The sequence below is a fragment of the Argiope bruennichi genome, chromosome 8 (assembly GCF_947563725.1).
Source record: "Argiope bruennichi chromosome 8, qqArgBrue1.1, whole genome shotgun sequence".
Taxonomy (NCBI): domain Eukaryota; kingdom Metazoa; phylum Arthropoda; class Arachnida; order Araneae; family Araneidae; genus Argiope; species Argiope bruennichi.
Window position 1 is genome coordinate 10,660,673 of NC_079158.1, and position 72,089 is coordinate 10,732,761.

Below are 72,089 nucleotides of genomic sequence, written 5' to 3' on the forward strand. Positions count from 1 at the left end.
TCCGAATATTTCTAAACAAACTCGCAATGAGGTTGAACAGATTTTGTTAGCCTATAAACCTAACAAAACTAAAACCACGAACATCGCACTTGATATAACGCTTACTGACGATGAGCCAATTTTCCACACTCCTCGACGTTTACCCTTTGCCGAACGTGATATAGTAAATGCGCAGATAGACGAGTGGTTAAAAAATGGAATTATAGAACCATGTTCTTCACCCATATTGCTATTACAGCTGGACTTCCTAGATCAAACGGTCAGGTAGAAAGACTTACTTCTACTATCATATCTGTACTCTCCAAGCTATCGATAGAAAACCCTGAGAAATGGTATAGCCATGTTGCTTCCGTTCAGCAAATTATTAATTCTACATTTCAACGAAGTGTCAATTCTACTCCATTCGAAATTCTGTTTGGAACTAAAATGAAATCTGAGGATGATATAAAAATCCTCGAAATTGTCGACGAAGAGATCCAGTCTGCCTTTCTCCAACAGCGTGATGAACTCCGTAAAGATGCAAAACAACAAATCCTCAAAATCCAAGAAGAAAATCGCCGTACCTACAATCTGCGTAGGAAACATGCTCAAAAATTTCAATTGAATGATCTCGTCGCAATCAAGCGCACTCAATTTGGCCCTGGTCTGAAATTGAAACAAAAATTTCTCGGACCATATAAAGTGATCAAAATTAAAGCAAACGACACATACGATGTTGAAAAGTGTGATTTCTTCGATGGACCATCAAAAACTTCAACTTGTGCAGAATATATGAAACCATGGTCCAGCAATATAGAACATATAACTTGAATTGTGTTTCAAAAGAAAACACTGAACACTACTTAAAGAGAAAGAGAACTATTTTCCTTCTTTTTGTGTGTGTATATTTGGACGATATAGACTTTGATTTTTTTTTCTCTGTTTATTTTGTGTTATTATATTTTTATATGTTCAACACTAATATTATTTTTATTTTTAATTAGTTATTCGATATTTCCAGTGCACGCTATTGTATTGCTATATACTTATGCTGTCACGGATGGTATGACTATTTTATTTGTTTTATCTTGTGAATATTTCAATTTTATATATTATTATTTTCCTGTATTTGCTGTTTGTTTTATATATTTACTTCAATGTACTGTATACCATAAGGCGAGGTCGCCTATCCTGTCATGATGGCCGATGTGGGAATGATGGCTGACAGATCTCGTATCCCGTATGGCGCCATGTTGCGTCACGTCATTAATCACGTGATGCTTTCCCGCCATTATTGGCAGACGAGAGTTGGGCAGTGAGACTGCAAGACGTGCAGCTCACGCTCATGTATCTTTTATGTTCTATGTAGTAATGTTTTGTCCTTTGTACTTTAATCTTAATAAATATATTTCAAATATTAATGCTGGTCGTTGCCTTTTCCCAAAATATTGTTGCAAAAATGGAGCTAATCCGTAACCAATAATATACGACATTTTTGGCACGACCTAACGTACATTTTTTTATAATTATTCCACTGTCAATGAATGTATATGAAAATATTTCCGCTACATCATTAAAAGCATTAAAGGGCGGATGTGACCACGACCTTCGTAATTCGTCGTGATGTGACGCAATAAGTTTTAATGCCCATAAAAATCCCGCTTTAAATAATTGTTCTTGAACTAAAAAGTTCAAAATCGGCTTATTTTGGGACATCAAATTTGACGCTTTCGAACTTGGCATGTCTTCTCTTCTTTTTCTTTGAAATGCAAAGTCCATATCAATTACGATTTTTTTTTTTTTTGAACTGGTAGGAAATTTTATAACTTTTTTTTTCTTTTTGTATGACTAGCAAGTGCTTCTTACCCCATATTACTTCAGCTTATTATTTTTTTACAAAGTGAGCAATACGCAGCTGATGGATTTTGCTGAACTCCAATAACCCGCATTAAATACGGGTTAGAGAGACTTTAGCAAAGTCAGGATTGATACTTTTATCCGTGCAATTCGAATTAAATACCGAGTTTGAGTAGCTTATTGTTTAAAAAATTTCTGACCTACTCTGAATAAGCTCACAACTTCTCAACTAATAAACAACCCATTCAATAAATTCACGTGTGAGTGACTAAGTACTACAGCAATGCTTCCGCAGATTGAATGTTATTCTCTCTTCCCGTCAGAGAAATTTATTCTATTCTCTCACGCAGTTACAGTGCATCGTGCGTGTATCATCAGCTGCAATCTAGGAATCTCGTGGAAAAAGAACTGACTCTGAAATCGAAATTAGACCGATCTATGCAGAAAAAAATGGGAATGAGTAGAAAAGGGGTGAGATTTCGTGATTCGGTTTTTTTGTAATGTTCAGATATCGGTATTTTTTAGAAAAAAAAAGAAGTAATTAAGAAATTAAATTTCCCTGTATATTTCCGGTTTTCATGGAAATTTTCAAATGTCCTTCATTTTTAGGCGATTTTAAAATTCCTTGTATTTTCCCGGTGTCGTGGGAACTCTGCTCAGTAAATGTATTTCACCATGAGAAGATAAATCTTTTCTTACAGTTGAAGCTCCTCGTGTCCAGATTTTGATGAGACAGAAATCCAAAAGACAATCACAAACGAAGTTTCAGCTGATGAACTAAGAGCTACTGTTGGTTTGGTTTGGTTAAATGGCGCAAACGCCATTTCTGGCCATGCTGCGACAAACACAAGATTTGTTCAAAAATTCATTTTATTACAAAAAAAAAAAAAAAAAAAAAAAAACCCAATAAAATAAAAAATTTAAACTCAAATATGCTTTTCAATTCCAGTATCTTGTAATAATAATAATAAAATATTTTGGTTGGGGTTCTCACCCAGCAAGTTTTTTAAATTTACATTGTTGCTACCAAAACGGTTCCATCTAAATTGGTTGAAACTGGGGACATTCCTCACATATATATTTTATGGATAAAGGGCAATGTCAATATGAACATATAAGTGGAAGTTCTGATTCGAGTAAATATTTGTGCGTGAATCTGGTGTGCCCAGTTCTAAGTCGATTTAACATAACCGATTCTGCTATTGTTGATTTTTCAGAATATTCTAATTTCCCACCTGTTTGATCGATTTCTTGCCATTCCATCCGGACAAAGCCCTGCAATGAATCCCTCTAAGAATCGAAGTTCCTTCTCTGGTCCTCTGAACTGTTCTGTCCAGAGGTGGCCTTCTTGTCCCACCTGATGAATGGTTTGAACAGAATAAAAAAATTGAAGAAACTTTTGTCGAAATGCACGGTAGTAATCATCTGTCTATAGAAATGAATGTGATTTCAAAACTGTGCTTGACTGTAAAAAAAAACAAAAAAACAAGCGTGTCAGAGGAAATCGTTTAAATCTATTCGAAATCACGAACTATCATCCAGCTTAGGTAGTTAAATATGAAACTTTAAACAAATAGAACTGATAGAAGACAGACTAAAGAGAAAGCGAAAAAAAAAAAAAAAGGGGAGGGGGGTAGATACTTCACATTGTCAGCCTTCTAAAATGTGATTCTAATTTTTATCTAATCAAATGTATACATGTTTTGTTAATTTTTTTAAACATGAAATAACCATTTTTGCAACATTTGCTATAAATATTGATTATCATATTACTCCAACGTTTTAATGTTTATATATATATGTATGTGTATGCCAGAAAATGTAATATTTATAAATTATGTACGTGATATATATGTGTGCATGAAAAAATAAGCTATTTAAGTTCATGTTCATTCAAAGTTATAAATTAGTTTTAAAAACACTCTCACCGATAATTGATTCCGTTTTTAGTTAGATGATGAGTACTATTATTTAAACGAATGTGTATCTTACAATCTTAAATAAAATCGTTCCTACTGTGTTCTGCTGGTTAATAACTATCCCCTATTTAATTTAGAGGTGGATTTTATTCTTAAAGTTTAAAAGCTTTAGATGCAATTATCTCATCCTTTCGTGAATAGAAACCATTTCGGAAAATAGAATCATTCAGTTTTATTAGAACTATCGATTAAATAATACAAATTGGTTGTTTTTTTTATATATATAACGTGCGATTTTTAATCGCGTAAAAGAAAAAAATTGCATGTAAAAAGTTTTCGTATTGCTCCGAGAACAATTTGCCATATCATTGCATCGAAGAAACGCGCTGCCAACTGACGTCATCCGCTCTCTGTGAACCTAACGTTGCAAGTAAGCTTGGTGCTATTCGTTTTAAAATCACACTGATCAATGAAAAGTCTCTGTCATCAGCATAGAACTGCGGTATTACTAATTGCAGAGTACAAATTTATGATTTAATTGCAATCGATTGTTTCTTCAAAGGAATGTTTTGTTTTTGAGCAACTAAACTGGAATTTTTCATACACTAATGTTTATTTATTGATAAATCAACAAAATTAGCTTCTTTTTTTGGTCCAGATAATATCAAATACTCACACATGGCGCCATTTATCTGCAGTCAGCAAAACAACTATATATTTTTTTTTCATAACCATATGGAGTCGCATATCAAATGAACGAATAATTTTTAAAATATTATGTAAAATATCAGAAATATATCTGTGATACTTGTGCTGCCTGCGGTGCGCAATAGTTGTTTCTACTGCTTCTAGTTTACTTTGTGTGGGTTCAACTCAAAACGTACAGTCGGCAACAAAATACCTGTTAGTTATCGTTGCATCTTTAGAAAATGGATGTCAATGGAAATGGCTTAAAAAACGAGTTTGTTTAGATAGACAACTGATTAACCGAATTAATTAATTAACTAGTGTCCCGAAATTTTTCCATCAAACTTCGTTCCGTAATTCGCAGTAGTTTTTGAGATATAGTTCATTTTCTTTGGTGAAAACTCCCCCCAAAAAGTATCAATCCACCAGACTGTATATTAAGTAAATGCGGTTATTAATAGTAAAAAAAAAAAAAAAAAAAAAAAAAAAAGACCTTTTATCACTTTTATTCTAGGAAATTTCGGAAGAATAAACAATGCAGTTCAGATTCATTCTTCATATGAATATGATTTTTCAAATTGCATTTTTTTTAAACTTAAATATTGAAGTATTTCCATTATTTTTAAAATCAATTTATCATTCAGCGTTTTAAGTAGATCTCATCCTAAGAAATCAACAGCCAATTCAGTTTTTGTAACGAATGAAATAAGTCATTAAACCCATTAAAAAGTAGCTGACTGATGAAATGCAAATACCGTAAAAGTAATTTTATTTTGCAGCGGAAACGTTTGTTGATTGGATAGGAAATTTATTAAGTTTCATAAAATTATTTCATTATAATAAAAAAAAATACTAAACATTTTTTAAAAATAGAATTCAAAAATACTTGAATTATTTTGATAGTTTAAGGAAATATTAGAAAAATATTTCCTTATTTAACAACACTACAGCTATAATATTTTAAATTGCGTTAATTAACAGGAGGGAATTCCACTTATCTGGTAATAGAACTGAATGAGGGCGATGAAACAATACTTGGAATAAACAGTTTTTACTTGTCCGTATACGAATTATACGTGAGAGGAAAGAACTGTAGCCTTCAAATAAATTGATCACTAGATTTTAGCGAATCTTCGCTTTCAGGCCACTGTAAGACTACTGGGGAGGGGGGATAATTGAATTTAGATCCGTTTATCCGAGAGTTTAACTTTAAATTTAAAATGGAGCGAGTCAGATGAATGAAATTTTTTGTCTGTTTTGGACATCAAAATCACTCATCTGAACAAAGTTTCGGATTAACTTTCTAAAAGAAGCCCATCTTACCACCTAAATCTATACGGATGTAATATATAAGAAAAGCAACATGGATGGAATTTTGTAAAGGGTTCATCTTCAGACGTCTGCATCAGATTTTGAAATTTCAGTTCTTTTAAAAGATAATGCCTATCAGCTACGAAGGTGAAATTCAGTTTGTAGTTATAACAACTAAACTGTTCCTTACGGAATTTTAGTTTCGATGAATCGTAGAGATTAGGGTTTATACAAAAACCGACTTTTTGAAAAACCGGTTTTCGAATTCGATATTTCCAAAAAAAAAACCCGGTTTCTGAATTTTTGTCAAAAAAAATTGAATAGGGAAAAATAAAATATTTTTCCCTATTCTATTTTTGTTTTATTTTAATTCATATAAAATAACAAAAAACAAAATCAATATCAAAGTCAAAATATATATATATATATAAAAAATTAAAGATTACATATACATATTACTTACACAAAATAACGAAAACTCAAACACAAATTTCAAATAAGATTTATATTATTTTCACTAATTTTAATTTCTCCTAAGAAAATAGGATTTTAAAAAACATAAAATATCCACTGAACGGTGGCTAAGTCTCGTTCTTATTTTGGACATAATATTGCCTGAAATTGAAAATACTCGTTCACTAGTTACTGAGTTAGGCATCAAATTACAAATCTAAGTTTTTTTGTACTTTTATTCGTTTGTTCAAATAATGAAAATTCAGCTTTCAGTGTCTTTGGATTTGTAAGTTTTTCTTCGGGGTCTTCAAGAAACTAAACAATTATATTATTTCCGACAATTATTTTATGAACTGCTTTCAAATGATTATGTAGATTGCTCGTAGATGATCCTTTGCAGCTCAACATTTTATTACAATGATTTCAGATAGCCTTGTCTATCCCGAACTTTTTGAAACCATTCCGAACTTCCGACTTACTCATTTTTATCTAAAAATGAAATTAAAGTTATTGAATAAATATTTTTGACGTTTATTTTACAATTTTATTATTTTAACTATTAATATTAATGCAATTTAAAATCTAATCTACACATTTTCAAGAAATTTTGAAAAAAAAAAAAAAAAAAAAAAAAAACTTTTTATACTCTAACTCTAACACTTCTCTTCGCTAATTTTTGATAGAAGAAATTTATATAATAAAATTTAAATTTTAAAATGTAAAATAGAAAATATAAACATAAAAATTAAACATACTAAATACTTACGTTATTTTTACCGAATATAACAACTTTATATTTTTGTTTCCTGTTTTCACCTTCACAATATTAAGCAAACCTGTCGTGACTCGAGACGGATCGGATTCTGAGACCACATTTCGACAATTCCATTTCATTAAGGGGTGAGACGCGGAACGATAAGCAGCACATTTGACCTTGGATTTCTTGCATTAGATACTTTTTTAGTTCTATTTTTTTTTCCACGTGTAAGTGAGTGTTATGTCATTTCTGACAGCATTTTATTTTAACTGAATATTTCGTAGTGATATGGCTAGTTCAAGTGGTGTAAAAAAGCTTTCAGGAGTGGTACGAAGAAAATTTTATATGATATCATTAAATACTGTGATTAAGCTAGATACTGCTAGTTCATTTCCTTAACTTAGCATTAATTAAACTACTAATTGTAAGAAATCATGCGAATTCACTATTTCATTTACTTGCAAACAACTGCTGCATAATTTATAAATGCAATATAAATATAGTCCCACAAAAGATGGGAATTTTACCATTTTTATGAATATTTAGAAACTATCTGAGGTATGCACACATTTTTTTTTTGGGGGGGGGGATTCTGATATTTTAACATGCCAATTTTACTGCCATGCAAGTATTTTACTAAATTACTATTCATTTCCCTCACATTTATGTTTAAAACATTTATAAAATTATTAAAATACCGTTGTTTATGCATTCATTTTGTGATTTAATGAAATACGAAAATTTTCTTTTAATGAGTGAAAACATTTTTCAAAAATATATAATAATTGTCAAAATATGGCCGAAAATTCATCATAAGATTCATTTAACATTGGAGGTGTCATTTTTCAAAACACTGTCATTCCTAAAATTATCATTAAAATTCAAATATATATATATATATATATATATATATATATATATATATATATATATTGAGATGTTAATTCATGACCACAGATCAATTCAGCAGATAAATAAATAATTGAAATAAGAAAATTTTGTGATAGTAGCTAATCAGTTTGCTGATTTGAACAAATCCGATTTCTCGAGTCATTTCCATCGACGCAATTTTTGCGAATATGCTATAATAAATAAAAAGGTGACAGAAATGTTTTTTTTTTTTTTTGTTGTCGCTGTTGTTGTTGTTGTTGGTGGTGGTGGTGGTGGTGACTGTTGTACTAAAGAGAAGTAAACATGTAATTAAGTGTTTATTCATATTTTTCCTTCATTGGATCACTGCAGTTAAGTAAAATTAATTTCTTTCTTCAATGTAATATACATGCAATTGAAAATTTAAGGACAACCAAGACTTCCATATTTTTAAACTTTTAAATAAATCACAGAAGAGGAATGAAGTGATTTCATACTGTGCAACACAGTAGTGTTCCCTAGTGAAAGAATGGAGAAAGAAAGAAAAAAAAGTCGATCACAGGCTTCACATTTATTAGCATGAGTTGAAGTGCGAGAGCGTGCTCTCCTCACAATCTGTATAACAAAAAGTAGACTTTCCCTGAAAGGAAACAAAAAGTTGATCACAGAGTTCACATGATGGATCGTTGAGAGGCACTGTCGGCAGTCACTGGGGCAGGCCGCACATCTCGCAGGTGCTCGTGTGTGGCTGGTTCAGAAAAGTGCAGTGCCTGCAGATCCAGAGGGAAGTGTCACTCGTCTCATTGCTGGCACCGCTGGCGTTCTCAGTGGGGAAGGAGCTTGGCAGAGAAGAACCTATGAAAAATAACATATCTATTTTACTCATTCAGCACTTAAAAACTAGGACTGATGTCACATCTATCCGCTGTTTCGTACCGATTACTCCCATTGCAAAGGGATTTTTTACTCTTTCAAGATTCTGCTGGTTTTAATTTTTTTTTACAACCAATGGCTGATTGGATTGAATTGACATGCAGTTTTATCATTAAGATTGTTTAATCTGAAACCTCTACATAGGCACAGCAAAGACTGGTTGATAAAGATGAATGGTGTGATAAAGTTTGAGCTAGCAAATGAAATCGAGGGAATATAATCTTTAAAAAACAACCAAAGAATCTCATGCTCTAATATAATATGTAAAGCACAGTGAAAAAAAAAATCAAATATAAATTTGCACCATTTTTCTTTGACAGGTTGGGTCTAAAATTGTATACAGTTTCACATATCAAGACAACTTATGAGATTCATTTATCTAGCTTGTAGCATTTTGAGTTAATGCATGCACAAGGCAGCACATATGTGGGACAGTCTTTGCTCAAAATTTGATGCAATTCTGGTAATAAAATACCAAATTTCACCCACCCCATTTTGAGCTTTGTAATCCCATATAGATGTATCAGTAGACACACTTTTTGCCCAAAAATTAGCCAAATAAAATAAAACAGCCAATAATAGCAGCATCATATAATTTAAGCTAAAGAAAGCCCTTCTCACCTTCACAATCTAAGAGATGTTCAACAGTGGCCCATCGCTCACTTTTTGACCACTCAGTGGCAAGCTCCCGATTTTTATGCCGGATGGCTTCCAGTAGTGGACCTAGGTCATCCTGTAAACACAACCAATGAAGTATGCATTATATATATATATATATATATATATATATATATATTTGATATTAATTAAATACATAAAATTTAAAATGACATTCCATCTTCACGCTTATTTTGAGACAATCTCTACTTATCAAGTAATATAAATATTGTATTTAAATTAAAGTATTATTACAATGTATACAAATAACAATTGATATTGCGCAGTTTAACTTTTCTTGATCTTTTCTAAAACACAATAGCTATTTTTGGGATAAATTCATAATTTTGAACCATGACCAGATGATAAAATCATCTAGAAAGAGAGCTAGCATTCTCTATTTATAAATTTCTACTTCCAATTGAGAGAGGACACTGATTCTTGGATTTGATGGATACCAGGCTCATACACTTAAAATGTCCTTAGAAGAACCAGCTTTCCAACTAGAAGCTTACAATCCTGAAATCAAGAGTTAGTCAATAGCTTACTTTGATCTTTATTTCATTGCAAAAGCTTATCGATTTAATCATAAGGTTCATGTCAAATGTAGATTAGTAGCCAACATTTAAGAGTTAAACGGCTTCAACAAAATTTTAAACAATTTATTAATTTTTTTTATTTACTATTCATAAGTGCTTTATTTAATAAATTCTTTTTCATTTTAGGGCACTGAAAAAAGCATTTTTAATGGTACAAGAATAACTAAATTTTCTAATTTTTAAAAAAGCTATAAGAAAAAGCTTAAAAAGTCGTAATATAAGCAAAATAACACTAGAATAGACACTTAACACTAGAATAGAACATTCTGATACACAAGATTTCTATAAGCCAAATTTTTTCCATACAAATAATAAAACAAAATGAAATCAATTTTCAAATAGAAACACTTATTTTACAAGGATCAATAAAATAAAGTACTTTTTGGTGGTCCTGAGAACAGAACATAAAATTTAAGGAGTTTTCAAGCACAATGGAAAGCCTACTTGAAGATCAACCAAGATTGAGATGGCTTTCTGACATTGATAGTGGTATTTTTTGCACTTTAGTGGAAGAAATCCAAAAAAGGACCACTGAGGATACTATGAAGTTGAACATTCATAACTGATGTTCGATTTTTAAATACTGTATCTCTCTCTCTCCCACACCATCTACTTCTACATTTTTCTTGGACTGAGCGTTATCGGGCATTGAGAAGTGGATTTTATATAATAATGTCTAGTACAAAGGAACACGAGATAAAGTGCAGAATCTGTGGCAAACGCTGCACTGAATCTTTAAAATTATTGTGTGTTTGGTGAGATAACAATGGAACAACGCCAATGTGGTGAAACGATCGCACCAGACAAGTCCAGTGAACAATCAATTGACTCAATACAGCCAATCGAGAAAAACATATGGTCATGACAAACACAAAAGGTGTTATCATCTACACAACAATACCAAACTATGTTTTACATAAAATATACTGAGAAAATTGCAACAGTTAGAATAGGTAATTCGTCAAACATTACAATATTCTCCATATCTTGCACTATCTGACTTGTCACTTGTTTCACTGACTATCACTTGTTTCAGTCTTTCAAAAATAATTTAAATGGCAAAAAAATTAAAATATGAAGAAAAAGTACAAACCCATCTCACAACCTTTCTTTGATTGAAAGCCAAGAAAATTCTTCGAAAAATCGAATTGGCAAACTTGTTGATTAATGAAAATTCGTGATGCACAATAAGGGAGATTATATTTTTGATAGTTGACTAAATTTCAATTGTTTGAAGATTTTATGAAACAGACAAAACATCAAATCATGCAACCATCTGATACTTCTACAGAATCTACAAATTTGATGCTCATTTTACATAGAATTTTATTCATGTCCTTTTTAGGATAAAATATAAGTCAATTTCAAGAAATCTGAAAATATGTTTCATTTCACTTTATTTTTTCCATTCAGCAACAAAGTTTGCTTTGTAAAAGAGAAAAATATTGATGATAAAACTGGATCATAATTGTAGGAATAAAAGCAATAAAATCTTAGCCATAAATTTTTTCCAGCTTTAAACTGTTTGGTCATGGACCTATGCTCAGATTGCTAAGAATAATTTTTGCCACTTCTAATACACGGAAAGTAAAAAGAGGAATATTAGGGACTTACAGGATTTAATTTATAACTGCATAAATAAAGTTTCTGTAAAAAAAAAAAAAAAAGTTACAAATTATTCTGGGAAAAAAAAAAACTATTTTAGATTCATGGTATGGGATTATAAAGTCCTTTCTACAATGTCAAAAATTCTGCTGATGTAAATTAAAATAGATAGAGAAAAAAAAAACATCTAAATTTTAATTTCATCTGCAACAGACTTGAAAGATTCTGACAGAAATTATTGGTAAATGAAATATTAAAATAGTAAGACTAGCAACCCCTTTGAAATTACATTTGGGCTATTTCAAAACAGAACAGTCAATGTTGAGGTGAGAACAGCATTTAAGTCATCAAATCCTTTTAAACTTCCTACATGACATTCAACAGAAACGCCTTTAGGGTTAATAACTTATTTCACTCGCTGAAAGTCAGTGTATATGGTGTATGCTTGATAAAATCAGGTTTCATAACTCAACATTTTTGAACTTGGAAGTTCCAGTATTAACAGACAAGATCCTTTTAACATGTTATAAAAAATAAATAAAAATAAAACAAAGCAGGCAGATTACCATCAGTGGCAAAAGATCCATTGTGGCCAAGTAGATGAGAAGATGGAAATCGCACATTGCCTCAAGGAACTGGTCGGAATTAAACTGGCGCAGGTAAGACACCAGATGAGGAAAATCCTGATACAAAAAATGGTTTAATGATTAAAACTATAAGTTATAGGTATATTATTCTAAAAGATAAATTACAGAATAGTAATATGATGCATGGATTTCAAGTAGTAAAAATAACAATATACAGTGTATTCTCCTTTCATGGATACTGATAGTTAAAAGTCACATGGAGAATATGTGGCAAAGATTTGGTTGAAATTATAGGATTTGTTTAATGTAAAGAGAAGAGACACAGAAACTCATAATAAGATTCTTCTTTCAGAATTAATGTTAATTTTCCTCTTATCTGTTATCAATAAAATGTTATGAATACAGTACTTATTAATAAAGGATAAGAGGAAATTACTGTATTTATACAAAATAATAAATCTATTAAATTTACATATATTACAGATAAAAAGAATATAATCAAAAACAAATTCAGACAATCTGATTTACTTGAGAGACATCAAATAAAAATGTCATTTAAATTATTTCACAGGAAGCTCTAAAATAGCAAAAATAATAATCTGTCACTCCTCTCAAAACTGTTTTCCCGTGATACACCAAAATACTTTGAAACGTTTCTTAGCAAAATATTTCGAATCAGCAACTACTGCTTCTTCATTGTACCAAAATAATCTACTCAATACTATAATCAGTAAATCCAGCATGTAAACAGCCTACATAATATATTCATTCTTCAGCTAGTAGACTTTCCTATGGTTAATTATTCCGCAATCTCAATCTGTTTCCTTCTTCAAGACAAAATCTTTTTATACCTAAATTTCTGTTTGCATCTTATTGATGCCTGTTACTTCACCTAAACAGAATTTTTGGCTTCTGATATTGATAATTGAAATCCCCAGAAAAATATTTTTAATGATGCATGGACAAAAGGTTATAACCAAAAAACTCGATTTAGAATTGATTTCTAATGGAGAACAAAAGTTGCACCTTATCATGTTCTTCTTCAGGAGCACAACAGCCCTTTGCAAACTTTGGCTGCCTCAACCACATTCACTTTCCAGCACTTTCTATCCCCTGCAACTCCCTTCCAGTTCTTTATCCTCAGAACACTTAGATCTCTCTTTCCATATCATCCAGCCATCTAGTTGGAGGTCTTCCTCTGGCCTGGGATACCATAGGATTTTTGGCCATATATGGCCTTTGTGCCAATAAACATAACGCAAATAAACCCATAGAATTTTTTAAAGTGAATATTTTGAGAGCGCTGTTTTCAGGGTTTCTCCAGATATGGACGAGTCATTTTAACCTATTGCACCAGATAACCAGTGTTATCTGCAGTTGCCAATAGAGTTTGTATAATTCAAAATTGAATCTAGTTCGCCAACATCCTCTCTCTAGTACTGGGCCACAGATAACTCTAAGGATCTTTTTCTTGAACATGTATAGAGAATTCTGCGTATCCAATTTTCACTTGCATAGAGAAGAACAGGCATAAGACTCTTATAAATTCTTAGTTTCATTTTTTGACTGATTAAGTTGGATCTTAATTGTTTTTTCAGTCCAAAGAAACATTTATTAGCCATTTTTATTCTTTTTTTAATTTCTACTCTAAGTTTATTATTGTTTTTAATCATTGTGCCAAGATATTTGAAATTATTTGACTTTTTCGAAGGTATGACTATTAATGACCACACAGAGGAACACTGTGATTTATAGTTGATTGCGGGAATTCCATAAATTTAGTTTTATCTTCGTTGATGGTAAGGCCCATATTTCTGGCGGAAGTTTCCAAAATTTGGAAGGCCTCTCTCACTGCAATTTCTGACCTTCTAATAATATCTGCATAAGCCAGCAGTTAAATGGATCCATTCTGCAGGAGGCTCTTTCGGTCTAATCCTCTATCTCAGATGCATTTCTCCAAGGCAATATTAAAAAGTAGACAAGCAAGAGAATCCCCTTGATGCAGGCCTCTCTCTGTTGCAAAGGGCTCAGATAAATGGTTTCAGATTTTAACTCCGCTTCTTATATTATTAAGTGTAGCCTTAGTTAAATTAACAAGTTTAGTAGTGATTCAAAACTCTTCCATTGCTTCAAATAGCTTATCTCTTTTTATACTATCGTCGGCAGCCTTAAAGTCTATAAATAAGTGAAAAGTCTTGATATTATATTACCTTCTCAAGTTAATCAACATAAAAATATAAAAGAAATCATATCTTGAATCTCGTTTGGAACTTATGAGACAAAGGACCGAAATTTATCTTTAATATTGTACAGACTAAGATTTTTAGTTTCTAATCATATCTAAGAATTTCATTTAAGTTTCTCCATAAAAGAAGGATAATACTTAAATCTATGAACTACATTGTAATTTTATGCAAAGTAACTTTAAAGCTTAAAAATTGGGGGAAACATTGAGTTTATAGCTATAAAAATATAAGCTTTTGAAACTCACTATCTAGATAACAGAACGGAGAATATTTAATTTGCGAACATATTCTCTTACTAGGGGACTTTCATTATCTACAAGCATTGCAACATATCCCTAACTGCAATCCCATCTTCTCTTTTGCATTTAGAAAGAAAATGCAAAGAATAAAAATTTTTACTTTCTTGACAGGATATTTTTTTTTCATAATTAATAATTCTGGCAGCAAATACATCAGATGATGAGTGCTTCAACAAAAGGATTTTTTGTTTGGATAACAAATAAAACAAATACTGCTCGTTTCAGTATTTTGAGACAACACTTTTTAACAATTGTATCTCATTAAGGGGAGAGACGCGGAAGGAGGAATTCTTCGTCATTCTTTGAACTTTATTTTTGCCCTATTAGATACTTTTTGGTTCATTTTTTTTTTCATGTATACGTGAGTATCATGACATTTCTGACAATATTCTTTTAATTCACTCCACGAATAATCAATTTTATTTTATTGTTCAATGCAAATATCATCCTTTCATCTCACCCCTATTTTGACGAATAAAACCCATCCTAATGCATGCGCAAAAGCATGGAGGGTGTTAGAATCCAGTCAAACAATAACACTGATTGAATGATTTGCAGCATAGCTTCTTAGAAATATTTCATAACAGAAGAGATGAACCGACAAAATAGGACACACAAATGGTTACTACAAGCAGTATCAAACAAATACGAAGACAACAACAAGATTGAAAAACTGTGCTGAATTGTAATTATATATTTACAATTGATTTTCTGGAAGAATATTATTTTTAATAGCATAATAACTTTTTTTGTATCCAACATAGCTTACTTTTGTAACCTACATTTTTAAAGTTTTTTCTTTTCAGATTTTTTTTTAAGTTGGCTAAATGTGAACTTCTAGGATTTAAAAATAAGCAAACAATTAAAGTTTTACCTTAAAAACTTGTATTGATATTATAATATCGAATAAATGCAATAAGAAATTATATATATTTATATTTGTGCAAACATGCAAACGATAAATTCAATTCATCCACACTTTTAAAATAAATTCATTTCAACACTAAAATTATTTCTATTTGAACTAAAGCACCTTTATTAAGGATTCAAAAATAAAAGCACTTAAATTTTAATTTAAACAGTTTACTAATTTGTTCAAATTTTTAATTTTTAAGACCTAAATAAAACTATTGAAATTGGATATGGATGCAATTACAGTCTTGAAACTTTTTAAGCTTGCTGTAAATTAGTAAATTCTTCTTCTAATGGTTTCAGTTTGATAATGAATACGGATGCTGCATTTTCTTAAAAATGGTCATGGGCCAGATTCACTTTAAATATTATTTAAAGTCCTTAAATTAATCTTCATTATTTCAAAGAATAACCAGATTTAAAATACTTCATCTCCTTTAAATGATTGCTACAATTAATATTTATATATATCGATCTGGCTTCTGAAATGATTTATTTCAATCATAAAAATGGACAACACTTCAGATTCAAAAAATAATTCAGATAATGGAGGGTTCAGATTCAAAGTAAATCCAGTCAATGAGATAAAATTTTTGAGAAAATAGATCTTAAGGTTGATTAACTGTTGTTCTGCCATTAAAATAATTATGGATTTCTAACTGTTCTTGATGGCAGATAGAAATAGATGAACCTGAATTTAAACAGAAAATATAACATTCCTATATTACCAGAACAGACTGCAAAGTGCAGAAAAATAAGCTAAGTTCACTTTTAGCTCTTCATATAGTTTTTCAACAATTTATGTTAGTTATATGCCTACCAACAGTAAAGCAAATTGAAAGTAAAAATAAGTGTCAACCTTTCCAAATGCATTGCTCACCTGAACTTGTCCATCCAATAGTCTATTTTCAATCGGAAAAGGTGTCTTGGAAGCATCTGCATAGAAGGTGTACTGAGGATCATTGGGGGTGGAGACAGGAACGTCAACTAGAAGATACTCAATGGGTAAAGGACGAGCTACCTGTATTACTTCATTGCCATAGGAATCCTTCACCTGTAAAACATCAAGCCATTTAACTGCAAATTGATAATGTATAGAATATATTCAATATGAAAGTTTTTTTATTCAAAGAAGTCTCTAAAAAAATCTATGTTTTTACTACAAAACAAAATTACACAATTGTAGACACTAATTTTTTTACACAATTATAAAGATTGAAACAAGAAAATAGCATAAACACTAACAGAAATATTTAAATTAAGAGTTCAAATTATGGAATATATTTTAATTTTAAACAAATGTTTAGAAATGTTACTATATTATTAGATACATGTTAATATTTTTTAAATTTTAATTTATTTATTTTTATTTTTTTTTTATTTTCAATAGTTTATATGTTTTAATCTCATTTCTGTAACTAACAGAACCCACAAGGGAGTAACCATACCATAATGAATGTTAATGAAATCAAAACATAAAATGAAATTATGAAAATGAAGTTTAAAAGAAGTAATGATTTTTCTTGTTTATATTTCTTCATAGCAATGCTATCATATATGGATAAAAACAGAAACAAAACAACAAAAAAATATCTGGGATACATTTTCCCAATTTGATGATATTCATCTTCTTTGGTTCGGCCAAGAGTGATCTGAATTGGTTTAAACAGAGAGCTATGCTGCCAAGTCTGCCTTGGAATTATTTGAACAACCATAAAACACTGATCACACTTCAGAAGCAGAATGAAGGGGAAAAAACAAAAAAAAAAAAAAAAAAAAAAAAACAGCTTAACTATTAAAAATTTTGAACAAAAGCAAAAATTTACCTAAAATGAATCAACACAAAGCTCAGGCATTATTAAAATTTCATAGTTATTTTTTCTTTTGTAAAATTTTGATAAGTCATAAACTTTTTAGAGGGCACAATCAAGCAATAAACACTGATGATTCCAATAGGAATGAACATGTTAAAGAGGGGGAAAGAAAACCTCCAATAAAAACAAGAATGTATCAAGCATTTGTTAATATTAAACCCAGCAAACAGCCTTGTTAAACAAATTTAATTGTTAAGGAATAATAACATCCTTGTGGCACCTCAAAACATACTCCAATATTTTTCATTTTTTAATTTATCTTATCTACACTAAAAGGCAACTTTCCCACAAAATTACAAATTAAAAATCAAAAGTTGATGCTTTCATTCCACCCTAATGTCCATGTCATTATAATACTGCTGCATTAATCTTACACTCAGATCCTGCATTGATGGAGGAGGTTTATGGCACAATTTCTTTTGTAGATGTCAATTTTTACAGAGAAATATGACTTAAGTAACTATCTACTTAAACAAAATGAATGGAACTTTTTTACATAAAACTGTGGGCCCAAATGTTTCTACATGGCAGTAAAATTAAAGATTTGGCAGTAAAATTGTAAGATTTCTCAAATCACTGATGAATAACCAGCCAACCATGAAGTATACAATTGATCTACAAAATTAATCAAACTATCACTTGTTGCCATTAGAATTTGTGCATATAAATACATATTATTTTCATCGATCTAGATCTAGATCTCATAAAAGAAATTTTTTTTGACCATCACATATTATTTTTCACATAAAGTGATCTTTGTCAAGTAAAAGAGAAGACTGAAATATTTAATTTATTTCAAAGATATCAAAAATGTGCAAAACCGTATTTGAATCTCAAAATTGTGAACAGTTAATAATGCAGAATTTATTCAAGAGAGATTAGTAAATATCAAAATAAACAAAGCATCCTATTAGAAAAAAAAATTTACACACTTGAGCAAATTGACACTATTAAGTGATATAATTATCTTGTTCCAGAAACAGATATGATACAGACTTGGTACATGCCTGTACATGGCCTGAATTAGGTCAAATATAAATACTAAGAAGTAAAATAAGTATGATTAAATGAGCAATAAAATGAATAAATTCACAAATGCTTGATATTAAAAATTAATGCAGAATTATTAAATAAAACAAAATTAATTGATCTCAAGACTGATAAAATTCGATTTCAAAAAAAATAAATCCGTATTTTCACAAAAATGTGTCAATGTGAACTGAAATCTTACTAAAGCAAAATGGTTTAAATAAATCACTTGTTATGTTTTCCTTACATTGTGTCTGGCATGGAAAACAAATATAATAATCTTCCAGAGTTCGATTGAGGTAAAAGACCAATGGTTGTCAAATAAAAGTATTTGGATCCACAATTTAATGGCGTATTCCTGAATGATTTAATAATAAATTAAACATAAGGAGTAAAAAAAAAAAAAAAATAGTTGGAGACACTCTGCAAACAAAGGCACATAGAATTTAGATAAGAAAAGATACAGAATTTATTGAAGTAATTTCAATCAAATATCAAAAGAAAAAAAAAAAGAGTTGTCCTATTCTATCTAGCTCAAATTTATTTAGTAAGGTTGGAGTCATCATCATTTGGGTAATTTTACTTGTTTGCTACTAGCATGCTCTCTTATTTTAAGTCATAGAGTAAGGATAAAATAGAAGGGATATACCTTAAGAATATTTATTGGTACTTGTTATTTTCATTAGTTTAGCACATGTTTGGAGTCCCAGTGTTCAAACTAACATGACAATTTGGTTTAGCTATCTTCTAATTAAGATCTTTTCAGCCATTATATGAATAATTCAGTGATTTGATAGATAACCTATTCAAGGTTTTAAAGCCAGAAAAGTTACCTATCAGAAACAATGTCTTTCTGCCCCCCACTTCAGGAAATGAAACATAATAAATTGCTTGATGGATTGCTAAAAATTATAGCCATAAAGATAGAATTAATAGAATGAATTTAATTCCTGCTAAAACAGAATTCCAACAATTATAAAAATAAGATAACCTGCAAGTAAAAATTCCACAAAGAAAGTGCTTTCAGTGGTAACACTAGTTCCAATGTGAACTTGGGAATGCCAACGTGCACATAAATAAAAACAATTTTTTCAAAAAAAAGAATTATAGAAATAGCTTTTTAGATATGAAATCTATGTCACAAAAAGTTAATTTTTCAAATTTTAAGAGGATGTAAAAATAATTTATGTGAAATCATTTGTACAGAAGTTATGTTAGAAAAACATAAAATCTTTCAACCCCCCCCCCCCAATTCACCACTTTTAGAGAATCACATGAACTTTTTAATACTGCAGTAAATCCTTCTAAGCATTAAATATATGGTAAATTTCATTCAAATTCATCAAAGAATATGGAACTATATACGATTCAAACATATAAATAAACAAGCATACAAACAAATGGATTTATAATTTTGTGTACATAGATTAATCAATTATCAATTAATTTAACTTTAAAATTTTAAAATAGCATATCTTATTAAAAAGTCTACACAATTTGAGAATTCTAGCATATAAGGAACAAAGTGACAACTTTATTATTTATTAATAAAATTTATCTATGTTTGCAAACATGAAGTAAGCCTAATTAAATTAAAGCAAATAAAATGGAATCTCACATTTTAATTATCACTGTGCAATAAATATTTACATCACTGGAAGAAAATTATCGGTATATCACTGTATGTGAACTTTTAGTATTCATATTTTAAGTAATTCATTGGAATCCTTTTATGCGGCAGATAAACTGTATCTGCATCTAAAATCTACTCTAAAATGTCAATGTGGTGCAATTTCTTATTACAAGAGACATTTTAAAACTAAACTGGTAATGAACATCTGACTTATTACATGAATGCAACTTGACTTAGCCCCTCACAAAATTCATTGCTTAACATTCGGTAGTCTTTTTTCTGGCAAGTTCATGGTCAAGTTTTTTTTAATGGATTTATTAATTATAAAATCATTACACTTTCAAGTGATAAAAAAGTATATAATTTAAAGTTAGAAAAACAGCATGACTTAATTCAATTATAAAATATACGTACTTATAATTTAGCATTTTTCATACAAGCAGTAAAGGCACTGACTAACTAATCAAATGTTTTTTAATGTCACTAACTAATCAATGTCAATCATCCTAGTACATAAACTGTACCAGTATGCCAATAAGACTTCATTCCTCTTTTGGCAATCAATATTACATTTCTAATCACCCTGTTACACTATATAATAATCACCACAGAGCAGTACTGTTTGATGCAACTGAACTGACTGCCAGAGATTTTCCTTCAATTGAAACAGGAATATGGACCAATTTCTTTTGGAAACTCTCCAAGACAACAAATTGTCCTTATATATTGGAGCTAAATCATACCTCTAGGTCTCCTCAGGGATTGCAAAAACATCCTGAACAAGAGAAAACTGCCCTTTATTAAAGTCCTTAACTGATGAATTTGGCTAGTAATCCTAGACCAAATAGATTAAAAGTTACAAACATCCTGACAGTTTTGATTTATACCTTTTTCTTTAGATTTATTGTTAATACAGGAATACAAGAAATAATAATAATAAAAAAAATATAGGTGGATTTTATTTTCAATTTATTAGTATGAAGAGAAACTTTCATAGTTCACTATTGAAACTATCATATCTAAACCATCATCATCCATCATATCTTTGCAATCTAAAGAGTAACTGCAGTACTCAGTTTAGGGCTAGAAAAGCTGCAAATAATATAACTGCCTTAAAATTATTTCGTAACTTTTCAATATTCAGCAAAATTTATAATATTTAAAATTAATTATTCTATCAGTAGCAAAAGAATGCATAATTACATGTGGTCAGTCAGGGCAAAATGGCATATTTGTATTTTGCTTGGCTTAATCAAAGGTTAAGAAACTTTATAGTTTAAATTAAATTAGCTTAAAATATTGTCTAGCATTTATTTCTTTTAATCTTGTATAAATTATGCACCATATAAATTTTTCCACATCACATTCAAGTTCTTTTTAAAAATGGGTTACCAACCTTATAGAAGACATCTGGGACATATTGCTCATTGGATGATTCCCGGACATAGGCCAACTCAGGTGCATCCAAAGTGGGCAGTAAACAGTTGTCTCGTACCAGAGCCATGCACTGGTTAGATACTTGATAACCTTCCATGTGAGCATGGTGATTCTCATCCCCTATAATAGACATAATATCAATTAAATGGTATTTATTTGCCACTATTCTTAATATTATAAGTTTCATACTATTTGTAAATTGCATGATGCAACATGCATAATGTTGCATCGTGCAATATTATATTATATTATATTATATAAAATAATCTAAAAGAAGGATCACTGAATTTGGCAAGTACTTACTTCTTATGGAGTAGGTGATTAGTAGAAGAAAAGCTTTTCAAAATTTAAATTAAATTTTCGATTGAAAAATTAATAGAAATTGCAGTATTTTTTTCAATAACTTTGGAGCATATAATCACAACAAAAACATTCTTACCTAATACAGCACCCCAACAGGCATTAAAAATGGTAAACAAAAGTAAGAAAATCAAGATTAAAAAAAAAAAAAAACATACCAGTAAAGCAAACTGTCACAAACTTGGAGCCAAAGTAACCATCAGGTGAAAGTTTGCAGGGGTTTGGATGTTTGTTCTGGAAATAGCCAGCCATGATGCATTCTTGAGCACTCAGAAAGTGAGAATTCTGAAATCAAATATTCAGATGTGATTTTTATCCTTAAAAAAATTTTACTGAAACTTTTCTTTTCAACTAAAAAAAACTTTCCCTACATATAAAATAGATTGAGTATCTGAAAAAAAAATGTTATATCAATAATCATCAAACTTATGCAAGGAGATGGACGGCTAATGAAAACCTAGGTACAAGAAATGGGATAATTACACGAATAATTCCAATATGAACACTGCTACATCTCTCTTTAATATCTTACAGGCTGCAGCTTGAAATTATACAAATCTTAGAAACTTAAAAGGAAGAGAAAAAATTATTTTTTATGTTCAACAAAAAAATTGGAACTGTTTCCTTGTATTCAGATTTTTAAATTTTCCTTAGCAGAATTTTTTTTATAGATATATAAAGTAAACTTTCTGAAAATTGAAAAAAAAATAGTGATGTATCTGTAAGAAAATATTCTAATTCACAGAAACTCAAAAGCACTTATTCAACTGAAAGCATTTTCAGCATTTTTTTTTTTTTTTTTTTTTTTTTTTTTTTTGCTTTACAACCAATATTTAACAGAAAAGATTTTGCAACTCCAATTTGATAAATAATTTATTGTGATCTTCAAAATAAATAAACCATGGTATATATATAAAAAAACTAAAAATAAATATAAAAAATGGTTTAATAAATCTCAATGAAACAATTTAAATTAAATTTGATATCTTAATAATCTTTGCTAAAATATATTTCAGAAATTGGATTAGTGCCCAATGAGAATTTTCACTTTCTCAATACTTTCTATGTGACATATTAAAGAAACTATTTATTAACAGATTTTAAGACCTTAATAATTGAATTCTCACATTTTGTAAATAATCAGTAATAATAAAATCTAACAAAAAACACAAATTGTTCGACCTGTTAAAAGTCATTTATGATCTTCACAAATTAAAATTTCAGAAAGTAACAAGTTGCTTACAATATTTCGTATATGTTTGACAGTTCCCTTTTGTAAGTTCTCAGGTATAAGGTCTGTGAAAATCCAGCCTACTCTCATCAGGCCTAGGTCATGTGCGATGCGATCCACAAGGTCCGCTTTTTCATCTGGAAGGAGTCTGAGAAAATCTCTAGAACCTTCCTAAGAATGGGAATTCATATAAGCATACATCAAAAATGTAGCAATATAAATATAAATTAATATTTTGCTGTACTCAAATCCTTTTCCAATAAATATTTTGAGTATATCAATATATAAATATTAAGCCAAGAAAAATGTTTCTAACAGTAATTGATTTTATAAAGGAACACAAGTTTTAATTCAGTGTTAAATTGATAGAACAGAAAAAGCTCAGTTGCAAATTAAAATGCATAGTTCTCTGTACAATTCAATACAATTTATTCCTGTTCTGCCTTAAAATCAAGATACCCATTGATTGAGTTACCATGTCAGAAAGATTGTAACTATGCCAATTATCTAATGGCCAGCATAAAACCCAGAACAGCTCCTCCAAGTAAGAAGTATTCTCAGTCAGAAATGAAGCCAACACAACCTTATTATCATTACTATAACGCCAGAAGAAGCAAGAACAAGCTTACTTATCTAACAGACTTCTCATCTACCTGTTTATTATGTCACTGGCGAATGCAATTCTAATATACAAAAATATATGTATTTACAAGCTTTAAAAGTAGTTCAGGCAAATAAGAACAATCATTTTACAACACAACACAAGGTCAGAAAGCACAAATGCTATGGAACTGTATGTCAGTGTAGGAAAAGGATATATCAAATTGATTGAAAAGCACAGATTTAATGGAATACAAATCAAAGATTTGTTGCATACCACTTTTAACTATAATGGGTCTATCACTCTATATTCACCTTACAATGTTGCTCTCTGTGCAACTTCATTACTGATTATTCAGATTCCACCAAATCTTTATTGTACACTCTATGTGTTGCATTCTTTTTATTTTAATTCACTGAAACCCTTAGAGGGGTTTTGTCCTTTTAATTTGTGAAACCTTATTCTATCATAAAAATGACTAGTATTTTTTATGCCCAATTCATCTTTAAAGTTTATAAATGACTGTTTAAATAATCGTAATATTTATTTATACAGAATTTAAATTTACAAACAAAGAAGCAGTATTCTTTATAATAAAACTTGATGCTTGAAATAAAAGAGAAATTGAAATAACATTTAAGTAGCACTTAGAAGTATGTACAGAAATACTGTACTATTCACTCACAGATATTTACAGACTCAGTTGTCGTTGAATTTAATAATAAAAATTGAGAATGCTCACCTGGGGTGGCTCATAGATGGCTGTAACAGTTGCCTTAATTCCTAGAGGAACGTCCTTGTGGGGTTCATAGAATCCATACAATATACCTATTCGCTGGTGTCCTGTGCAGCGCCAGTAATTAAGGAAACGTTCCACCAAGAATGGATTCTCAAATACTATATTATCTACATGTCGGTAAGGCTGAAAGATTTTTAAGTCATGTAGATGAAACCACAGCAAAGATGTTCTGACTGTGGATTTATGCAAATATTGTGAAAACATTCACAGATTAAAAAAATTTTTAACATTTATAAGAAATATAATGATTATAAATTTTTAGATATGCTTTTATGAATCAAAAACAATCAGGAAAATTATCTGAGCTTAAAATATTTCACTAAACAGGAAATTTTAGTTTAAAAGAAATGTGGCTGAAATACCCCCCCCCCCCTTCCCTCCCCTCTATCTAGAAAGAGAGTGAGTAAAGAGGAGCTCTGGAAAAACACTATTTAAATATATCAAAATCTACATATGCAAATAAGTATTATGTTTGCCAGGACAGTACAGGCTATTCCACTTAGAAATCTGTTATATGCCTTCTTTCTTTAGTAATTGCTTATCTATAAAATTTTACGCATTTCCAGTTCCAATTTTATGCATAGTATTATTTTGAGTTATTTCCCTTACGGTAAAACATGTGATAATCAATTACAGAATTTTGTCACTGAATTACAAGATAGATAGAAGATCATAATGAATTTACAGAATATCGTGCAAAAAGAATAACAAAAGAAATGTCTGTTGCCTGGCAGATAAAAGAAATAATTATGAAACAAAATAAACAGAGGTAAATTTAATGCATTCTAAGTTGTTCTTTTTTCACAGTTTTTATACTTTTCTATATCTTTATACAGAAATATTACAATTTGACAGGTATTCAGAATTTTTCAATAAAAACTATGTACCAAATTTCCTTTTTCTAGCTCTTTACATTTTAGAGTTAATATGTGCATAGGCATAATTCCATACATTGTTTTGAGGATTTAGGGATGTTTAAAAATGTTAAAATTTGTCAGATATTTTGATGATTACCGATGCATTCCGGCTGATAACATATGGTCTAATACTTCTTTCTATATTGGTGTTTTTTATAATTAGATTCAAATGGAAAATAATAATTTACATTGCTCCTGCACAAATAGGACATTGCAACTAACGAATAGAACATCTAACCCCACTGTTTGCATAAACTAGCATCAATTGTTATACCATCTAAGCAATCTCCCTCCACACAGCAATAATACACTAATTGGATGCCCCACTCTTTTGCTGGCATCCACTGAGCAACCTATATGCAGGAACATCAGTTATAGATAGCATTCATGAGTTTCCCAGAAATAAAAACATGTTGTATCTAATGTGGAAGCAAAAGCATTGCATTGGAAAACTTGAAAAAGAATACTGACAAAATTGTATACTTTTTTATATAAGTAAACACACATTCAAACATGTAACAAGCTGGAATTATTCTTACCTGTCTATTCAGCGTGATTGCACTAGGTTGACATTTAGTGCAAATGCCTTGGGGCCATGGTGGATGCTCTTTGCAGCCTTCTTTAATTTTGCAACTGATGTTCTCTAAAGCAGCAAATTTACCCCTGAAAATATATAAAAATTAATAAATATAATCAAATATCACAAACTGGGAACTGCTATAATCTTTCAATGAAAATACAGATTTAACTTGACATTAGTACTAAAATTAGTCCATTTTGAAAGAGTCAGTATACTTTATTGATAGTGAAGTCTTTTTATATCTTCTCTAAAATATATTCTATATTACTCAAGACACAAAGTAAAATTTATTACATTTTTATTGCATGTTGTTTTATTGTCAGAGGAGGGAGTAAATATATAAACTTCTTCATATGCACAATAGAGACAATTATGATTAATATTAAGATGAAAGATGATTATTATTAATGGCAATGTCATATATGAAAAAGTTACTGACCCTCAACTGCGCTAGGCATTTGTACACAATGCTACAAGATATCTTAATATATAAATTACTGCTGGACATATAATTGCAGTCATTGCTTTGAAATGTAATAAAGTGATAATGAACACAGTTTCCAAGGGACATAAACATGTCTTAGAATAATGGAGAGTGACAACAAAATTGTTACTTTTTGCAAGTTTCAGTTTTCTATGGTTTTGTTTTTTATTGTTTATTTGTTGTGTTCTCATAGTTTTGATTTCTTTATTTTGAACAAATATGTCTAATAGTGAATTTGATAACTGCTTTTAATGATTTTCATAGTTAAATGTCAAAGAATGTCTTGTAAAGTCATTAAATTTTGTTTTTAGGGACTTTTAGATTGATAAACAATTTCATAATGTTTCACTGCTTTTCTTCAAATGTAATGTATCACTATTTTCATATGTAAAACAGAATAACACTGGGGAAAAAATCACGGAAGATTTTATCAGCATATAAGAAATTGATTAATTTAATCTTTGTCAAAAATTATTCATTTGTTTATTTCAGGATTGTAAAATTTTTGCATTTGAGCATGTTTTAAAAAATATAATTATTTCATCAGTTAAAAAAGACAAATAAGCTGAAGGCTTACACAGAGTATAAGTAGGAGGAGGGATTTTCCATTCTTTGTACAATATAAAGTTAAATAACTTTAAAAAAATTTCTACTAAAACAAATTTTTATTTTTGATTAACTTAACAGTATAGTAACTGCAGATAATTTGTTGTTGTGACTTATGGCACTTTACAAGCCCAATGACAGTTAGTTATCTGTCAGTGATTTAAGCTGAGTGAGCATCTCTTATTTTTTCAGTAGCGCCAACTAGGGTCAAGAATACGACTTAACTACTTCATGTGTCACATTTGCTTGCATAACCCCTTTTTACAGGGGGCACATTCACACACCTCACAGATAGAACACCGAAGAACAACCATGCCTGAACTGGGACCCAAACCTGGGTCACCCATATCAAGGGGAAGACGCGCTATACCTATGCCAGGATGCCGGTGCAGATAATTTGTAAATAATACATTTACAATTATGCCATAAACAACATAAAAAAACTGCATTTTTAAAAAAATTCATTTCATTTTTGTAAATACTGAATCATCAGCACACAACTCTTTCATTTGTTTAGTTTTAACCACACAAGTGCAGTTTAATTTCAAATTCCTATTAAAGAAGGGCAATTATTAAAAATATCTAATTCATAGTGAAAAGACTATTTTTATAAAATAAATTCCAAAAATATTCCAAAACATCTAAAATAAAATAACAGACAAATTTAGAAGAAAAAAAAAAGATTCATAATCAAGGTTCCTACTCTTAATGAAGAAAAGCTAAAATCCCAAGTATTTTTTAAGGAATATAAAATAACATATTTTAGGCATAAAAATGCAAATGATGAATCTAAATCATGTATTTTCATCATTAACACTACAATTAACCATTATTCTTTTCTTATCATTTCAAGAAACTTTAGTGAAAATCCTGAAGGGAATATTTTTAAGCTCACACAATTGATAACTCAAAACTTAAAAGTTCATAGTGAGTTTCAAAATCACAATGTAAATATCCTTACTATAGTCATTACATGTCTACTATAAGATGCTAATATCACACAAACTACAACTAAGTTGCTTATTTAAAAAAATTTCATTTACATTTTAGCTGAAACTATATTCATCAAGAAATATTAATTTAACAACATTTCATTAGGATGAAGAGCAAACTGTAGGGGATAAATAAAAATTAATACATTTCTGCACACTTTTAAATAAAACAACCAGAAACAATATTTCATTAAAATAAAAAATAAAAAAATAATTATTTAAAGCCTCAATCTCTGGAACTATTTGAAACACACTGAAAACTCAATTCTACCCCACCTTATCAATTAGTTTATTTCCAGATTTTTGTGCAATTCAGAAACTGGAACTTCAATTTTCAACATTTTTTTAAATTTTAAATTCCTTTGTTCATCTGTAATACACTCCTTTTCTTCCACTTTTCATCATTTTGTAATTTTTGCTTGTTTATATTTTTGACATATTTCTTAATTGTTTTTATGATTTTAAAGTTCTCTACTCCACAGCGCTTTTCTTGAATTAATCTAAAATTAAACGTTTTGCATTTCACATCTGCATGCAGATATTTTGATAAATAAAAATTATAAGTTTGATTTTCGGGTGATTTAAACTCCTCAAAATCCATTCATACAATTTAAAAATTCATTAAATTCTATTAAAATGGTTTTTTTTTTTTTTGTAGTTGCTTGCATTCACAAGAACAGTAAAACTGGCTGTCATTAATACATTTTTGATTATTTCGGCATTCTCTTTGCATCTAAACAAATCGTACTCCTGGCAAATACGTAATTCAGTGGGAATTCAACCAAAATTCTATAAAAGAAAGTACATAAGATCTTATATTAATATTTACATGTCTCAATTGTTTTTCTAAAAAAATTTCTAATTGGTCATTTTTATTAACATTCTATCCCCCCCCCCCAAAAAAAAAATTCACATTAACATTGCTCATATCAGCATGAGTCTGAAAAATCGAAATGATATTTATAATTATATTTTTAAGAACATTTGTCATGACACTAGAAGATTTCAAAAAGTTCAATGACCCATAACCTGTGTCAAAAATGGCAAGAGTGAATTGCTGCACTAGTAAAATTTTACATGGTTGGATAATTAATGACAATCAAAACCTTTTCAGTATATATGGTTGGATCTTTGATATACTTTGCAATGATTTAAATTTTGGCGCAGGAAATCTGCCTCTTTCAATTAATGTTCGCAATGAAGACACTAAATTAATTATATAATGCATGTCAAAAATCCATATTCAATTTCTTCCCAATACTATGAAGCCCAAAACGCTTATATGCAGGACTTTGAAAGAAAAAAATAATTGATCACTTCTGCCATTCACAGTATTGCTTCAGTCCATAATTTTTATATGAAGAGAAAGGAGAATAACATGTTTATCAGTGAATATGTAATGAAGTTTCAGGCGATCATTCCTGCTGGCTTCCATTGATGAAATTATTTAAGAAAAATCAAGCCAGAAACTAGCTTTTTCTTCATTTTTAAAAAAATAAAGAATGTTTACTTCACCATTTATCAAGGACTTTTTAACAATCCACAAAGAAATCAAATATACTTTTGTGGCCCCGAGTACAGTTAAATAAAATTCAAGGAGTTTTCAAGGAACTCTGCCACTTTTGGACCCCTGTTTTCCAATTTAAGTAATGCATCTTTATTTTTTTTAAGATAAAAAGTCTATGAAAAAAACACAAAACATGCATTTTAATATTATAACAAATTATTTACCATAGTAAAAGTGTACTTGGAGAGATTTATTACCAAATAACTTCTGATAATATTTATTATTTAATAAGTACAACTTTAAAATACTTAAGAGTTCAAAATGGGGGGGGGGGCTTATTACTTGGTTTTATATAACATTTTTCTTTGGAATGTAGATATATTTATGGTAATATTACTCCAAAATTTGAGATAAAAATAATCTGAATGTACTTTATGTTGTATGCAAAAACAAAATTCAAAGAATTATTAAAACTTTCAATTTTTAAACACATATTCTTCAAAAGTAAAAATTATTAGATAAAGCTAACTGAAACTTCTAAATAAACGAAACAAAATTCCTTCTTGCAGTCTTTTGATTATAAATTTGTCTTGTGTTGTATATTGATATTTGGTTTGGAAACATAAATTTCCTGCAGGTTTTATACAGTTATTTTCTACAAGTAGAATTTGCTTGAATTTTAAAATAATGTGATTGTCTTAAATATGAAAATATTTTAGTTCGGTGAAAAATTTTTCACTTACGATACTTTCAGAATTATAAACACATTTATAATTTCATTGAAAAGTATCCATTAATATAACTAAAGTAAGTAAACTTAATATAAAAAGTATCCATATATATAATGGCGACTCAAGTTGATAAAAAAAGGTAAGCTAAACTAGAGATCATTTAAAAAATAAATAAGATATATTCAAGACTGTATTATTAGATAATACTTACTTGTCAATTCCCCCAGTCAGCTTACGCAAGTAGGAATGGAAAGACATATGCTTGATATTCTGTTCATGCAGGTATGCTTCATTGTAAGGCTTAAAGATTTTTTAAAAAAGCACTTATCAGACACTACAAATTAATGTTTTCTTTTTATAATTTAGTAAAACATAAAATAGAAGAGGAAATGGAAATGAATTGCTAAAGCTAATACACTTAAAGAAATTTTATTTAACTCTATGAGCCCTAATGGGAATATACACATCACAGAGAATTTCGTTATTTTTTAATCCAGTGGGAGAGATCTCCCTGAAACTTTCTGACATGTTACCTAATAAAGATGTTATCCCCCCCCCATATGAAATTGTAGATTTAGGAAAAAGTCTTGATTAGCAAGAATGCTTAGATTTTTCATTTCTCGAGTCCTGTACAATAGCAGTTTGTATTACGTAGTATAAAGAAAAAAAAATCAAGTATGTATTTTGGATACCTTTTTCTCAACTGACTGAAGCCAAAATTTGAGAGGAGCAAGATCATATAATAAATTTCCTTGATCTAAGTTGCTTCTTTTTTTTTTTTTTTTTAACTACTTATTGTATTTCTATGAATGTGCAGACTGATAGACAGCTCTTTCCTAGATTTGATTCAAAATTTGATAAAAATTTATACATTAGATGCAAAGACTGTTTACCCAAATTATATTAATCCAAGTTATTTTTGAATTATTGCATTGTCCAAAGTAAGATTGATAAAAATTGTACAGATAGACAGTCAACCTTCAGAAATTTAAAGAAAATCTATACTTTAGATGTTAAAACTATATGCCAAATTTCATTTATCTAAACTGATGTGCTTTTGAACTATTGCAATTATATGCAAGCTAAAGTACACACAGATTACCAATACTGAAATAAGGGTGTCTCTAATATCTGAAATGAGGAGCAACATAAAGTCGCAAATCGTTTATCAATTACAATACTTATTATGTACACTTTGCATAAGAGTAAGGATAAAGAAAGAAACTAAAAATCAAAATAACATAAGGAAAAATTTTGTAAAATTCATTTACAAATAAAAGTTTCTGGAATTAGAATATATAATTTCATCAACATTGAAAAAAATAAGTAAGTAAACTAATTAAAAATGTTAGTAAAACTAAAACTAAGTTTTAGAAGGTATTAACTAGAGAATTTATCTAGCTGAAATGAAGGCTGAGACAATAGAAAATCATAAAGATACTAATTTTGATGATTTAATAAAAGAATTAAATAATGATGAATTTGGACAAGATGACACACTTTATTCACTAATCATCTTTGGCAATAGAGATGGCTATGGAAACATATTCATTCCAATTTATATTAGAATTTTTAAGAGCAGTTTGATCAATTTTGTGAAAAACAGTTATTTTAATTTACTTATGTTTAATCAAAGAAATCTATCAGACAGAAAATGTCAAAAGTCAGGTTCAATCTTTAATTTTAATTACAGATGTGCATTATTAATATGTGCCTTAGCCTAAAGTGGCAGGGTATCTTAAATTAGTCCAGATTAATCTTACATTTTATTTTATTTTTCTTGGAATCTCACTTTTTTTCGATTATAAGTAGCTAGTTCACATTGCAAATGTTTTTAAAAACAATTAACAAAACTTAAAAATTTATCATCTGAAGAAAGCTTTTCAAATTTTCAACACACAAAATGTGTGTTACAATACACAAGACCCTGTTTTAGCCTAGCAAGGGTAATTCTATTTACAATATACTCTTGATTATCAAGTTGTTGATTATATGTAGTTATTAATTAATCTCAAAATGTAACCAAAACTTAATCATCAAAAAGAAGTCTTCCAATGCACATATACAACTGAATGCTTTTTTAAAAACTTTTTTAATGAAAAGTAAATATAAAAAAAACTGGTATATAAAAATCTATTATTTATTAAATCCTTGGCAAAAATAAAAATTAGTTAAAAGCATTTATGATAACTTTTTTTTTTTGGGGGGGGGGCATTTTTCAGATCTTTTGCAGAATTTGTTTCCCTGAAGATACTACAACACCTACTTCCATAGATAATTAAGAGTTTAATATACTTTGAAAGCATATTCATTATGAGTGTCAATGTTACATTATTAACATTAAATCATTAGGATGGGTCATCTCACATGAGATTTCTTCTTTCCCCTTGCACAATATAGAGCAATTTTGGATGGAGTTAAAAAAAATATGTCAATTTATTTACCCCTACAGTTTTAAGTAACATAGGAAGTCATGCCTCAGCTATTTAATGCATTTTGGCAGGCATTAAATTTTACAAGAAGCAATTTACTTCATGGCGAATGTATTTTGATTCATCAGCAATTGTTACATATAAATAGGAATTAAAAATAAGTTAATATGTACAGAAAAAAAAAAGGACATGCAAAAACAATTAAATAATTCACATTTGGAGAATTAATGGCAGATGTAAATAAAAATTTTAAAAATAATGGAAAGATACTTTTAATATTAATAATTTGTTTACTTAGGCAATAAAAATATTATTAAACCCATAACATGTTGTTAATGGCTGAGGCAATTCATATACTAGAAACAATCACTTTTAGATAACAATAAAGAATTTAATATTTTTTGTAAAAATATAACTATGTGGTACAGTTTAATTGCTTATTTAGAACAGAAACATTACTAATTTTCATAAATAATAAAAGCAGAAATGGAAATAAATTAATGACTTAACCATTACATTAATCAACAAGGAATAGTATTTAAATACTTGACAGAAGTATATTACTCGGTTTAGGCATGAAAAAAAATGTAATTTTCAAATGTAATTTTTCAAGTAAGTGTTAATTATTTAAATTAACGACAGAAAAAAAGGGGAAATTAATTTGTCTGTTTTTGAATAAATATGAAATTATGGTAGAGTAAATTTTATAAACTGCTCCAAAGAAGCTTGTTTTCTTTTGTTTTTAAATGAATATCTGCATTCTTAAAATGTATAACATTTACCTCCACAGGCACACAATGAACACACTTCCCTTTCGGGCCATGCTGACATCTATAAAATCAAAAAATTTCAATTTCAAAAGAAAATTAATGATCAATAAAAACCATTTTATTAATTTAATGAAATAGTAAAAATGATGTCCAAAAATAAATTCTTGCAATGAGACAAATGCATTACACTTTTTAAACATAACATTTTAATTAGAATGAACTTTTTAACACTTTTATAATTTAAAAATATTATGTCATAATTAAGCCCAAGAAAACAATCAAATTCAATACTTTCTAATTATTTTAACTTTAATTATAATATATTATTTAAATGGATAGGTCATGTTCCTTTATACTCAATATTATATCACTTACATAATATAATATTAAAAGTTTCAAAAAAAGCACACGCACACACACATATATATAAGAAATAATCAAAAATATAAGCATTATGAAATTTGATTCTATTTATATTCTTTTTGCTAATATTAACTTGGTATTTTTACTAATTTGATTATATATATATTAAAAAATAAACAATTTTTAACATCATTTATTAATAATGTAGGCAAAAGTTTTCAGCATGATACTACTGTGGTTGATAAATGTGAAAAGTTTACTCGTAAATCATTATTTCGCGACGGTAAGGTATATTTTGCTGTTATGTGCAACGGATGAAGCAGGCACACTATCATTTTATTGAATCCATGAATGTTCTTATATCAATTTTTTAAAAAGACCAAATTCTTATGAAGAAATGTATTTATTAAAAATGAGATAAATCCCTAAAACTACAACAAAAAAATCTGATAAAGATGAGTAAAATCAGAAATGTATAACATGACTTTTTACTTTTTCTTCCACATTTATATAAAAAATTGAATATATATATATATGTAACATTTCCAAACAAATAAAAAATAAATAAAAATCTTCTAATACAGAAAATTACGTCTTTTTTTTTTTTTTCCTTGTTGATGTAATTAAAATGCTTCAAACAAATTACATTTTACCTATCATTAAATTTGTCTTTTTCAAGCTGAATTGTGATTCAGGTTTATTTCTAATTATTTTTGGAGGGTATATCACCTTCAAATACTTTAAAGATGTATATATATATATATTCCAGCATATCATCAGTTAAATAGCAAACATGATATGCTGAGAAGTTGTGCATTTTTTTTTTTTTTTTTTTTTTTTTTTTTGTAAGTTTGTGTGAATTCATTGTAAAGTTATCTTGTGCTCATCTATCTTGCTAAAGTTATTATTGTGCTAAAGTTATCTTGTGCTTGTAATTTTAAGCTATTATGCTTCTGCTATAATATAAAATTGCTAGCTTTTAATTCTGACTGATATCTATTACTTATTACTTTAATTCATAAAAAAAAAAAAAAACAATTGCAACTTCTTGCTAAAACTCTAATAAGTGGATTATATCTTTTCTTCTGCAATAAAGAATCGGTGATAGATAAGCCAATTTTGAGTAATAATGAACATGTTCCTTTGTAATTTGTAAATAAATTCCTTTACAATACTTACTGTGATGCTGAGGTTATAGATGCTAAACAATTTGTACAACTGATAAACTCCACGTGTTCCAGAATTATATTTATGTATTAAATTTAGATGTTCAATACACACTTTTTTTTCATATATGAGATTATCTTTCAATTAATTAGAGTGGAAGAAACAGTCATTAAAAGATTATGAGTACAGTGATAGACTCTTTTCTTGATTTCTTTTCATTTTGAGAGCAAATTTAAATTCAGATCCCCCCCCCCCCTGCAGAATATTGACAACTAGCCAATGTTTCCATTTGGGAATATGAAGGTTTAATGAATAATAGAACATGTGTTTCTTAAAAAATAGAACATGTACATTATTATATCAAACTAGCAGTTCTCAGTGAAAAGCTGTTCACCAATTATATTAATAGCATTAATCTAGTCATATCAATTAATTTGATGAACTACATTTTACCACAACAAATGAAAGTACTATTTTAAAAAGAAACATGGACAAAAAGCATCTTAATCATTTAGTAATTTCTGTAAAATAGCAAAATAGTTATAAAAGTTAAAGGTTATATTTTGTGATATCTCTTAAAACTTAAGGTGGCAGGGTGCAGATGATAATTCATGATATATCTTAGGCTCCATAACTTTTTGCAAGAAAAGGCTCAAAAACTTTTTGCAAGAAAAAATTTTTCAAAATAAGTACACTCGTTCAGGCAGGGAAATATTGTCGCAGCGTTTTCTCATAGAGAATGCAAAGATTTTAAACTTTAAAATACTTCAAAAATGGAAGATGTCAGAGGACAGGCAACCATTGATGACGTATTCAAAAGTCATGAAATGAAAAATTTTGAAATTGGTACTCTGTCATGGTATTTTCCCCTTAGATATTATACAGTGAAGCAATGTTTTTGAGATTTATCTTAGAAGATACTCAGAAAGGCAATCTTTCATGATATATCTAGGGGCTATAAGTATTCATGTGAAAAAAAATTTGGCAAAATCAGATCAATAGTTGAGGTTGGGAGACTAATACTTTTGATTTCTAGATTATTTTAAATATATTGATGTGTTATTATTAATGAGGAATTTTTTAACTGCATCTGCCATTAATCTTAGATTATTTCTAGATTTATATGAATTTTTATATTGAGCACAACTTCTGATACATAAAAATTAGTTTGTATGAATTTCTGTGCATTGTCCATTTAATGTCTGAAACATGATTTCTTTTTTTTAAAAATAAAATTAATATTCAAATATAAAAAACAATTTTTCAAATTAACACAGGGAAGGTGTCGTTCAGGCATCATTATTGACAGTACTTCATTTTGAAATCATTGGATTTTGATAATCATTAAAAAAATCAACAACAAAAAAAAAAAATCACAGAATTGCAACAAGTTGCATTTTTATTTTTATGGCAAAAGAATTAACAGGTATAATTTTATTTTTTAAATCACAGAATGCTAAAATGCATCCTTACATTGACATGAATAATTATACATATAATTCCAAATCCTTATTTTTTCTGATAGCACAGAATATGATTTTTAACTGTCAAATGAATTTTCAAATCAGCGTTATGACTGAGAACATTTGCTTTATAACAGTTAAACTATTTACTTTACATTTAGAAAACCCACACATGAATTTGCGACAAAGTATAAAGTCTTTTTAAAATCAATGCTTTGATTAATAAAATTTTATAAATCAATAGAAACTATTACCCCTAGTTAAATGAATAAAAAAAAAACTGTTCAAGTAAAGTACATAGTAAAAATTTCTCACCTTTTATTTAATTAAAAATAATTGCATAAATAAAACAAATTTTATTTCTTATAGATGCTATTACAGAGAAATTCTCATTAATCTTGAACTAAAGGAACTGCTACAATTTTAGATTATTATTCTTTTATTTGGATGCAAATAGTAAAATGAATAACTCAAAGAATTTTTAAATCGTAAACAAAATTATATACCTAAAAATTCTAATAAAAGTTGCAAAAAATTGCATAAAGGTAAGGTGGAAGTTTTCAAATATATAATAAGTTTTCAAAATATAATAAGTTATAGGTTAATATAATAAGTTTAAAATGTTAAAAACAGACATGAATCTGCCAGCTTCATAAACTTTTCCTGCCTCCAACCATTTTTGAATTCATTAATTAGTCACGTAAGTTTTCACTTGATTCAAAAGTTAAAAGGCAAACGTTAAATAATTTTAGTGAAAAGTTTCAATCTATTCCATCCAATGTTGGAATGGAGCTATTGGGACTATTCCTTTAGTACTACATATATCTTCGAAATTTGGTAGTCAGAATTCAAAAATTGTCAATTTTTATCAAGGATCCCACAAAAGTTATTGCACCAAAACTAATTCATACCAATTTTTAATAAAATCTTATTATTAAGATGACTTTTTAAAAATTTTAATTGTTTCCAAGTATTGAAAAACTGCAAGAGAAAGTTCAATTTCAGTTTTTGCAATTTCACTTAAGATTGAAATCACAATTTAAAAAATCATTATTTAAAATATTATTAATTTAGTTAAACTGACAGCTTTAATCTACTCACAATTTTGGATCCCTGTCTCTTTGAATTGTTCCACTCTGTTTGTAGAGGAAAGTATCAACCTTATCTTCAACCAAGCCAGGAGCTACATTCCCCTCAGATTCCCGCCGCATGGTGTCCATGGGAACAGATTTACCTCCTGGGATGTTGGATTGGAATGACATGTAAATGGTGTCGCCCTGTCTGGGAAGCAAGAAGAGACATTAGCTTCACTTAAATGAATGCACATCATAAGAGTAAATACACATATGCATTTTATAAAAGACGAGTCTACAATAAAATATTTCCACAAATATCTCAACTCTTTGCAAATTTTTTAGTAAATTATTTTCTCTGATAATAAATAAAACAAATGGAATATAAAAATATCATGCTCTTATATCTTCTGAAATATGACTAAATTAATACTTGTTTATGTATAAGTTTTATTGTTTAACATTTAAATTATATCAGATCTAATTTTTTTTTTTTTTTCTATACCCTATTTTGACAATCTAAAGGCCCATTATAGAAAACTCATTGAGCATAATATCTTCACAGTGACAGATTCAGCAAACTAGAAGTAACATTGCATTTTTTAAATGGAAGAGAATGCAATATTTAGCATTTTTAAGCACAATGTCTTTAGGCAAAAAAAGCAAAATCCTTATTCTTTAGTAAAATGATCCTAAATCAATTTTTCCTATCAATATCAAAGTTTCTGCAGATAAAAAAATTGCTGAAAACAGCTTTTGAATAAAAAATTAAATGAATATAATAATATAAATAAATTAATAATTATTTATTTTATTAATAATTAATAATTCATAATTAAATGAATATAATAAAATAAAATGAAAATAAAAAAGTTCATTTTATTTTTTCTGTCTTAAAGCACATAGGGATAAATAATCCTCCCCATTCTTGTGGAGGAAATACATGAATGCATTGAAACTTAGCAATTCGAAAAAATAACATATATAAGATGCTATCATATACAGAACAGAAATTGCTCTAATTACATACTGTCAAATGACAACAGTCATATGTAAAACAATTCATTACAAACATTTCATTGAATGTTTTTACAACTGCACTCTACATTTCATTGATTAATAAAACTGAAAAATGTTATTAGAAATTCTTTAAGTAAATCTTGCTAAAAGTATTTACTCAAAGGAAAGAAAGTGTAAAAGGAACTAAGAGATAGGCATCCAATCAATTTTAATCAGTCGTGAAAATAGACTTAACTGTTGCCAGTTGGATAATTGCTATGAAAACCTATGAAAATTGATGACCATATCTCCCAAAACTAATATCTAAAAAAACTGTTTTTATATCTTTAAACTCAAAAACTACCTTTTGAATTATATTAATTTCTTTCCTACATAAAGTTTTCTTTATTTTTAATAATTTATTAATTTAATACACAATTTGTAATGGTTAATTTTTAATTTATGAAATTCAAACTCTTTCACTAAAATGCTCATTTTGCATGCTTTTGCCAATGTTAAAATAGATTTTTAAAATGTTTTTGGATATTAATTACAAAGCAAGATTTTCACATCCACTTTTATTTCGGTAAAAATTATGCTAAATACACTTTTTAATCTGCATGCATAACAATTTGTTTTGACTTTTTCAATTAAACTCATGTTTTCCTTTCTTATTTAATAACAAGGAGAAATTTTTTAATAAAATATGCATTCCACATTAATATTTAATTGCCCCCAAAAAATCAATAATATGTGTGAACAAGCAAGTCAACAAAGGCAGCTAGTTTTTATAAGTTGTTGCATCATTTTATTTGAAATCCTACCTTTATTATATACAGAACTAAATTGTTTAAAAAAACCAATGATATAGGCTTATCTATCACCTTCCAAAAAACAAAGGTGCCTTTTTCCTAAATTGTCATTTCTGAATATTTTGATTACAATACAATAAATGTTTATAGGTGGATTATAACTATTTTTATGAAATGTTCATTGAACAAGCTTAAAATGTCAGCTTACAAACAGCCATAGGGGAAATGGTTAGGAATTATTAAAAATAATTCCTAACCATTCCCCCTATCTTCAAGACAATTTAACCCAGTCTACTGCAAAAAATATTCAAAATGTATAGAATTAATAAATGAAACAAGATGTGAACATTACTTAATTCCATAATGTCCCAGCTGTTTCCTGTCAGAGGATACCAAAGGACTTTTTCGATTCCTTTCCTTGTATAAAGTAAAATCGCCATTCAGGTTAAAGGCACTTTGAACCTAAAAAGAAAAAAAATGCATTTGAAACACTATTTTTCCTGTTTTTCCGTCATTAATGTTTTGATTTGGCAACAGAATAAATATACAAATGTGCGGACATTTTTAGACTGTTTTTTGAATTGTATATCTCTTTACTTGAAACAAGGCTATTATATATTTACTATACACAGATACGAATGTGATCCCAATAGTAAAAACTGAGTAAATAAATGGGTAATAAAATCACTAACTCATTTCCAAACATAGGAGTGCTGAATGTACAAATAGGAATACAAACATATTTCCTATAATATCATTGGTGAAACAAAGAAAAAAATTGGTGGCTCCATAAATGTAAAAACTTTCACAACACCATGTCATAAAATTACACTGAGATTTAATTTCTCATCATTAAAAAAAAGTTTACAAGTTTAGGTTGATTTTCTTTCAGGAGAGGTTTAGTTCACAAAAATATTGAAATTATGACTTTTTCCCGTGTATTATTTTACTTATCAAAAGTTCAGTACAATCAATCAGTCATTTTGGCTATATAAGGTTTCTCATATATTAAGAAATGTTTCTATGGACAAGTGACTATGAGGAATTTCTAACAAAAAGGCAATGGTTCCAATTATTCAATAATATACCAAAAACAAGTATTCAATAAATTTTTCATAAATTTTTTTATGCCAGCATGTCCAGAAGGATCTACTATGCTAACAGCTTCAATCATTATTTTTGATTGATGATATTAAATTATATTTCCTAATTAGCACATCAGACTTGGTTACTAATGTTTAAGAAGATTTTTATTCTGTCCTGTGACCCATGTAATTAATCTCTGAATCTAATACCATGATTACATTTTTGGTCTAAAACTAAATCTGATAAAAGTAATAATTATACATTTTACATATATGAGATATCAGAAAATAAAAAAATTGATTCTAGATAAATTCAGAGCACAATCACCTTTGCTTACAAGTGATATATATATATATATATATATATATATATGTTTATATATATATATACAAATAATATTTTTTCTTTTGTCTATGAATCACAATTATCTTTTCAGTAAATGATAAGGATTTATCTCCATTTAAAATTCATTCACCATGTTCACTGCTAATGAGGAAAAACAAAGTCATAATTTACAAGTAACACAATATAAATTTTAAATCTTATTACTTACTTATTGAAAAAAAGAACATAATTTCATATTTAATCAATCACCCTTCCAAAGAATTTTCTTTTTCACTGAGAGCATTTAACATGCATGACGAGAAAACTGCACTCAGTCAATTAAATAATTTCTTAAACTCCATTAGAATGCTGCAAATCTCAAGACTTGATACCATTCATTTTAAAAAAGCAATTTTTTTATTTCAAATTCCAGCAGTCATTTTTGCTCATGAAACTATCATCAGATATGGTAGATGTAGTGAATATATTTCCTAAAAACTTTGACTACAGTGCCAGGATGCCTATTTGGTATTCCTACATGATCTGGAACAATAAAGACAAGCCAATGATACCTGTACATAGCATCCAGTTGACAGTCCAATTATATTTTCTTTAATGTGGCTTGAAATTTGCAAAATGTATACTGAATACTAATTGAAGCAACAAAGACTCAAGCCCCATAAAATTATTCCAGTAATAACACTGAGAGATTCTATCATACAATTCTTTTCCATTCAGTTTTACTTTTTCTCATTATCAAATATTTTTTGGAGTATTTCTTGAATGCTTGGGTTTGATGATGAAGCATGGTAATATAGGGTTTGAAGACAATATTATGAAGTTACTTCATGAGCACATTTATTCTTTCAACTTATGAAAATGTGAAAAATATTTCAGCAACATCTGTTCAGTACTGTATCTGACCATACAAGCATTTGTTCCCTAACTATTTTGCTAATAAATTTAAAACTATCATATCAATATGTAAGCAGTTTCACATGATTATAATTTTGTCTTTAAAAAGTGTATTTAAAAAATACCACTGAATTGGTTATGCTTTGGTATCAATAAGCTGACTAGCATAATTACTGAATTTAGATCTAATTTAATTTAGATGAGCAGCAATGACTGCACTCACTAAATGCTTTCCTACAATTAGAGGTGTAATCTATTTAAAAAAAAAAAGCAATGTAGAAGACTGGTGCAAAGTGAAAGTTTGCAATAAGATTTCAAATCTATACTTATAATAAAGCTCAATGTGTGTGTGTGTGTGTGTTGGCGCTCTACAGGCCAGACCGTTTGACATACAGCTACCAAATTTGGTACATGTATACCTTGGAGGTTGGGAATGTGCACCTGGGGTTCCTTTTTTCGAATTTTTAATTCGAATTTTAATTATTAAATAAAAACTAACTTTCCCGCCAAAAAAAATCTTCCATTTTCCCCACCGCCAACTTTTCCGCCAAAAAAATCTTCCATCTTCACCACCGCCAAACGAGAAAGGCTTCAGTTTTTGTTTTTTTTTCTCCCAACAGTAATGAGGCTAGGGTTAAAATTTTTCGGCGGATTATTTCAATCGATTCTGTTTATTTTCTTAATGTTTGATGCATTTAAAATTAAACATTGTTAATGAATCGATCTTTCAGATTCATTCTGAAGTACTTTTGAATTAAAATAAAACAGAATAAAGGAAATTAAAAATTTCTAATCCGCATAGCGTTACCCCAACTGGCGTAGAAAAAATCACGTATTTGGGTTACGTAACCGGTGAAGAAAATTCACGCATGCGCATTCTGTTCTGATTGTTGCCATGACAAACGTTATCAACGGATGATTTAAATTATTTTTGGGTTAGTTGCATGCTTTTGTAAGTAAATTGTATTTATGTTAGTTACTAGCCGCCTTTGGCGACCAGCCGGTTCGCCAATCTTAATGTTCGTTTAAATTTTAATAATTAAATAGGTTTAACCGGAGTTTAACCCCCTTCTTCGCCAAGTTGCGATAACGCACCAAAGCTGGCAATCTTTATTATGCACTATAATTGAACATCTGCTTCTTTGCTTTTGAACATTTCGCAAGGCCGTTGTTTGCGATTTTTAAAAATTTCGCCAAGCAGGGGATAAAACTTCGGTCGTGCCATTAAACATTTTACGCAATTCCAACTTTAATAGATTCTTCAGCAAAATATTTTAAAACTTCAAATTTTGATAGTCATATAATTCACTCATAATATTATAAAGGCCTTCAGTTATTGCGTGATATATATCTCTCTAATTTTCTGTTACCCCTCGTAGAAATTATGCTTTAAATTACAGTGTAAATGATTAATCTGCAATTAATATAATATTTTTTACTGAAACAAAGCATTTTTTTTAATAATATGATTACTGATAATAGAGTCACTGCGCGTTTAAACTTTATGGTCACTAAAGAATATCTTTCTTAATTTATGTAATATCTCAAGAATTTGTCAACAAAAATTTCTCAGATTCATCATGAACAGATCGATTCATTAACAATGTTTAATTTTAAATGCATCAAACACTAAGAAAATAAAATGAATCGTTTAAAATAATCGGTCGAAAACAGGTTTAAAAAAATCTACTTAAAAAACGATGTACTTAAAACTATAAGCATATACAAAAAATATATAACTAACATAAATACATTTTACTTACAAAAGCATGCAACTAACCTAAAAATAATTTAAATCGTCCGTTGGTTGTCATGCCAACAATCAGAACAATGCGCATGCGTGGATTTTCTTCGCCAGTTACGTCAACGCAAATGCGTAAATTTTTCTACGCCAGTTGGGGTAACGCTATGCAGATTAGACATTTTTAATTTCCTTTATTCTGTGTTATTTTAATTCAAAAGTACTTCAGAATGAATGTGAAACATGGATTAATTAACAATGTTTAATTTTAAATGCATAAAACATTAAGAAAATAAACAGAATCGTTTGAAATAATCCGTCGAAAAATGTTAACCCTAGCCTAATTACTGTTGGGAGAAAAAAACAACTGATGCCTTACTTATTTGGCGATGGAGAAAATGGAAGATTTTTTTGGCGGAAAAGTTGGCGTTGGGAAAAATGAAAGATTTTTTTGGCGGGAAAGTTAGTTTTTAATTAATAATGGACTACCCCTAACATTTAGGGGGATGAAAAATAGATGTTGGCCGATTCTCATAGATACTGGATAAGCACAAAAAATTTCATCAAAATCGGTCAAGCCGTTACGGAGGAGTATGGCAACGAAAACTGTGACACGAGAATTTCATATATTAGATATATTTTTTGTATATGCTTATAGTTTTAAGTACATCGTTTTTTAAGTAGTTTTTTTAAAACCTGTTTTCAACCGTTTATTTTAAACGATTCGTTTTATTTTCTTAGTGCTTGATGCATTTAAATTTAAACATTCTTAATGAATCGATCTGCTCATAATGAATCTAAGAAAATTTTGTTGACCAACTCTTGAGATATTACATAAATTAAAAAAGATATTCTTTAGTGCCCATAAAGTTTAAACGCTGAGTGACTCTATTTTCAGTAATCAGATTATAAAAAAAATGCTTTATTTCAGTAAAAAATATTATTATATTAATTGAAGATTAATTCTTTCCACTTTAATTTAAAGCATAAATTCTACGGGTGCTAACAGAAAATGAGAGAGATACATATTACGTTATGACTGAAGGCCTTTATAATATTATGAATAAATTATATGATAATCAAAATTTGAAGTTTTAAAATATTTTGATGAAGAAGCTATTAAAGTAGAAATTGCATAAAATATTTAATTATTAAAATTTTAACGAATATTAAGATTGGCGAACCGGCTGGTCGCCAAAGGCGGCTAGTAAATAATAGAAACAAAATACAGTGAAACCTAAGTAGAATAATACTGTAGAGAGATAGAAAAAATATTGTTAGAGACAAATTAATCAGAACATATCAAATTGTAATTTTAAACTTTAAAATATCTAAATTTTATGAAAGAACTTCAAGAAAATTTTACTAATAGGTGGATAATGAAAATATACATAAGAAAGATTAAAAATAAATTTATTTTATAGAAAACAGCAAAAAAGAATCTAATTAGAAAAAAATATTAATTTTCTTTAGCTTACTTTTTGATGCAAATTACATGGGCGTATATTTCAGACCATCTAACAACTACATAGAAATCAGAAATATTTAGCAGTGTTACAATAAAATCCTAGAGTTAAATCAAAGATATGGTATCATCAACTGAAATTTGTGTTTTGTTTTTAGAATAGTAGCTGCTTCTTCATCACTCTTATCACCTGGAACTAATTTGGTTCATATATCTTCATCACTTGCACTTGTTAACATTTGCCACTGAATTTTCAGTGGTGAATGGAATAGATAAGTTTGATGAATTCTGGAAAGCACTAAAAACCATGAATAAAATAAATTGTCTACATATTTTTTGCCAATTTCAGTAAGATCAATATTTGAGTTTTCATTACTTTTTTTTTCAATGAATGAATGAATGAATGAAGCTTTTTCCAAACAATTCTGGACATCAATGTGATGCAATGCAATTTTCAAGAGGCCCAATCTTACTGCTAGATTTGATAGCATATTATTTAGATTATAAACAATTTTCTGAACTAATCTTTTTTTCCCCCATAGTATCGCTTTAACATGCTAAATTTAATGCATACAAAATCTATTGTGCAATTAAGTGATTTTTTCAAACTTAAAGGAGTGTTGTGAGGTGTGGAGTTATCAAATATGAAAGCAATATTCTTCTCTTTCTTCATCTCTTTATTAATATCATGCAGCCAGTTGTTGAAGATTAACTCCATTATCCATGCCTTCTTCTTTACCTAGTAGTTATATAGTAAATTTTTGATATTTTTAGAACACCTTGGCTTTGCATACTTTCCATTGATTAATGGCTTCAATTTACTGATTCCAGTACTGTTTGTGCACAACAGGTCTGTAAATATCTGCTTTAATCTCCTCTTATCTTAACAGTTTTCTGCTTTAAAAGGCATTGTTTTGTCTGGCATGAACTGATAGAACAAACTAGTTTTATCTTGAATGCACACATCATAGAAGAATATTATTCCTGTCTCCTGTTTTTCTTGATGTTTCCAGGATGTGCATAATTTGCTGGAGTTGAATTCTTCATATCTGCTACATTTTTTAAAAACAATCTCATAACAATTCACGAAAGGGGGTAATCACCATATTACAGGTTTTGAAACCATTGTTGCCTAAAAAAGACGCAAATGTTCTCCATTCTGAAGAAATTATTAGCTCATTAATAGTCAGATTCTGCATTCTCATCTTGTGGAGACAGAACAATTTTGTTAACATCAACACTTATAAATTTTTAAATCTTTTTCATTTGCTATTAACTTCACATCATACCACAACATTTTTTATTTATTTATTTATTTTCAAAAAGCAGCTATTGTTAACTGAGTATACCACACTTTTTAGCAGCATAAATATGCTTCAGCACCTGATCAATTTTCAAAATGATTTTAAATTTTATTACAAATATCAATGCTTTACACTGGACTGTCACTGTAATAATACATAAACAGATACTTCCTTTACATTGGTGTCTTATAAAAAAAGGCTGGAAAAATTCAAAAACAAATTTTACATCTTTACATAATTGAATTCTCATATTAGTTTCAATCCATATTTTTATAGATTGGTCATAAAAATAAATGAACAATACTGGAGGAGGAGCAACTGCAAGGAGTTGACACTTTAAGGACTATTTAATCTCTGATTAATATGCTGTATATTGTATATGCAATCATTATCTAACCACCTCTCTTGATTCTGCAACTACAAATGGGTAAAAACAATAGAAGAGTCAATGGATGCAAACACTGTTCTTTTGCTATCTCATGTTCCAGATAATGAAAAGGTGTTTTCCGAGAAAAAAATCAAATTACATGTTTTATTAGCTTTCTAGAGGAAGACAATTATTGTTGTAGACAGGCTCAGCTAAAAACTGATTAAAGGGTACACATAGGTTCAAAATATAATGAATTAATAGAAAGCCAAAGAGAAATATCATTATAGACAAGTTTCACTGTTTAATAAACTAATCCCCTTCAGTGGCCCACCTGTTAGTCCAAAATCTTTATATCTCTATTAATAATAAAGATGATTATGTGTGTTAGCGCTCAACAGGCTAAATTTTTAATCAAGAACCACTAAATTTGACACATATAAAATACTTTGAGAAGGTGGAGTAAAAATGTGCAATTTTTGAATCATAATCTGAAAATTCTTACAAGAGATGAAAGTGCACATCATCTTTTTAAAAAGTCATCAAAAAGTTATCTTTTTAATAATAATACCAAATCTTTGCATATTAATTTGTTTAATATTTTTATTTAAATTTTAAAAACATATTTATAATATTTTATTACAAAACATTTCACTGTTAAACATGGAAATTAAATTGTTTTCACTGGATATATTTCCTTTGGACTTTTTTCCCAACCTTAATTAATCAAGATAAAGAAACCTGAACAATCTATGATCAAGATATAAAGATTTGATTCCTTTTTCAACATCTGAGGTTTTCAGTATAAGATATATACTTAATAAATTTTGATGCACTTTTATGATTTAACTTCAGAATTAAACAATACTGAATTTTTTTTAATGCATTCATTTTTAAACACAGTTGCTTTTTTCTATAATATATTTAAATGTATTAAGATACAATTGGAAATTAGAGAAACATATAGCACAATGAACAAATTAGCGTCAGATTTCTAAAATAATATGTTATATCTTTATGAAAACTTGAAATTTTGCTGAAGATTCATTAAGTCCAAGTTAAACAGGAACCAAAACTGCCAAAGGTAGCGTAGTTGAAAATAATTTACAAAGCTACAGAGTGAGTTAAGCAGCCCGAAACCATGTACTAATGTACTAATTTCATTAATTTTCATTTGATATGAAAGTTAATGAGTCCTAGATATCTTAACAATGATTCCTTACCCTTAACAATAGCTCATTTTCAGGAAAAATCTCAAAAAATATCATACATTGTACATAAAGGAAACTGACAAAGTTTCACAATCACTAAATAAAATATCTAATGCACTGATTTTGCCAATTTTTATTTCAAACGAAAGTTTAAGACTTCCAGATACATTAACTCTATGAGCCCGGCAGGTGTGAGAATTCCAGTGCCTCAAAGTCCTGAGCTGTTTTTCATGGACAAAAATAAAATGAAATTGTCCATGCATTTCAATTACACCTGCATTAATTCATGCAAAGAAATAGATTTGTGAGTTTAAAAAAATTATCGATCCTCCTCACCAATGTAATATATTTCAAAGTAGCTACATTTCTACTGTGAAAATACCCGCAAAGATAAATTAAAAATGAATTTTATTTCTCTGTTCATATTCATGTAATACTGATTTAAATATTGCATTTTAATAAAGTTGTGCTATACTGAGTCGAATCATATCATTTTTCATGATACATTAAACTCATTATTGCCAAATTATTATTACATAATAGATATTACAAAAGTCATTACATTGTTAATAAGTTCACAGTTTGGTTATATTAAATTTAGTTGTTTCTAGTGCAAATAGAGCAGTAGGGACAAGAAAAATCATTATATCAAGCAAGAATGGCTAAAGCATGGATTATTTGTCTATGAAAAGAAAAATGTTTTATATTCTCCTTAAGCAGTGACAAGACCTACTCTTCAAATAAAATAAGGATTCCTCAAAAATTTTGTTAAGACTATGGATAAAAAAAAAGATTGAATTTCATTAAATGAAAGAAAAAAATTCCCTAGAGTAAGTGAACCGAAACTCGAGGAAGAAATTTTTGCAGAGCCAAAAATACAATTTTTGTTTCAATTGTAAAATTTGCAGATCTAATATGTAATATTGAAAACTCAACAGGGAAAATGCCGATAAATGTTATTCAAATTTTTTTAGAAACTTGTAAAGCAGCAAACTATAACAAGATTTAGGTCAACTCTAGAATCAATGATGTTTAAGGTACATTTATTAGATTCTTATTTAGATATCTTTCCTGAAATTCTTAGTTTTGTCAACAGTGAATCAAGATATTTCTATCATGGGAAAATGCAGCAGAGACAATGAAATTAAGTAATGGCAGCTGATTACTGTAAGACACCAAAGAAGGATATTAGAACCAAAATAATAATTAACATCCCAAAAATTTTAAGAAAGTTGAATAATGACAACTTGTAACAACTATTGCAATAAGTAGATTGCTATCCCAAAGGAAAGAAGAAAATGTTAAATAGCACAGTTAAAAAAAAAAAAAGAGAGAGAGAGAAATATCTTTTGGACTGCTGTATTGTCTAACTGCTAAATGAACAATCTAAAACACTATCCTACCAAACAGACTAGCATGTGTTCAATAAAGGGATACTCTAAATCACAACAATCAATATTTAAGGCCCTACTCTAATACTTTGGAGAAGGACAGATTCTAATACATGGCAATATGAAGTACTCTTCCATGCTTTTTTTATCAATATGTCAAGTGAATGTAGTAATCATCTCGATTTTAATGATATAATTAGGATAAAAATGACATAATTGTTTTCATTATACAATGTATTTTTCATTAACAGGAAATATGCAATAGAAATGGATATTGAAATAACTGCAAGTAAAATGTTCTTACTTATTTACTATTTGAAATGGGAATCTAAAAAATATGTGAGAGGAGACAAAGATGTCTTACCTTGTTCAAGAATGAATTGACACTTTCATTTGATTTGCACTCAATGCGTTTGGTACCCTCCGGTGATTGAACAGCAACTATCTATAAAATAAAGGTGAATAAGTGAATATTTTGATCATTATTCTAGCAATTATGCAGTTAAATTTGTAAACATCAAAGAGCTATAGCTACATTTTTTGGTATAATTCCATCAGCAATGCTTAGATAAAAACTGCCAAATCTGAGTGTCGCATTTAATTTCATAATAATTCGTTGTCAGAGTAATACAAAGTAATCCTAACTTGTAAACTATATAAAGATTACCATCCCATTAACAGAATAGGTACTTACATATTTCGCAACCAGGTTGGCGCGATTTGTAAGTTTGAGTAAGAAAGTATGAATAGAAAGAAAATGTACATTTATTAATTACAGATAATTTTTAATACAGTTTTTTATATTATTTTGTTTTAAAAGAATCTATCTATTAAATTGCGAATTTTAATGCTGTATGCGAATGAATTTTAATGAGGTAAGTAGGGTCGCCAAATTTGGCGATTTATGCGAATTTTGGCCTGGTTGCGTTAATATGTAAGTACCACAGAATATTATCTGAAACTTTCTCTAGTCCTATATATATAAGAGAGAGAGATAGATAGATAGATAGATATAGTAATTAATTTTATTAGAACATAAAAAATTACACATTTTCAAATAACTAAAAATTATAACACAATAGATTAAATTTTGAAATTTCATTCAATAGTAAAAGACCATAAAAATATTTTTTTAATCTGCCTTATATTACAGGCATAATTATTTCAAAAATAAAAAAAAATTACCATGAATGAAAGTTTAATATAATTTCTAATAATTCAGGAGGTAAATGAGAGACTCATATGTACTTCGAAACAATTTCTGGAGTAAAATAAAAAATAATTTTTTTTATTATTGTATATTTCATTGTATAATGATCAGCGGGCCATTATCAAGAACTCTAAGCCCTTCATTTATTACCCGCAAAAATGAAGTGCTATATTAATTAGAATCGAACAACTGCGAAATGTAAATTAATGATTCATGGAATGTATTCATTTTTTGGTTCAGCATTTCCAAAAAATTATCTCTAAAATATAAAACATAGTTAAAATATCCCTCAATAGGATTTTCTAACTTACATGAATATTTTTAGTTAATGAGAATAAAAAAGTACTCCATAGTTTAAATAGTATTTATTCAAAAATATTTTATTATTCATCCTGATAAAAATTATTTATAAAATATGGTATTTTATCATTCATTCTGAAAAAATATATTTTGATATTATTAATCTTTGATTGATATATTTGCCCTAAAATAAAATTTGAAAAAAAAAACTGAGAATATTTCATAAATCTAGGTTTGATAAAGTAGAAAATCTGGAATTCTGTACCACAATTACTTTTGCTTTTATTTTTTTAAAGTTGTTTGAAGTTAAAAATTTATACATAAATAGAATGAGTGACAGAAAAATATTTCAAATTTAAGATTTTGCTTTATATTCAATGAAAAAAAAAATAATAGATAACTGGAAATACATTACGAGTTTTAGTAATAATCATAATTTAAAAAAATAATTATGATGGTGCTAATGGTAGGCTTTTATTTCGCTATATATGTATATGAGATTCAATAAAGTCATCATTTTCTGAAAAATATGAGACAAAATTAGTTATATTTCCATATATTTGGTATACCATTAAGATGAATTTCATTCAATTAAAAAAAAATTCTGCCATCCTATTTTTTTAAGCAGCCCAAAATTGTGTCATTTATTCCTTTAGTGCTACAGATCAAAAAAGTTACATCTGATGATGATATTAAAATGCTTGCTAAAACTGAATGAATTGTGATAATCTGCGCCACAATTCAGAAGTGCATCAATTCAAAACATTTCCTGCATAACAAAGAAAAACTATCGTGAAGCAAGAATTTTAGTTTTTATTATGTTTAGTTTTATTTCTACTCTGATTGTCAACAATAAAGAAATTATTTTTGCTAGACTATGGCCGGAAAAAAAAATTTTCCCTCTTTCCGGAGATTAAATTTTTTAAAAATTCAATATGGAAATCCAAAGCACAAATTTCAGAAATTTCATATAAATATTATTACCATTTTCGCTCTCAGATATATGATGATAACTTAATCATTAAAAATAAAAGACAATAATAATTTCATATTTCAAAACAAATTGTCGATATTTACGTGACTTGACAAACCATCAGACATCTGTTAAAAATAACAATCTAGATGTTGCCAAATAATGAAAGCTAATAAAAAAAATAAAAACCCACAAATTATGATTCGCATGAAAACAGTTCAAAATTGTGAAGGCTAGAATGTCAGAAGTAAAATTTGCAATATTTCTTCACATTTTATTGCTTTTAAGAAGTCTAAGAAATCCAAATTCAAATATGTTATTTGGTAAGACTTCAGAAATGCATTTTCTCAAAATGCAAGTGGTTTTTTTTAACAATATATATAATCTCTGAATTTATGGGCCAAACTTTAAGGATGGGTAAAATACGTATAAAGAAGTATTTTTTGTATAGCAATCTGGAGTGGGAAATGAAAAGTTTTAGCTGAAGACAAAAATGTTGAGAAAATGAAAAGATAGTTCTTTACTTGCATAATGTTACAATAAGCGCACAAATGTGCCACCACCAGCATCGATATAGGCCAGGTATTATCTAGCAAATTATTGGCATACCCTTTGGAAGATACCTGGTATTTCAATAACAGTTGCAGCAGTAACTGAAAGTTTTGAATTGAAGTTCTCATCAGAGTCAATTGGATACTCATAGACTCTACATTTTTCTGCCTTACTTGTGCTTACTTTCATCTACTTGTTCCGTCTACACTTTACATTTCCGGCCCCATATAGCTATTGTAGTGAATAGCATATAAGCAGGGGGGCAATTTCCGTCCTGTCGGCAGCCTCTTGCCCCCCCCCCCCCGTCGGCGAAGAATTGAAAGTTTCGTCGGCAAAAATGTTCTCCACTTTAGGATGATTGTAGAGAGTTGCCCATTATCTAATATGATTATTTAAAAACCACCTTAAAGTTAAAATATTATAAACAGTCGAAATATACAAGTAACGGTTAAAGTGCTTTGTCTATATTTGGCAAAATAATCGATAGGGTAGTAGCTCAATAGTATGCCGTATTTTGCGGACAATTTTTGATATACCTGAATGCAATGGATATCGAAGACGTTAAATTCGCAGATTTTCTGACGTCTCATTCAAATGTCGTTTATCCAGCTTATAATTTGTACTAATTTTGACAATTTTACCGACAAGATAACAAGTGAATAAGAAGACGACAATGTGATAGGTTCATTTTTTGGTCGGACGACTATGCACACAATGCGATGAGTATTCAAGACGTTAAATCAGCAGATTTTCAGCCATTTGATTGAAATGTCGTTCATTTAGCTTATAATTTGCGCTAGTTATGGCAATATATCTATCCGACAAGTGAATAAGAATATCGCTTTCTGCCGACAATTTTTGGTCGGCCGACTATGAACTGAATGTGATGAATGTCGAAGACTACATCCCCAGATTCTCAGATATTTTATTCAATTGTTCATCGAGCTTTTAATTTGAACTACTTTTGGGCAATATAACCGATAAGGTGACTTGTGAATAAGACATAAGATATGTCGCATTTTGACAAAAAAGTTTTATCTGTCGGCTAAGAATTCAATGCGATGGATGTCGACGAAGTTCAAATTCTCAGTTATTTGATTTAAATAATATAAAATTCATTCAGCATATAATTTACGCTATATTTATCAGAATAATCAAATAAGCTGGCAAGTGAATAAGAAGTCACATTTTTCCCGACTAACCTTTGTCCTTCAGCTAAGATTTTCTCATAGATTCTGGAAAAAAAATTGTTTTCATCAAGCACTTCGATTATCTGCCAGTGGAATTATTAGAGAAATTCATGCTTTTATATTATTTATGAATAGGACGATTGAGTTGTTTTCCATAATTCATTATTCAAATTCAAGTTCTAAAGTGAATCGTCATCTTTTTCATTTAATTGTTTCTTCCTCGGTAACGAATTGGCAAATTTATTTTATTCATTTCACTATTATAGTTGTCTGATTAAAATCTAATTAATGATTAAATAAAAAAATTAATAAAACACTCTTTTGTTTTGACACTCTTGTGCATATGCATGCTAAAAAGAGTTACTTTGCTGTAGCCAAATTACGAGAATTCATTACAAATCTCTGGAGTAAGTAGATTGTATATTTTAAATTAAGATATTTTATTTAACAGTAAAATATCTGTTTTCTTTTGTAATATAATTTATCAGGCTACAATTATTACGCTAAAGAAATATTACCTACTGCAGTTGATGACAAAAAGAATAAATATTTGTGGTATGGTATCTTTTTAGCTACACTAAAAGAGTTTATCCACGTATGCACTAAATTTGTTAAATACTACCTAAATTCTTCAGACTCTGCATTCAATATTATTACTATGTAATTGGGGAACGTATCTTTTTTATTTTTTTTATTTCAATTACTCTTCGCCGAAAAAACTATATAATTTCAGATTCTTCTAAATTTTTAATAGACTTTTAATAAAGATATCTTCATAAAATTATGATTAAAAAAGTTATTCATAGAATATTCATATATACATAACCCCTCGACATACGAATTTACTTAATTTCTTAATTTGATGGCAGATCTTATTTGGGACAAATAATAATTTTGATCCCTAGAATAATATAAGGACATTTGAGATGCGTTTTCAATTGATTTTTGCATTTTAAATTACTTAATTTTTTCATTTAATTGCAGACTTAAAAATTTAGTAATTCTATATGCGAGTCAGACGTCATTGCATACGAAGGGATTAAGAAAAACCAATGTCTGCAATTGAAGGGATAAAACTCCCTTTTGGAAGGAATATTAGCTTGGAATTATTCCGAATTAAAAAAAGGGCTTAACCATAAGAACGCATGCTTAAAAAAATGAAGATAGGGGAATTCATATTCAAGATCTAATTATTTTTTTAATAAAACTCATTGGTTTTTGAAGCCTAAATATATATTGAAAAATAAAAACAGGGGGGAGGGATTCAACGTTTAAGCAGTCCATTTTTTACAAGAATATTTTTCATATCTCACAAAAAAGTCAGTTTGTACATATATTAACAAAATATTTTCTCCAGCCTTCTTAAGAAACAGCATCATTGTATCTTTTCTGAATTCTATATTGTTCGTGTCCGCACTATAGTAAATTTTTGTTGGGTTCGCGCACTTATTCTTCTCGGGTTTGAAATATATCTCAATTCCTGCTCGATGTTGTAATCCTTATTTAATAAATATTTTAGATGAGGGTTAAGCTTGAAAATATTTTTTTGGTGAAAACATTCAATATTTTTTATTTATTATTCTGGATTTCTAAAAAATTTTCTTTTATAAAACTTTTTGTTTCAACATTCATTTTATATAGCTTCTGATATAAAATAATAACAGCATGCATTTGTTGATTTAGCACAGTGGTTCTTAACCTTTTTAAGCCGCGACCCAAATTTGAGAAATATTTGAGAAAAAGTCATAATTTTTCATTGCTTTATTTTAGATCGTATTTTAAAAAAATCTTCAATCCTACGATGATAATTTTTTTTAACTTACAAATTTTTTATTTATTTTTTTAATAATAAAGATAAACAAAAGTACTTTTCGATCCAAGGAAAATTTAATTAATAATCAAGTGTTTTTAATAATTTTTATTGACCAAATTAAAATATATTTATAACTTTTTGAAAATAATTGACATTTTAACTTATTCCTAAAAAAAAAGAAATATCAATACATATGTTAAGTCTTTTAAATTTTAAATGCAAGTCATACAGTTTTAATGAGAACCTTGTGCTTGAATACATTTTGAAAGATCTTCAAACCTCGGTTGAATGCTTGTCAAGGAACACCTTATATCAATTTCAGGATTTCTCCATTTAGTTCTCACTGTTATTATCATCACACGTACTTTTTTTGCTCTCGCTTTTTAATCAGCTGATATTTTTTGATCTTGTTAATCGCATTCATTTTCGATTGTTGATATTTATTCAAGTCGTCATTTCTAAAATGTCTGAAATTTGCTGTATTACTAACTTTTTTGGTTCGACTCAGCGCGACCCAAGAAATATGCTTCGCGACCCAATTTTGGGTCGCGACCCATAGGTTAAGAACCGCTGATTTAGCATGAAACGTCATTCTGGCGCAATTTGTGTTTCTATCTATATACTACAATCTAGAATGCAATATAACTGTATTTTTTCTAAAATTAAATATCAGCGAAATTAAATCTCAAGAGTCTCATAAAGAAATAGAATCAAATATTGAAATCTTTTGAAAGTCAGAAAAAGGAACTGAGAACATTTTTTTTTACAAATATCTTTGCAAAGTTTTAACAATGAAAGAAAGGGTCTGTGTTTGATTAAAAAAGAAGCTACATAATACTTAATTTTCTTTTACTAAATGCAAAATTAATTACTATGAGTTATTTTGAAGTCAGATTAAGGAAATTTTTCTTGCTTCCCTGTCGTATTTGTTTTGCCACCCCATCGGCAAATCTTTGCGCCGCCTGTGTTGTCAAACATTCAACCAGATTTTCAAAAATCTAATTCAGTTCATGTGCTCCTATTCAACCAATAGTTTGAGCACATTCAGCAGAATAGCCGAAGAGATGACAAATAAATAAGATATCGCATTTGCCTACGTTTATGGTTGGCCAAGAAATCAATACGACGGACGCCGACGACGTTTGCATTGCGTATGTCAGAATAACCCTAAAAGGTGGCAATTCTATAAGATGTAATTTTCCCCCCTATTCTTCGTAGACGCTTAAGTTATCTGTGTAACGGATGTTTGCTACGTTCTGCTGACAAATTGGCAGACATAAGATGAAACTGTCACACGTTTAGCCTATATTTGCTCTACTTTTGGCAGAAGAGTCGATTAAGTGATAAGTAAATAAGATTGTCGAATTTAGGAGACATTCACTTAACGAAGTATTTCTACACTGTTCGTGAGCACATACTCTGTGCTTCTGTTTACAAAAAATAGAACATTCTAATAGAAAAATCAGGAAACAGTTTTCTTGACTTGTAATCAATTTATTCACATCGAACCACTCCTTATTTTTATGCAATTTTCGATAAACAATTCCATATCAAGGTTATTCTTCTTCAAGACAATAAAAATTATTATCTTCATAAACTACCAATTTCACGAGAAACTCGCTGGGTTTCCGCATGATCGTTAAAATAAATTTTCTCTACTTTTTCCCGCGAGCTACTCATCGCTCACACTCCTGGTAAACGTCTTCTCTTCTGATTGCCAAGCAAACAAGAAATTTTTTCAGCATAACTTTCAAGAAACCTTGAATGCGCTGCCATCTGGGGTTAGGAAAGGGAACTAATCCCGACAAAGATGTAGCATTTGCCTTTTGGCTAAGAGGTATGAGGATTCATGAAAAATTTATTTTTATTTTTATTCATTTTTTCGATCACATGCCGATGGAATTACTCAGAAAATTAGAGCATCTATATAATTAAAGAATATGGCGATAGGGTGTTTTCTTGGCATAGAGTTTACTGAATAGTTAAGAAAAGAAGTGATATTTTATTCAGTGAAAAATATTTCTTTCTGAGTTATAAATTAGCAAGGTCTGATTTATTATACTTATTTGATTATGATAATTTCTTGATTAAACTCTAGTAAATGGTTAAAGGGAATTTAATAAAATAATATTTGCAACTGTTGTTGGTGTAATATGCACGATAAATAGAGTAGCTTCTGATTGTAGCTAAAGGATCTGAATTCTCTATAAATCAATGAAATAAGTAAATTATGTAAATATATATAGGTTTATTTAACTGCAAAATGCTTATTTTTTGTTATCTAATGTATTAAGCTACGCTTATTTCTCTAATATACTATGAAATGATTACAAACAGTCGTGCGAGTATCTATTAAGGAACCATCTTTGTGGCCTCTTGAGCGCATGTCAATTACAAGCAATCTGCATCTAACATCGGGTGAAGTGCACTTGGCTTTGACATTTAATAACAATGGTTGCTTGTGATTGAAAGGTTCATAATGATTTGAGGAGTCTCTTCTTAAAGGAAAAAAAGGTTACCATCTGGATGATTCGACGTCCCTCCCCCTTGAAGACATGATTGATCTATTTGAAACGACGGGATCCACATCTGTTTTCCCACACCTGGATATAGTAACAATTGATCAGACATAATGACTGTCCTAATGAAAAGGACCCATATCTGGAGGCACGGATGCACTTAACTATGTGAAGGAAAGAGGAAACGTTACAAACTATGGAAAAAGAATAGCATTTTTTTTTCTTCTGCCAATTACATTGCAATAAAAGCTATATAATTCCAAATACTTCTGAATGATTAGTGCACTCTGGACAAAGTGTCTTAATATAATGATGATAATAAAAAATTCTTTATAGAATATTCATATATTGAGTAACGCATATGAACTCTCAATATGCATGCATATTGAGCAAAACCAATGCACACAAATGATTAAAAAAGGGGGGTTTTATTATTTATTTATTTATTTGAGAAAAATAGTTTACAATTGCTATGAGGGAGGAAAAGCATTTAGTAGTAACGCGAGCTTAAAAAGTGAAAATAAGGGAATTCAAATTCAAGATTTGATTGCTCTTTAAATTTCAAAAATGCATTCATTTTTTAAATTTATAAATACACGCATATATAAATGCATGTTAAATAGTTCATTTTTTAAAATTAAGTAATTAAGTAGTTCTTTATTTTACGTATCTTACTATGACATTTATAAAGGATTAACTTTAATAATTGCAAGATTTTAAAGTCAAAGTTTTATCCGTCCACTTTAAAAAACAATCACAAGCCCGTATCGTTTCCACATTTTATACTCTTCTTGTACGCATCTTCGGAAGACATTTTATTTCCGATTGTTTGGTTACAATCCTTAGTTAAAAAATCGTTTAGATAGGTGAATACAGACCCAAGGTAACTTATAACTTCGTGGGGTATCCAAGATTTTTATTTTATTTTATTTATTTATTTTTGTGGTGCAAAGACATTTTTTTTTGTAACAATATTCCACTTGAACATTTTCTATATAAAATCAACATTCGTTTAAATTTCAGAATCTTTTTTAAAAGATTTATCTCATGTTTCTTATCTCAGGGCTTACAGATTAGTGTTGTCTTGTTTGTTTTTAGTTGGCTGAGAAACTCTAGAATAAAAGAAGGAAAAATGAACGCACCCTGCTATACAAAAGAAAGAAGAGGGAAGGGGTAACAGTAATTCCACAAATCCCGTTCAATGGGGTTTCTGCGTATTCTCGTTTTCTGTCTGTTCTCATTTATTAAACTGCTTGTTTATACATTCGAGTTGCTCGAAATTAAATATCTTTCACGTATAACAGTTTTCATGTAAAAAATAATTCTTTATACAATATTATAATACCCATAATATTTTTATCGACTCATATTTTTAATTAAAATCAGAATTCCAACTAAACCTGAGGATTTAAAAAAAAATACCAATAAAATTCCTTATTTCGAAATCGTCGGCGTCTACTTAATATTTTCTTAAATTTGGGGGGAAAAATTGGCGAAAATCAGAGAAAAATTGTTTGGAAATGGAATTGGATCATTGATAAGGAAAAGGTTTGAATTTTAAAATGGTATAAAAATTTTCACTTGTAGAATAATTTGTTCCGAAGTTACTGTACAAAAGCTATGAAACTTTGATTTATTTCTAATTAATTGAATAGTTATTTAATTTCATACTTTGAAAACTTAATAATATTCTTTCTCTTTTTTAAATAATAAATACGTAAGGTTTAATTTATTTCGGCCCATTTCTTTAGGAGATCTATAACATACGTGCGCAGCCGCAGTGACGTTTATTTATATTAAGATTACAATTTTTAATTCCCTCAAAATATATGCAATTTTTTTAACCGAGTTTTTGAAGATATCCAGTTTTCGAGCATCTTTTGAAGAGTAGAGAACACACAAATGTAATTTTTAAAATTAAAAATGAACTTAAAATTTTTTTTTATTTCTGAATTATTTAAAGAAAATGGATTAAGATCCATACTAGAATATATAGTAATTAAAAGGTAGATCAATGTGCAAAATTGGCAGCACCGAAAGATAAGTCCTCAAATCAAATGGTGTCTTAAAGTGAGAATTAAGAGAAGAAATAAAGCTTCAATGGTTTGACAGATGGTATAAAGGAAGAGAAACTTATGATTTTATTCCTAACTCAGTAATAAAAATAAGAAGATACCATCCACTGATACTTCTAAAGCTTTAGAAGAATGCAGGAAAATAACGCATCTATGGAGGAATTGGAACTGTTTATCATTATTTAAAGAAATGCATAGAGATCTCAGAATAAAGAAAACATCTGGCACCAGAAAATCTTAAGACATTTAAGAACATGATGCCAAAAATTAACATTTTTTTTAACCAATTATTTTAAAGTTTCAAAGTATTTGGTTTTCTTTTGTCATAGAACGAGAATTCGGAGGGATATTGAGAATTTTGAGGAGATTTTTTTAAATTGAAGGCCTTCTCCTTGTTCAACAGGATGATTAGTGTACAGAAAGATTGACCACTTTGTAGCTGGGGCCAACCGCCTTGAAGAGGATGTAAGTTCGGCGAATCGGCCGGTGTTTTGAATGGGTTATGATAAAAACAGTAAACGGCCTCAATAAATCCTGTCGATACTGCGTCATTCAGAGTTGGTGGGGTGGTCGGCTGTACAGAAGCAGAAGAAGAAAGGATGTACAATGGCCGCACGATTTACCCTGATTAGTTATGCTATGTTATGAGCAATAAGATTGAAAAGATATCTGATTAGATGTTTTTAATTACTGTATTGAAGCTTTGGATAACCTTTATAAGTAGAACATTTTTAATGTAATTTTACTTACATAAGCTCTTTAGTGCTTACTTGTGTCTTTACGTATCTGATAAGGAGTACTTTGGATGTTTGCGAAAGAAAATAAAGATAGTGCTTCCAGTTAAACGCGACTTCAGCGAACTAAGTCATCTTGTCCCTTTTTTTCCATCTGCAATTCCCTAAGTTATATGCTGCATTTATTCTAATATTCAAATGTTTTATTTGAATCTTTAAGTATGTGTTGACTTTTTCATTTCATTTTCTTATCTTTAAGAAGAAACTCCATTTGTACCTGGTTTTAAAATGTATTTTTATCGTTTATATTCCTAGTGTGTTATTCAGATAACCGTTGACAGGAACCATAGATATAGTATCTTCCTGAATACGCTGACTACTGTAGGCTGCCATGCAAGCAAATGCAATGGTGATATATGTAAATAAATTCACTTCAGAAACTTCTAGGAATTGTTTCCCAAATTCCTTGCAACAATGCCTTAAAATACCAACATTAGATCTGAAAGAATAATAAATTTAAAAAAAAACTATTTTGTATGTATGCACAGGAGAAAAAATGCTGGAATATAAAACGTTATGATTCTATCATAATGAATTTTATAGTTGTGAAAATGAATGTACACAGATAAAAAGAACGAAATAATGTATTACTTATCTACAATGCGTCAAAATTTCTTTTTGAAAGTTAAAACAATCAGAGTTCTTTCCTTCGTACCAGGAAAGGAATTTCTCTCTTTCTGTTGCTGTCATTGTGGAATGACTGTAGAAGGATACATCAGGGTATGTTCCTACCTGTTCCTGATTTTCTGGGTGATTAAATTAGATGAGAGAAATAGCCTTTTGCTAGTTCCTGAAGTCCACATTTTTTTGGCAATTTGCTAAGAACTATTGGTGAGAAATTAAATGAATAGATTTAAGTAAAATTTAGTGAATTCAATATCAGACTCATAATTTTCGAACCACATGGAATAATCTGTGGTCATTGGCCTTGAATTGAAAGCCAACGCAGAATAAACTGCTCATTGAAACCATTCATGTTATGGGCAATGGCAATGTACCCAAGGTGATGTTAAGACATTAAATATGAACAAAATTCGTCTAAATAATTATATCCTTTAAACAAATTTTCAGATCCATCAACATACCGTATAACAGCAAAATTTATCACATGTTCTCCTGTGGACTGATTGGTTTTAAAGTCAAAATACATTAGCAACTCATTAGTAGTTTTTAGATCTATTAGTTATAAATTGATTTAGTAGAGTCTATGACAAACATCTTACAGCTTGGACATTTTTTTTCGCTGCATCTATAGTTTTCAATGCTTTGCTAATTTTTTAAAGGAGGCATTGAAGGCAGCTAGAAAGGAAAGAAAAAGTTGCATGAGTTATACAGAAAAGAAATACTATAAAAAAGCAGCAGTTCTAAGGAGGAAATATAGAATGTTGGTATCAGATCTTCGAGTTACTAAAATCAAAATTAAAAAAAATGAGCATGCTTTATTGCTGATGCCATTCCTTTTATGGGTATGCGTGTGTTTCTCATACAATCTAAGCATTTTTTTGTATTCTGGAGTCTTACATATTTTACATAACAAACTACAACTACGATTTTCTATGGGCTGGTAAAGCTTGAAGCAATCCTCACATAACTTTTATGATTCATAAAATCCCGTGATAGAGGATATGATATCAAAATGGTTGCCATGAAACCAATATAAATTTTCCGCTGTTTCTTCGATTTGGCTTACCTAAAAAGAAATTATAGGGAATAAATTTTTCATAAAATGAAAACGACATATACTAATGAAGAGATATAAATGAATAATAAGGAGCTTGCTGAATCACCGTTTCAACGCAGTTTACCTATGCAGAAATAAAATAAATAACTGGGGATAAAAATTCACAAGTAAAAACAATATCGCCATATGAAAAAGAAAATTAGTGAGAAAATAAGAGACTTACTTGGTTCATTTCCTCAGCAGAAATCACAATTACATGTTCACTCAAATGACTCTCAAACAAAGCAATTTTTTTAGCCACGTGTTTGCAATGGGATGCCAACAGCATGATGCACTTTAATTGCTCTGAGGTCTAATGTGGTATTTTCATGATATTTGAGACTTTTTTTTAAATCTCATCCGGCTTTTCTTTTGATGCTAGTTCCTTGGAACAGCAAAGACCCATTTGATTTGACACTATGGCAAGAATAGATTTTTTTTTCGAATTCGATCCAATGCTATGTTTATTAACTTGCAGTAGCCGGCGTCCTGACATAGGGGTAGCGCGTCTTCCCCGTGGTCTGGGGGTCCTGGGTTCGAGTCCCGGTTCGGGCATGGTTGTTCTTCCTCTGTTCTATCTGTGAGATGTGTGAATGTGTCCCCCTGTAAAAAGCAGTTGTGCAAGCGAATGTGATGCGTGAGTAGCGAAGACGTGCTCTTGGCCCTAGTTGGCACAATTAAAAAAAAACAAGAGACGTTCCCTTGGCTTAAAATCGCTGACTTCGTCAGCGAGCTTGTCCATAGCAAGAGCCCTTATGAACAACAGCAATTAATTTGCTGTGATCTTTACATCATCCTCAATTTGGAAGACGGATTATAATAATGTCCACTGTAAAGGCCGCAACGAGTGGCATTTCTATCTCCGACTCTGTAACCTTCACAATGCAGGTGAGGAATTTTTCTGCGGTTATTTGAGAAACACGCATCCGATTGGTGGATATTTGCCTGTCTAGATAATTATATTGTATCAAAAATCTTATTATATCTGCAGGAGCAAGATTTCTTGCAGCTCTTTCAATCATTGTTGGAATAGATGTCTAATATCATTAGGTTTATTATACTTTTTCCAGATTACAGCTTTGTATATGGGGAAGAGCGGAACTTGAAAAACCTAGAAATTGTCATCAAGTCTGTATTGGATTATCTTCATGAAGTTATTACCAACAAATGGTCCCACATGACTATTAAGTTTGAAAACATCTGTAAAGAAAGAAAAGACAGCTAGGGGCTGAGAGCAATCCCACTCTACTGAAGAACTCTGGCTATTTTGAACAAGAGAATCCTTGGCACAAGCGAGCTTAAAACCTTCCACCAATGTGCTTAAAAAATTGATATCTTTGCGATAATGTTTTATACTAAACAAGGCAGTCTCCATTTCGCGAATAAATCGCAGATAATTTGAAGAACGGGTGTAGAAGTAGTAGAAAGGCATAAGTGATTGCTAGCATTGCTTGAAGCCAGAAACTAATAATTTTCTGAATTTGTCTTGAGAAAACGATTAGCTAAATGAATGGCATTTGAAGCAGATGTTTGAAAATATATGCATATAACTTCGTCGACATTCTTCGCAATGAATTCTTAGTCAACCAACCAAAAATTGTCAGCGAGATGCGATATCTTATTCACCTATCGTCCAGTCGATTTCACTGTAAAATGAGTATTAATTTTAAGTTGAATGAAGGACATTTGCATCAGATGGCTGCAAATTTGTCGACTTAATGTTGTCGACCTCCATAACATTAATTTATTAAAAGACCGGCCAAAAGTTATTGGCAAAATGCGATATTTTATAGATTTATCAATCTGTTGATTATTTTGACAAATGTGGTTAGTTTGTGGATTTAAACTGTTTCTTGGATATTTCGATTGCTTACAATATATAAATCTTAAGACGACTTTTAAATTATCCTATTCGTTAGTGCCGAGTCAAACCTCCTTTCCCTCCACAACTGTTCCAAAGTGGCGAAAGCGTTTGCCAACAAAACTCTCAATTTCTGATGGGGGAGGGGGGCGAGTATTTACCAATGGTGGCAATTATCCCTTTCTCTCTGCTGATGCCACCTCTGATTATACCTACCTCAATAGAATAAGCGCATCATGGTGGTTAAAAGTACAAAAAGGCGCAGTTTCATATTCAATATGAATTTGGTAAAGAATGGAAAAATCAGAGTTCGATCAGATCAGATCATACAGTAATGCCATTTCTTTGTATATAAAAATGGCATGAGGCAAAAGGTAATGCTTATAATACTTACTTTTTATATCAAAATTAGATAAATATTTTTATGCATCAAACTAAGTATTGATTTAATTCAGCACAAAGCTAAATTAAGTTATTATTCTTTTAATCTTTGCACTGACCACAGATAGAAGTGACTTTTCAAAGGAGCAACCATTTCCTCTACATTTTCATAAGACTAATAAAATAAAAAAATATTAAACTAAAATAAATCATTAAAATTGTAAAATGCGCTGAAAAGTAAAACTAAATTTACCACCTCATTAAAATAAGATCTCACTCAAAATACCGAAATCCACCACAGTTCTCATTTCAGTTGGAAATTATTGGTGGTATTTTCTTTCAATTTTATTTTTATTTTACCATTTACGCGAAAATGTGGATTTTAGCGTTTCCGGAATAGAATTTTATCATTCTTGATATTGATTAATTTTCTTTTATGCAAGGATTCTACAATATTTTTAACACTTCAAGTACTTTTTGCTTAATTTTATTCATCTTATTGTTCATTTAGTCACATTTTATTTATCAGTGTTTGTATTTGACAGAATTCCTTATTTAGTGAAATTAAGCTTTTTGTTTCGTTCAAATCAGCATCATGTCTGATTTATTACTGTTAGTGAATTGCTGTTTGCTTTAAACCAATTTTAATAATTGGCATTGATTTGAGATTTCATGAACACTATGTAGAGAAAAAGATCCCACTGCAAGTAAGTAAAATTTTTAATGTTACTATACAATATATCTAAAGTGTGCAACAGACACATTTTCTAGTTTAAAATAATTGGCAAAATTAAAGAGAAAATTCTGCTAGCCACATTTCGCTAATTTTTATTTCATATAAATTTAATGCTACCAGTGGTCATATGAATTTCATATAGTATCGATGATGTCTCCTGTCAGTCACCTAGCATTTCCAAGAAAAATTTCAAAGGTCTTTCTTTATGGCTCATTCTTTTCTTAGAAAATTCTTGTTAGAATTTTCCAGTTCTAGTTACTAAGTAAAATATCTGATATATTCGATTTTGCTAATTTTTAATTGCATGAAATTTCATGACTTCTCGGTATGCTATCGAGGGATGTATGTCTCCTCCACATCCATTTTCAAGAAATATTACAAAATAGGCAGACCCTCAAACTCAACAACTAGAGCGATTTTGTTATTTAATTTTGCTACTTTGCAGTTACGGCTAGTCAGTCAAAATTATTCTGCAGTCATATTTTTAAAAAATACGTTCTTTTTATTTTTATAAAAAAATTTTCATAAAAATTCGTCGACGTGATTATATTAATGTCATTAATTCGGTATCCGAAGTCATTGCTTAATAAGATTAGTTTAGTCATACCAGCTAACTTGGTTTAACTGCATCTTAGCACAACAAAAATATTAGTTATAAGAGTATAAGCGAAAGTTACAAAATAATGATGAAACATTCAGATTGGTAAAATTGTCTAGCTGGCAATATATATATATATATATATATATAAATTACGTGTCACGTTGTTTGCCCTCGATGGACTCCTAAACTACTTAACCGATTTTAATAAAATTTGCACACCATGTGCAGTTTGATCTAACTTAAAAGATAGGATAGCCCTTTTTTGAATTTTTAATTAAAATTTTAATTATTAATTAAAAACTAACTTTCCCGCCAAAAAAATCTTTTCATTTTTCCCTTCGCCAAATGAGTACGGCTTCAGTTTTTTTCCCCAACAGTCATGAGGCTAGGCTGAAGATTTTTCGGCTGATTATTTGAAACGATTCTATTTATTTTCTTAATGTTTAATGCATTTAAAATTAAACATTGTTAATTAATCGATCTTTCAGATTCATTCTGAAGTACTTTTGAATTAAAATAAAACCGAATAAAGGAAATTAAAAATTTCTAATCTGCAAAGCGTTACCCCAACTGGCGTAGAAAAACTCACGCATTTGCGTTACGTTTCGAATCCGAATGTTCGAATTATTTATGATCCTATCCGAAAACGTTTCTCAGGAATAAGATATCATTTTCCACAATTATTTTTTAATGCATACAATAAATTTGATACGTTGCAAAGGATAAAGTATCACGATCTTATGTTTGAATTTTGTATTACTGTGCACGGTGGCAATTCTCAGAAATAAGATATTTTATTTGAAAATGATTAATTACAAACGTTTTAACGGATCACTGATTAATATAACATACTAAAATTCTGCTTTTTTTAATTATAAAGAAGTTTAGAAAAATACTTGGAGGTGCACACGGATAATTATTACTTTTCGTTTTGAATGAATTCCGATTCTTTATCTGACTGTTTACTAAGAAAAATGTTGTACGGCAATAACATTTGTTACCTTCATTGAATTTTCAATTAAATGATTTTATTTCTTTTGTTAAGCATATCGTAAAAAAGGTAAGTGAACGAGCCAAGAATAAGTTCCTCTAATCGGATAATAAAAAAATATTAACTCATGTGTATGCTAAATGAAATTTAATCTTTTTTTATATAAATTATTGAAGATATGATAATAAAAAATGGTTACAATAATCGTTTCAGTTTTTTATTTCCTTACTAATAAACTGCATGTACGTATCAAGTTATGTCATCTATCATCAACTCAGCTATCATTCACTTCAGCTACAATGCTTATCATTATTTAATAAATGTTTCTGAAACTGATTTCATTTTGTAAATGAATTTTGAATTATTGCAACAGACAAATGTATCAATGACGGAATAAATCTCATGGCAACTTCATGTGTGGAATATAGAACTTTTTTTTAAAAAAAATCTTTCCTTTAAGCTGAGGAAGCCAGAATCTGTATCACTGAAGTTAGAGGAATTATTATACATCATAAAGGGTTTATACTAAGAAGGAAGGTATTAAGAAGGAACAAATTATTTGTTCATTATTTGACAGTCACAATTATCTGTTAGCTCCAAGCGATTCTAACAGATGGCGATATCTGTTGACTGGATTGAGTAAGTATTCTAACAGATGGTGCTGTGTTAAAAGTACCAACGTTTCACATAAGCTACAATTTAATGGCGTAACCACCACGTGTTGCTGAGGTTAAAGTATAAGTTAAATTTATTTCGTAGTAAACGCATTACAATGAAATTCAATTGTTCTTACTTTTTCAATTTTTGGTATTAGCATAGCCGACCACGTGCTATTTAGACAAGTATAAATTGAATTCATATTATAGTAAAAGTAATACAGTGGAATTCTTCTTGCTTTTTAATTATTAGGGCTTCATTGTTCAACAAACTTTAATTAAAATGCATGTTTAAAACAATCATTCTTATGGCGAAGTGTTGAAACACTTCGATTGGCCATAAACACTCGCGTACAATTGCAAAATGATCCATCAGCACAAATATTTTCTGAACAATTACTAGATATTGGGAACGGTAAAATAGAATTGCAATCAAATACCCAATGCATTAAACTGCCAGACAATTTCTGCACTGTTCTTCAGGGAAAAAATGAATTGATTCAGAGTATTTTTCCGGATATACAGAGTAATTACTTGAATCATAACTGGCTCAGTGATCGGGCTATTTTGGCAGCCAAAAATGTTGATGTTGACGAAATTAACTTCCAAATACAACAGTTGTTACCAGGCGATCTGATGTCTTTTAAATCAATCGATACTGTTTTTGATGAAAATGATAGTGTAAATTTTCCAATTGAATTTTTAAATTCACTAGATATACCTGGAATGCCACCACATAACCTTCGATTAAAGATTGGTTCACCTATTCTTCTCCTGCGTAATTTCAATCCACCACGATTATGCAACGGTACGCGTTTGGTCATCAAAAAGATCACCGGAAATATACTTGAAGCTACCATTTAAACTGATAGTTTAAAGGAGAAGTGCTCCTGTTGGCACGTATTCTGATGATACCATCAGAATCTACGATACCCTTCAAAAGGTTACAGTTTCCAATTCGTTTAGCTTTTGCCATGTCTATAAATAAGTCTCAAGGAAAAACAATGTCCATTTGTGATTTAGATTTGGAAAATCCATGTTTTTCTCATGGGCAACTATATGTTGCATGTTCACGTGTAGGAAAACCGTCAAATCTATTTGTGTTAGCTAAAGACAGGTTAACCAAAAATATTGTGCATCGATTAGTGCTAAATTAAATTGAAATTAAAAGTATTTATAATTCAAAATAATAAACATTATTGTCAAAGATTTAAAACTATCTGCCCTACCTACCTCATTTATAAGTTTAAGTGTTACGTGCTTTTTACTAACAACTTTGTAATGTACTCATTTGTTACAAACTTGAATACAAAAAAATAAAGAAATTTAAATTTATTTTTTTGTATTGATTTTTGCTCAATATCAACGGTAGTAGAAAATCAATCATGGAGGCCCCCACGTTTTTTTACAAATGGCATCTGTGTAAAAAAGCATGGTGGTCCCCATGACCGTGTTCTCCTACTGTTTCCCTTGAATAGTTTACTACTTTGTAATATAACAAAAACCTTAGCCACAGCAACGAGTGGCCGGGTCTGCTAGTATATATATATATATATATATATATATATATATATATATATCGAAATCTTTTCTGTAGTTGAAGCTAAAATAAAAGTTTTTTATTTACAGTATCACTAGGAATGGAGAGGAAGGGGATAGATAACAATTGATGACATATCGAGGAGTCATATGAAATTTAAAAAAATAATAATAAGGGGACAAAATTAAAAAAAGAAGCAACAGATGCTACAATATTTACTGAGGAAGAACTTGTTTCCTTTCATAAAGTAGACGAAATGATACTGATTATTTAAATCTTACCTTTTGTATCAGTTTGTATCTTACCTTTTGTATCAGTATTAATTACCAGCTTCTAAGAAGTGATTCTTTTCTGCATGTTTTTATTTCAATGAATGTATTTATTTATTTTATTTTATAGGATGAAAAAAATAACGAAAAATAGTGGAGAAAATCGTATTCTATAAGGAAAAAGAATTTAGGGGAGATATATTGTAGATGATTATGATTTGGCTTTGATTTGTTTGCCTTGTCTCTATTTAGCTGAAATTTTATGAGCTGTTAAAACAAATTTCATAACATACAATTTAAAGAAAGATTATCTTCTGGCAACTTTTTATAGTACCAATTTCTCCCCCACCCCTTTTTTTTTCTATGAACGATTTTCAGATCAAGTCTCACACAATTTACAGTTGTCGTGTTAATATTTAGAATGGAAGACAATCAGAAATGAAACCAATGCTCTATTGCAAGATACATCGTGAAAATTGGCAAATTACCTAAAAACACAAACTGTAGACGGCACAGCTTGTAAAAGTTTTATTCTGGTTATGAAAAGAAGGAACCTGGATTATTGTCACTGGAAAGTGTTTAAATAAGCCATGTTGCAAATAAATGAACAAAAGCAACGAGATTATGGACATGTAGTAACAAATAGAATACTGGAAATAAATTTTAAAAAATCTATGATACTTTTTTACTGAATAACAACAACAACAACAAATAGTAGATGGGTTCCAAACCCAGCTTTCAATTCTTATGAATAAACTAAGATTTTGCAGCTTAAAGTAAAATTATTAGTTATTTTGTGTTTACGGAATAAATTTTATTAATATTTACTTTTCCCCTCTTGATTTCATTTTCCTTCATATTGATTTTTTTTTAATTTTTTATTTTGGAGATACTTAATTTTTGTTTTTAAAGTTGAATACAATTTATAGCATGAAGAATTATTTATTATTAGCTGATTGAATTTTTTCACGGAAGCAAAATCTGATTGATTGAAACATTTGTCTGCTGACGGGTAATAAGAAGCAAGCTATCAAAATAGCCTGTTTTTTTTTTTTTTTTTTCTATTTCAAATTTCTATGTCATTAAAAATTCTTTTATCAAATATAAGAAAAACGTACCTCGAAGGAAAAGAAAATGATTAAAAAACCTGAATAATTAATCAATGGAAAATTTTGATCCTACAAATTTATTCGAATGTCATTTCATTATTTATTTACAAGAACTGTATTTTTTAAAATGTTACCACAGGTTAAAGGACGTTTTTTTTTTTTTTTTTTTTTTTTTCAGAAAAAGAATTTTTAAAGATATTATGAAAAAACATCAAGACCCAAATATGGGAAAAAGTGATTTCCTCACAATCCGTTAAGGGAAAAGCACTTTCAGATGCTTTAAAAATACTTTGTATTGATGCTAATTAGATGCATTTTGGTTGCATTTATCTAAATAAATTTATTCTTTGCACAAGAAAAAAAAGTCCCGCAAATGTGATAGAACAGAAGGAAATTGAGCAGAAAACATTTTCATTAAAATTCTCAAACAGAAAATTGAAATCAATGTGATTTCTTCCATCTTTATTAAAGAACTTTTGGGGAAGGAAGACGTAACCATCAACATAAGAAAAGAAAAAGAGGAGAAATGAAAAGAAAAATCGTCTGCGTTTGTTGAATGCTGCCAGTCGCAGAAGATGAAATAAAGATATAATCTACCGTTGAAGATGGAAGGTCGACTTATGTCCAGTATCCTCCCTGGAGGAGGGGGTCAAACGACATCCATAAATCGGAAGCTGGTCAGGAGGAGGCCCTTTTAGTAGCACCGGGGAGTCCCCCATGATGACGTCAGCAAAGGACATGCTAGTCAAGTCTGCATTCTCAGGTACACAGATCTGGCTTTTTCACTTGAACCCTCAATCTCAGCTGTAAGTTCCAGGAAATCAAAAAGGTATTATTTTTAAAGTAGTTCTATTATTAGTATTGCTGTATAAGTATGATTATTCTTTGAGTGGTCGATACAGCGAGTTATTTTATTTCTAAATTCAAAAATTTCTGGCTTGTGAATCGTTTTTAAATGTTATTATTAGTGGGAGATTAATTATAGGGATATTAAGATGACAGGATATTGAATATTCTTGAAGTTTAGAAGCTATGAAATATCAATTATCCTTACTGCATTATAAAAATATTGAAACTTTTGGATCGGAAAATCTCTCTCAAAATCGTATATATACAGATTTTAACGAGAATTTTAGAATGAATGAGAATGTATCGCATACATACATATCGATTAGAGAATGAATAGTATACATACAGATTTAATTGAATATTTCAGCTGCCTAGGAAAATTTTTCGCGTCTCATGAATCAGTTTTCTTTATTTTGTAAATTCCTCCGTAAATTGAGATGACTTGCATACATTGGTGTATAAATTAAAAAATTTCTTTGTGTATAAATTTAAGAATATCCCCTCTTCTTGCGTACAGCCGACCACCTGGAATCTGGCTGGATATGTGGTCATGAGTGAAACACGGAGTTTCTAAATTCAATCATGGGTTTTAAACAGATCAAATTTTATCTTAAA

At 29.3% G+C, this 72,089-nt stretch overlaps 1 protein-coding gene across 1 annotated transcript; it reads right to left on the bottom strand.

The window, feature by feature from the left end:
- Positions 1 to 8,389: 8,389 nt before the first annotated feature.
- Positions 8,390 to 51,967, bottom strand: LOC129981197 (nuclear protein localization protein 4 homolog). Its single transcript, XM_056091936.1, has 15 exons — positions 51,830 to 51,967; positions 49,700 to 49,780; positions 39,884 to 39,993; positions 37,749 to 37,928; positions 33,667 to 33,715; positions 30,664 to 30,752; positions 26,092 to 26,215; positions 24,579 to 24,758; positions 23,248 to 23,406; positions 22,163 to 22,289; positions 21,604 to 21,764; positions 16,552 to 16,725; positions 12,194 to 12,310; positions 9,388 to 9,499; positions 8,390 to 8,688 (listed from the first exon to the last, which is right to left on the bottom strand). The coding sequence occupies exons 1-15, from the start codon at positions 51,830 to 51,832 to the stop codon at positions 8,540 to 8,542; spliced, it is 1,815 nt and encodes a 604-aa protein (XP_055947911.1). The 5' UTR covers positions 51,833 to 51,967; the 3' UTR covers positions 8,390 to 8,539.
- Positions 51,968 to 72,089: the final 20,122 nt, after the last annotated feature.

Bases quoted from the DNA above. Each gene is read 5' to 3' on its own strand.
- LOC129981197 (XM_056091936.1), bottom strand. The intron at 26,216-30,663 runs GTAAGTATTATC...ATATATTTTCAG, and splicing joins CTGACTGGGGGAATTGACAA to GGGTAAATTTGCTGCTTTAG. The intron at 8,689-9,387 runs GTGAGAAGGGCT...TATTTTTCATAG, and splicing joins ACATCTCTTAGATTGTGAAG to GTTCTTCTCTGCCAAGCTCC.